General features: G+C 39.1%; 2 protein-coding genes across 4 annotated transcripts in view; both read right to left on the minus strand.

Annotated features, from left to right (window-relative positions):
* Window positions 1–15,864: 15,864 nt before the first annotated feature.
* Window positions 15,865–36,870, minus strand: LOC110877478. Of its 3 annotated transcripts, none has more exons than XR_004866187.1 (5): window positions 36,394–36,870; window positions 34,483–34,580; window positions 33,811–33,880; window positions 16,353–16,406; window positions 15,865–15,888 (listed from the first exon to the last, which is right to left on the minus strand). XR_004866187.1 is itself a non-coding variant. In XM_022125627.2 (5 exons), the coding sequence occupies exons 1-3, from the start codon at window positions 36,620–36,622 to the stop codon at window positions 33,827–33,829; spliced, it is 381 nt and encodes a 126-aa protein (XP_021981319.1). In that variant the 5' UTR covers window positions 36,623–36,869; the 3' UTR covers window positions 33,285–33,521; window positions 33,614–33,639; window positions 33,811–33,826. The 3 variants fall into 3 exon arrangements, 2 of the variants coding, with proteins under 2 accessions (XP_021981319.1, XP_021981318.1); XM_022125627.2 differs by lacking the exons at window positions 15,865–15,888; window positions 16,353–16,406 and adding exons at window positions 33,285–33,521; window positions 33,614–33,639 and having other exon boundaries at window positions 36,394–36,869; XM_022125626.2 differs by lacking the exons at window positions 15,865–15,888; window positions 16,353–16,406 and adding an exon at window positions 33,285–33,639 and having other exon boundaries at window positions 36,394–36,867.
* A 27,460-nt stretch (window positions 36,871–64,330) lies between these two features.
* Window positions 64,331–72,089, minus strand: part of LOC110877479 (adagio protein 1) — an 8,888-nt gene continuing 1,129 nt past the window's right edge. Inside the window, exon 2 of the mRNA XM_022125628.2 lies at window positions 64,331–66,421. Within this exon, the coding sequence (XP_021981320.1) occupies window positions 64,813–66,421 (1,609 nt within the window). The 3' untranslated portion in view covers window positions 64,331–64,812. The remainder of the gene's footprint in view (window positions 66,422–72,089) is intronic.

The following is a 72,089-nucleotide window of genomic DNA, read 5'->3' on the forward strand; positions in this document are numbered from 1 at the left end:
CGGCGTATTTAATACGCCGGAGAACTTGAACTCGCGTTCAAGATTTAATTTCGCCGGAAAAGTTCGGAAAAGTTAATTTCGCCAGAAAGTTGCCGGAAAGTTGCCGGAAAACCCAAATTCGCCGGAACTTAATAAAATCGTTGTATTCAAAATAAAATCGCTGTATTCATAAAAAAATCGCCCAGAACTTGAATATAAACGCCCAGATCTGTTTGAAACCCCAAAAATGATATAAATGATGACTCTAAATCTTTCTAATCATACTTTTATCAACTCTCAATCAACAAACAGACATTTTAAACCCTTTTAAAGACATGATTTTGAAAAAAAATAGTGAATAAAATCAAAAACCCTAAAAACTTCAAAACTTTTCAAACAAAAATCAGATTTTTATGATGAATTTGAAGATTGTTGAATCCCAAATTCGAGAACCTGGCTCTGATACCAAATTGTAGGTCCGAAACGATCCGGTTTCAGTCTTGGTTCGGTGAAAAATACTGAGACAGGTGATTCGAGCCAATAACAATCGATAATAAACAAGGAAGATTGAAACTTTAATGATTGTAGCAAAGAAAGTTTCATTGATTTGATAAAAAAGATAAAAGATAATCATCCACCCCGGGTGAGCTCCCCCGGGGTGGTGGCTCACAAAATACACACCGTCCAAGTGAGGTGTAGTACTCTATATATATAGCCCTTGAGCCTTGTCCTCCAAGCAAGCCGCCCCTTGCTTGGAAAACCACCTAAAGACGCTGAAAAATATAAACTATATAAAATAAACTCGCTACATCATACGAACAATAATATCGCTAATAAGGTCGCCATAATTGATAACATCATTCTCTAATTTGACTCAACATGGTGAGGAGAGGATGATGGGATGGATGAACTAGGGTTTTAGGATGGATGATGACGGTGAAATTGGTGATGATTCGGGTGATGAATTCGTGTCTCCAATGGATTGGTAGTGAAGATGATGGTGAACTATGGCTCCAAGAAGTGTTTTTGAACTCCAACCCCCGTGTAACTCCCCAATCCTTGGTCAAAAACCGTTTAAACTCGTCAAAAGATCAAGAAAACACAAGTTTCGCGACTGAACAAACGGGAGCCCGTCGCTGATTAGGCGGACCCCGTCGGCGACTGCCTCTCCTGATGTTGTTTTTCTCTGACGCCTTGTTTTCCTTGATATGCACATCTTTGGCCGACGGGCTTTTCTAAAGGTCGTCGCCGACGGCCCTAGGGGCGTCGCCGACGACCTCCCCAACTTCCATTTTCTATTTTTCGCTCCTTGAGTTCCCTTGTGACCCGTAACGCGTCCCGGTGGTCCGTTTTTCGCTCCGGTTACCCGTAAGGCTCCTGAAAAGCTCCTTAAACTTTGTCAAACCTGCAAAACACAAATTTAATTAAAAGTAGGCCATTCGAGATTAAAAGTCAAATAAAAACCCAAACTTAAACACAAAACGAGCATCGTTATTCGACCACGTGTCATCACCTCAAGTGGTCTCTTCTTGGATTTGGTTGCATCCTTTGGTGACTCCTTTTCTAACTTGACTGACCTCTTTTTGTTTCTCATCTTGAGCCACCACAGTGATTTGACCACTTTATCCTTCACGGCCTTTTCATCCTTCGACCTGTCAATCATAGCAACACTCTCTTTTGGGCCATCCTCATTAATTGGAGGATGACACTTATTAGCAATATTAGAATAAGCATAAGTGTGAGACATAAAGTTTAAGGAAAACTTACGTGATCCGAAGACCATATTCACCGTATTAGCATTGCAATCAATGGTAGCCTTCGTAGTTTTCAAGAATGGTCGGCCTAAGATAACCGGCGGTTGTCCTTCAACATTGGAAGGCGTGTGGTCCACAACTAGGTAATCTTTGGGGTAATAATAATCCCCTACTTTTACAGCAATTCATCTCAACATCCCCCTAGATGGTTTCCTTGACCCGTCTGCAAGCACAATCGTGGTGTCCCCCTTTTCAAGCTCACCAAAATCATATTCATCAAACACTCGACACGCCAATATGCTTATGCTTGCCCCATGATCACCATGCCCTCTCAGTCTTGAACTCACCCAACTGGACTGGGATCATAGGCATATTCTCCTCTTAATCTTCAACACTTGCAACCAAACGGATTGCACCAATGGTCATATTTAAACGGACGGGTGTATCATTATCATCAACTATTACCCGTACAGGAGTTACCGTCTCTACATCTGATTCTTCAATACAAACCTCATCTTGGGAATCTGCGATTGACTCAGATATTTGAGATTCTGAGTCCACTTGATTGTTGCTTCCTAACCTCTCGGACTCTCTTTTAACCCGCTCATTGCATAGTGCAATTATTAATTCACCTTGCTTGACTACATCTTCATAAATCTGATATATATCAGGGATGTCTTGGGCGTAACTTGATGAGTCATATTCATTACAATGACCATTGCCTCCATAGCCATAGTCCTCAAAATATTCTGATTTTCTATTATAACCCCAATATGGCTTGTACCGGTGACCATCATCCATCTCATAACCACTGTACTCCCAATTTGGGTCATGATGGTAGTCCATGCCTTTATCGGATTGATTGTAGTTTTGATATCCTCTAGAGCCATAATCCAGTTGGTAGTATCCTTGTTCAGAATGTGGACAATCTTGAGCCCAGTGATAATAGCTCCCGCAACATGAGCATCGGTCATAATCATATTTCGATGCCATTGTTTCTGCACAAATAACAAACTAACAGTAGTACTGAACAAACAAACAAAATAAAAAATAAAATAAAAACTAACTAGAAAGAAAAAAAACAAATATTTTTGGATTTTTTTAATGCATAACGAAAACAAACAAACAAAAGTAAACTACCACTAAGCGCACTAGCTCCCCGGCAACGGCGCCATTTTGATAAGGCTGTCATGGGCCACTCGAAAAATAATAAAATAATAACCTAACTTTACCTATAGACAGGGTAAGCCGGGTGTCGAATCCACGAGGAGCATGTGGTTAGTGTTACACGTTTTGTTTACAAATTTTACTAAACTAACTGATGATTATGAAACTAATATGAAATTAAAAACACATGAAACAAGTTACAATTAAGAAAAAGATTGAGTTGTAATAAACAATGATGAGAAAAGGTGATCACTCCGGGATTCAGATTCTGTAATTACTAATAACCTAGTTCTGATTTTATTGGATGCTATTGCTTGAATAGTAAATCTGTCACATCTACCAATTACCTATGCAGTTCAAAATCTTAATATTAATTGATCAGATAAATATTAAAACAAGCATACATAGGAATCATTCAGTCAACAAAAGCATAATTGGATTCAAAACATAATTATAACTCTGACTGTTACTCAGGATTTGTCTGTCACACAAATTATATAATCACGCAAATAGTCGGTTGTCACCCGACTACAAATCCAAATCTCAATACAAAACAGAAACTAGAATTAAAAGTGTCTCACAAGAATCATTCACCCGAAGTGTCCACGAGAGATTTAGACGCTCATGCTCATGACTTGATCTTCAATAGCTTGGTAACAAATTGATGGAGACATGATCGACTTCGTTATGTTGTAGATGATGGGCGATGATATTGAGTGATGATATTGATGATGTTCCCAGATTTTTGCGCCCCAAAAGTTCTAATATGCGGCTGCCAATCCTCGTGATCCCATAAGTGACTTTTGAGAGCCCAAAAAGTCATTAAAAGTTGCCCCAATAATTGAGAGCCCAGAAGTGAGGCCCAAAATCGATTGAGTGAATATGAGCCCAAAAGTCCATCCAAGTTCTTTTGCACGTGATAGTGGCTGCACATAAATCCTCCCCCCAAATCGATGATAGTGATCTCTTTATTTTAAGAACTGAAAATAAATATTATGGCTGCCAAACTTTTTCCTCCTATACAAATGCATGTTGATACATGGTCGAAAACCGGTGATAGTAATTGCTTAATTTGATGTTTTTACACATGTTTTAACTCCGAATAGCTTACTTTTGATTAGATGCTTGTTTTGCAGGTATAACAGAGTTTAAGGAGCTTTTCGGGAGCTTTTCGAGTCACCGGAGCGAAAACGGAACCACCGGGACACGAAACGGGTCAACCGGACTTGGGAAATGAAGAAAACAGAAAGTTGAAGCTCCAAGGACCGTCGCCGACGACCATATGGTCCGTCGCCGACGGCATGTAGAATTCCCCGTCGCCTGAAATAACCGTAGATAGTCACATTGGCCGTCGGCTAAAATCACAAGAGCATGCACCGTCGCCGACGGCCTGAAGCCCCGTCAGCGACGGCTTCTCTAAAGTGGCGACGCGCTGAATCTTGTTTTTTGGGTGTTTGGACAATCAACATGACATCTTGGCAAATCAATTCGGGAGTTACACAATTTTGGGGTTTGAAAACCATTCTTGGAGCCATCTTTCACCCATCGATCACCTACCATTCCACCAACCATCATACTATCAACCCGAATCAAGAAAAAATCACCATCATCATCTTGATTCCTAAACCCTAGCTCCATCCAATTACCAATCCATCAATTCAATCATCCAACCCACCATCACCAACCATCCACAACCCTAATCATTCATCCAATCATCCGTCTTCAAGCTTCAAGATGACCCAATTCAAGTTTCGTGCATCCGTTGATCGTGCCATTTCCACCATGAGCGGCTAATTTCTTGGAGGTTTCACCCCGGTGTAGGTTATTGTAAGTCTAGGGTTTGAACAATGATTTAGTTTGGTTTTGTGACAACTTGATTTGTATTTGAATTGATTGACAATTGTCTTGCATTTGAACTATATTTGTGAATTGTCGAGTGAGTTATGAAATTTGACTTTGCAAAACAAGTTTGTGCAATTATGCCTTGTCTTCAATAGGTTTTACTTGTCCGAAGTAACGAAGTGCATTGTGGTCCGTTGTTTATGACGTTGATAGCAATTGGCACCTAAGCTTTGATGATAGAATTCCGTTAATAACATATTCAAGTGAATCAAATTTAAAACGTGTAAGAACCCTAGGATTGCAAATACCGAACCGGGTGTGAGCCTTGTTTTCTCTATATTGTTTAAACTCTTAATTACATTTTTGCAATTGTTAATTGTTAGTAATCAATCAAACCAATCATTTTAGTAATTTTAATTCACATCTTTCAATCAAACAAAAATACAAAAATATATCTTAGCAAGCTTCATAGTAGTGACAACCTTCATAATTCAATCAAATCCATACACAAACCACATACTCTTCGTGGTTCGACCCCTCACTACCACTACCTATTTGTTAAGGGTAATTTGGGTATATAAATATTATCTTTGACCGGAGCGCGACACTCCGATCAAATTTTGAAAAGACCAGTGCAAAAAGAAGCTAAGCAAATTAAACAGATAATCACGCAAATTCAAGCAATAATCCAAATACAAAGCGCACGCACTCCCCCGGAAACGGCACCAAAATTTGATCGGAGTGTCGCGCTCCGGTCAAAGATAATATATATATACCCAAATTACCCTTAACAAATAGCTAGTGGTAGTGAGGGGTCGAACCACGAAGAGTATGTGGTTTGTGTATGGATTTGATTGAATTATGAAGGTTGTCACTATTATGAAGCTTGCTAAGATATATTTTTGTATTTTTGTTTGATTGAAAGATGTGAATTAAAATTACTAAAATGATTGGTTTGATTGATTACTAACAATTAACAATTGCAAAAATGTAATTAAGAGTTTAAACAATATAGAGAAAACAAGGCTCACACCCGGTTTGGTATTTGCAATCCTAGGGTTCTTACACGTTTTAAATTTGATTCACTTGAATATGTTATTAACGAAATTCTATCATCAAAGCTTAGGTGCCAATTGTTATCAACGTCATAAACAACGGACCACAATGCACTTCGTTACTTCGGACAAGTAAAACCTATTGAAGACAAGGCATAATTGCACAAATTTGTTTTGCAAAGTCAAATTTCATAACTCACTCGACAATTCACAAATATAGTTCAAATGCAAGACAATTGTCAATCAATTCAAATACAAATCAAGTTGTCACAAAACCAAACTAAATCATTGTTCAAACCCTACACTTACAATAACCTACACCGGGGTGAAACCTCCAAGAAATTAGCCGCTCATGGTGGAAATGGCACGATCAACGGATGCACGAAACTTGAATTGGGTCATCTTGAAGCTTGAAGATGGATGATTGGATGAATGATTAGGGTTGTGGATGGTTGGTGATGGTGGGTTGGATGATTGAATTGATGGATTGGTAATTGGATGGAGCTAGGGTTTAGGAATCAAGATGATGATGGTGATTTGTTCTTGATTCGGGTTGATAGTATGATGGTTGGTGGAATGGTAGGTGATCAATGGGTGAAAGATGGCTCCAAGAATGGTTTTCAAACCCCAAAATTGTGTAACTCCCGAATTGATTGACCAAGATGTCATGTTGATTGTCCAAACACCCAAAAAACAAGATTCAGCGCGTCGCCACTTTAGAGAAGCCGTCGCCGACGGGGCTTCAGGCCGTCGGCGACGGTGCATGCTCTTGTGATTTTAGCCGACGACCAATGTGGCTGTCTACGGTCATTTCAGGCGACGGGGAATTCTACATGCCATCGGCGACGGACCATATGGTCGTCGGCGACGGTCCCTGGAGCTTCAACTTTCTGTTTTCTTCATTTCCCAAGTCCGGTTGACCCGTTTCACGTCCCGGTGGTTCCGTTTTCGCTCCGGTGACTCGTAAAGCTCCCGAAAAGCTCCTTAAACTCTGTTATACCTGCAAAACAAGCATCTAATCAAAAGTAGGCTATTCGGAATTAAAACATGTGTAAAAACATCAAATTAAGAAATTACTATCACCGGTTTTCGACCACGTATCACATGTGTGTATATATTTCTTTTCTTTTTAGATGGAATATATTAATCCAAAGTCTACAAGTCTAGTCACGGCCCACTTAGTTTTTTTTTATTTCGAACTTATTAACATGCCTTCCATGTGTGCTGCCTCTTTCAACCTTTCAACCGTAGCCTACGGTTTAAACCGTAGGTTACGGTTCGAACATTCTGTTTCTTTAATCTTTCCAGGTTATAAGTTACGCATATAATACCGTAGGCTATGTTTGAATGTTGGTGTCACTCTTTTAGCTATATTCCAACTTCCAACAAATGACTAAACGGCCCCTAGACTTTGGTGTGTTAAATTTCATTCACATTCAAGCTACCTTTTGACTCGTAGCGGCTCACAAACAATGTAGTGTGTCTCGTTTATCATCCTCGAACATTCCGCATCATCACCGTGTGTTCCAACTTCACCATATTACGCATTTTACCTGTAAAACCATATAAACTCGTAGTTATCATACTCGCGACGCGTAATTACTTATGACACAATAAAATACGTAATTTAACACATTTTACGCTCGTGTTTTGCACTCTCCATCAACAAATAATGAAACCAGATTTTTAATGTGAATACCAATGCACCTAGCTCTAGGTGATGTGTGGTATAATTTTTCTCGTGAACTTTCAACTGGCGGGATGCGTATGCGATAACCTTCTCTTGTTGCATCAATACACAACCTAAACCTTGATGTGACGCATCGCAATAGACTACGAAATCGTTTGTGTCGTCCTGCAGCGATAAGATTGGTGTGTCACAAAGCTTATCCTTAAGCAATTGAAAAGATGTTTCTTGCTTTTCTCCCCAATCGAACTTTTTATCTATTTATGTGAGAGAGTTCAACGGTTGTGCGATCTTTGAAAAATTCTCAATGAATCTTTGATAATAACCTGCCAATCGTAGAAATTAGCATACTTCGGTTGGTGTCTTCGGTGCGTTCCAATTCTTAATGGCTTCTATTTTAGATGGATCAACGTGTATGCCTATCTCACTGACTACATGTCCGAGAAACTGAACCTCGTGAATCCAGAATTCGCATTTAGAGAGTTTTGCATATTGTTTCTCCTTCTTTAACAACTCAAGAATAGTTCTAAGATGATGTTCGTGTTCATCCTTGTTTCGTGAATATATCAATATGTCATCGATAAACGCTGTTACGAATTTATCAAGGTATGGCTTGCACACATGGTTCATTAAGTCCATGAACACTACTGGTGCATTTGTTAAGCCAAAAGGCATATCAAGGAACTCGTAATGACCGTAGCGAGTTCGGAATGCCGTCCTCGGAATACTTTCTTTTTGAACTCTAAGATGATGGTATCCTGACCTTAAGTCAATTTTCAAATAAAAATTCGATCCTTGAAGTTGATCAAATAAGTCATCGATCATCGATAATGGATGTCGATTCTTGATCGTGAGCTTGTTCAATTCTCGATAGTCTATGCACATCCTAAAACTTCCATCCTTTTTCTTTATAAATAGAACTGGAGTTCTCCAAGGTGAGAAGCTTGTTCTAATAAATCATTTGTCCAACAACTCTTGAAGTTGTGTGGATAACTCTTGTATTTCCGAACAAGCTAATCGGTAAGGAGATTTTTTCTACGGGTGCAACTCCCAGAATTAAGTCTATATTAAATTTGACTTGTCGTGGTGGTGGCACTCCCAGTAAGTCTTCTAGAAAAACTTCAGGGAATCCCCTCACAACAGGGATCTCCTCAAACTTCGGCTCCTTGGATTTCTTTTTAACAACGTGTGCTAAGAATGCTACAAATAGTACAATAAGTTTCCTCATGATCATCCCCAATGTAGTAGGTGTAGTCTTCTGAGTAGTAATCCATTGTATTAGAGGATACCCAAAAGAATAATGAGCCTCAAGATCAGAAATAGAATTTAAAAATTTAACAGAAGATTGAGTACGGCCCCGTGGGCAGTTCTATATCTGGGTGTTTAAAAAGTTTTTTAAGAAAAATTTGCAGCACGGGGGCGTGTCCTAGTAACATGGCCTCATGTTAAACCTACTGTAAACAGAATTTTTTTTAAACACGGGCGTGAAGTTTTGAAAAATGTTAGAATTTGATTAGGCTGCTAATTTTAAGCTTTCTTAAATCCTTGTATCCCCGGTAACGGTGCCAAAAACTTGACGTGTGCAGGTGTATATATATATTTTTAGATATATTTTAGCTCTTTTTACTCGCCAATTCGAGTTTTAAATTTATAAAATACGATATTCTACTATCACTCTACATACACGTTAGGGCAACTGCACCCATCGCGAACGTAGTATAGTGATGGCAAGATACCGAGGTAGTCCAAGGACACAAGTGCTTTTAATACCGACTTATCATCAACGTCTAATTTAACCAAACTTTGAAGAAAATATTTTAAAGCTATAAAAAGATAAACTAAAAAGTAAAAATAAAATATAAGAAAAAACAGATAGATAAGAAGGAATCACTTGGTTCCGACTCCTCTTTCATGTATCCTTTTGATGATTTCTGCACTTTGAGCATTTTAAGAGATTAACTTAGTTATAGTGGTAGGGCCGTAGGCCCCTCACGTGAAGGCGACGTTACCCTCAATCTATTGGTCTGAGTCAATAGGGATAAAGTCCCGCAAGGTCGGATTATTGAAAAATAATTAAGTAAGTTATTAATGCGAAAAGTGGTGGGACCCCTTCCAGGCAGCGATCACTCTCAACCCTTTGGTCTGAGTCAGCAGGGATACAGTCCTCGCAGGGTTGGTTTAAAGTTTTAATAGTAGTTTATAAATAAGGGATTCAAGCGTTTAGCACTTCTCCCGTCGGTGGGTAGAGCCCATCCGACTCGTGAAGTGTCACTAAGCTTTAACCAGGTTCTCGCAGGATCTATACACTGAACGAGACATAAAATTTACCCAACCACCCTTCTAACCCCCTTCCAGGCAATTAATGTGCTTTATATAGACCGTAAAGACACGAATATGTGAATCAACGACATATGAAGAATGATTAGATAAATTTGCCTTCAATATAAAAAACTAGTTATTAAAGTCATTAATACATACCGAATTACAAAGTTGCCAAAGATTGGAAATCAAAAAGGAAATACATAAAAGATTTTTCTTCACCAAATGATGTAAGAGTTTAGCCAAGCATGGCCTTTGTTTGACAAAGACTCTTACTATCGATCTTGGATCCCGAGACTACTACACACACTCTAAATAATGGAAGATAGATGATGGTGGTAGATGATGGTGTTGTAGTGTTGGCAAGTTAGGTGTTGTTTGTTTTTTCAGAGGTAAAATGTCTGTAGTCTGCGGACCACATCTGCAGGCATCTGCAAGAGAAGATGTGGACCAAATGTCTGCAGTCTGCAAGAAGAAGAGGGTTTGTTTTTTTCCTTCAAAAACAACTTCACACACACAACATACACACACAACAGTTCTCTCTCTGCTCTATCTCTTTCTACAAACTCTCTCTCTCTACAACCACCACCACCACCGCACCACCTCCGCCATCACACCACCGCCTCTCTCTCTCTCTCTCTATGGTCTCTCTTTCTCACCGATCTCTCTCTCTCTCTCACACAGATCTCTCTCTCTATATACGGTCTTTCTCTCTCACCGATCTCTCTCTCTCTCACCGATCTCTCTCTCTACGGTCTCTCTCTCTCTCTCTCTCACCGGTCTCTCTCTCTCTCACACAGATCTCTCTATCTCTCTCTCTCTCACAGGTCTCTCTCTCTCTCTACGGTCTCCCTAAATTGATGGGTTTGGTGGTGGTGGGTTTTGACGATGGTGGTGGAGGTGGTGGTGGCTGAGATGTAGGAGGTGGTAGCGGAGATGTGGTGGCAGGTGGAGGTGGTGTTGGAGGTGGTGTCGGCAGGGGAGGTGGAGGTGATGTGGGAGGAGAGGTGGTGGCGGTGGCAGGGGGAAGACGAAGAAGAAGAAGTGTGGGTGTCTGTGTGAAGATCTGATGTGATTCATGAAGCTATTATACATAGCTGTTTTTAAAGCTATTAAAAGTTATTTTAAGATCGTTTTTTAAACAAACAGTCTTCAAGGGCTTATGTCTGCCCGCCCGCAGACAAAAGCTCTTTACAGACATTTTAAGCAAAAACAAACAGAACCTTAGAGAAGTGGTTTGCCAAGGGATGGATTGGAATAAAACCAAGCACCCATATTTATAGCTGAAAATAGAACGTCCACCACAGCCCGTGCCCGCCTGGCACGGCCCCGTGGTCATCAGTCTCTCTCCTCTTCATTAACTACATTGTCAGACCTTGCACTAACACGGCCCCGTGTGTCAACGGCACGGCCCCGTGTGTCAACGGCACGGCCCGTGGCTAATGTACTTGCTGTACTATCGCAGATTCTGAAAATCTTTGAGTTGACCACGCCCCGTGTTGGCTTAGCACGGCCCCATGTTGAGCTTTGGATTTGTCTTTTGTTGTTGTCTTTTTTTACTGCAGAGAATTCCCACTGGGCACGGCCCATGCTAGGTGAGCATGGCCCCGTGCCAGAGCTTCTTTTTTTGCTATTTCTTTGGTTTGGATGTGGACGGGGGCTTGGCGAGTTGCGTCAGTCCTACTTCATTGTATTTTATGTTGGTTTTTGCTGTTATTTTGCTCTTTTTGTGCATTTAAGCTCTTTTGACCCTGTTAAATTAAAAGGAACAAAGAAACGGGGTTTTTCCAACATTAGTACTGAAAAGGGTTGGTTTTACATCGTATTTGATATAATTTATATGTTATATTTTACGTACATCAGTTACTAGATCCATGGTCAAATCCTCCCATTTCCACACCGGAATTTCCAAAGATTACAATTTCCCGTATGGTATTTTATGTTCCGCCTTTACTTGGGAACATAGCAAGCATTTAGATACATACTTGACAATGACGTGTTTTATTCCCGGCCACCAATAATTTCCTTTCAAATCCCGGTAGATCTTGGTAGCTCTCGGATGGACTGAGTAGCAGGACTTATGTGCTTCTTCCAATAATAGAGTCTTTGTTTTACAAAAACGTAGTATCCAAATACTCCCATATCTCGTCTTAATTTCACTTGCATTTACTTCGAGCTTATTGACAAACCCTTTCGTTCTTTCACTTTTTGGATCACTTGCTTTCAATAACTTATCTTGGGATTCTAGCATTGTTTTTTAGTGTTACTATCATTCTCATCGACTTCACCTGAATAAGCGGTGGATATTCCTTTCGGCCTAACGCATCCCCTACGACATTGCCTTTACCCGGGTGGTAAAGAATGTCACAATCATAATCTTTAATTAATTCTAACCACCTTTATTGTCTCATATTAAGGTCCTTCTGCTCGAAGAAATATTTGAGACTCTTGTGATCCGAATAGATTGTGCATTTCGTTCCGTACAAATAGTGCCTCCAAACTTTTAAGGCAAAAACTATTGCCGCCAACTCTAAATCATGAGTCGGGTAGTTACTTTCGTGTTGTTTGAGTTGTCTTGAGGCATAAGCAATGACCTTGCCTCGTTGCATCAAGACATACCCCAACCCTGATGCGATGCATCCGCGTAAACTACTAGATCTTCCGTTCCTTCCGGTAAGGTCAACATCGGAGAACTTGACAATTTTTACTTTAACATATGAAAAGCTTTCACTTGTTCAACACCCAATGTAAATTTATGTTCCTTCTTTGTCAATCTAGTTATAGGCAGGGCTATCTTAGAGAAATCTTGAATAAATTTCCTATAATAGCCGGATAAGCCGAGAAAACTTCTTACTTCGTTAACATTCTTCGGGGGTAGCCATTTAATCATAGCTTCCACTTTAGATGGGTTTACCAAAATTCCTTTTTCACTAATCACATGGCCCAAGAATTGCACCTCTCTGAGCCAAAATGCACATTTGGAAAATTTAGCATATAACCTTTCCTTACGGATGATCTCGAGCACCTCACGTAAATGATATGCATGTTTGGATTCACTACGGGGGTATACTAAAATATCATCTATGAATATTATGACGAATTTGTCTAGCATGTTTCGGCATACCCTATTCATTAAATCCATAAATGTGGCCGTAGTGTTAGTTAACCCGAAAGATATTACTAAAAGCTTATAATGTCCCGTAACGGGTTCTAAACGCAGTCTTAGTCACATTTTCTTCCCGTACTCGTAGTTGATGATAACCCGGTCGTAAATCTATTTTCGAAAACGAACTTTCCCCTTTCAATTGATTGAAAAGATCATCTATTCTTGGTAAGAGATATCGATTTTTCACCGTGAGTTTATTGAGCTCACGATAGTCGATGAATATATGCATCGAGCCATCCTTCTTTTTCACAAATAAGACAGGTGCTCCTCAAAGGGACACACTAGGATGTACAAAGCCCTTGTCAAGGAGTTCTTGCAATTGAACCATTAATTCTCGTACTTCAGCGGGTGCCAACTGGTAAGGAGATTTGGCTATCGGCTTGGCGTTTGGTTTCAATTTGACTCGAAATTCTACCCCGCGTTCGGGTGGGAGTCCCCGCAATTCATCAGGAAACACATCCGGATATTCATTCACAATCCTTGTATCTTCTATTCATAAGGCATATTGTTTAGTATCGACTACATAGGCTAAGAATGCCTTACTTCCATTTCTTAAATACTTAACCGCTTCAATAATGGTACACAGTTTAGTCTCTACATTTCTCTCTCCATACATGCTTACCCGCTTCCCCTTAGGAGATGTTACATGAATAGTCTTGCTCTCACATAGAATTTCTGCATGATACGGGATAGCCAATCCATGCCCACCACTATTTTGAACTCTCCAAAGACCATGGGAATGAAATCAATATCAAATTCTTCATCCTCAATAGTGATCTTACAATTTCTACATATCTCATGTAATAAATAACTTTTGCAATCGGCTATTTCTACCTCTAAGGGTTTAGGCATTCTTTCTATTACAAATGAAAGGAAATGTATAAGTTCGCTCGAAACAAATGACCTACTAGCTCTGGTATCAAACAATACGTATGTAGGTATAGAGTTTATCATAAATATACCTGATACAACATTCGGGTGAGCCCTTGCCTCTTCTGTTGAAATTTGGAACATTCTTCCTTTAGCTTTGAGGTTTTCTTCCTTCTTTCCTTCTTTCTTCATTCATTGCTTGAGATTTGGGCATTCGGCTTTCACATGGCCCGTTTCATTAGAGTTGTAACACACCCTTTTGGGATTGGGACAATTGTAGTATGTATGCCCATCTTGACCACAGTTATAGCATCCACCTTTTTCCCATTAAGCATTCACCCTAATGGAGTTTCCCACATGTCTTGCACCGTGGGAATCCTCTTTTAGTATTTTCCTTCTTACCATGATCGTGAGTCTTGGGCTTTTTAGGGGTGCCTTGAATTGATCCCTTTTCGACTTGTTTTTTCTCTCTCAGATCTTCTTTCCTTTTTAGTTTAATCTCTCTGTACCTTGCCCAATTAATGAGCTCATTTAAAGTTTTTCATTTAGAAAGGGTGATGAACTCTCGGTACTCGGCTTTTAACATATCATGATAACCGTTAATCTTCACCCTCTCCGTTCTTGCAAACTCCTTACAAAACTTCAACTTATCGAGAAAAGTGTTAGTGATTTCATCGATTGTTTCATTCTCTTGTCAAAGACGGAGAAAGTCTTCTTGAATTCGATCTACGGCCGATTGCGGACAATGATACTTCATGAAAGGTTCTTTGAATTCTTGCCATGTAAGGGTTTGGAGTTTATCCTCGCCAATTTCTTTAGTATATGCATCCCACAAATCTTTAGCTTGTCGTTGAAGTTGCCACGTGGCAAACATAACTTGGTCTTCCTTCTCATAGTGACTTTGAATGAACACTCCTTCTATATTGGATATCCATCTCTGGCATTCTATGGGATCTATTTCTCCATTATAAGATGAAGGTTTACACGCCATGAATTCTTTGTATGTGCATCGTCGTGCGTCTTTCTTGCCTTTTACCCCGCTTATCATTTCCTTCAACTCATCCATCTTGCTTGACATCATGGTTTCTACCATGCTTAACACTTGACTTTCTACTTCTTGCGCTATACAAGGGATGTTTACGTAAAGTGCCTTTCCTACTTCTTCCAAAATCAGCTTACTTAGTTCATCCTGACTTATTCGTTCCGTAACATTTGGGCTTCCTTCGTTAGTCATCTACAATCACATACTTACATTAGAGGTCATACCATTGACTCTCTTTAACATTCTATACATTGTATACTTTCAACACTTCATTCCCATAAGTTATGGGCTCATATAATTCTTATCACAAACGTTCTTGATGTGCCAATCAATACATACATCCATCTATGCATACAACTTTCTTTTTATTCATTCACTATTGATATTTAGGTTAACTAGCTTAAAAATCCATTTCCAAGCCATGTTCCAACTCGAAATGGTCCCTTAAAATCCCGTAACCTCTTGTAACATTCGTAATGTTCCTACCCCAGGCTATTCTAATGAGATACCCAGAATTCCTTTCTGTTCCCAACGCAAAATATAAACATTGAAATTTCAAGATACTTACTTGCATTGCGCCTCGAAACGAACACATATTTGCACGAGCTTTCGGTTTGAGTTCAAGTACTCTAGCTTTGATACTTGAATCCCTTAAACCTGGGCTCTAATACCAACTTGTAATGTCTAAAGTTTCTTATTCGTAACATAAGAGTTTAAGCTTGACAACGAAACGGGTCAAACATAAAACTTATAAAATTGACCACAAAATTTCGACAAACATAACCCAAGTTAACTAAATAAGAATTTTACTTCCAAAATCTAAGTTAACCACCGTACACTTATCCGACAAAGTTCCGGAAATACTTAAAGTTAAACATTACAAAACTTAAAGCATAACATGAAAGTTTGTACAAAAGCTTTTGACCTGTTTAGTCGAGTATCATAGCGGAAGCATAAGAGATGATGTGTTCGTTCCAAGCTTAGCGTCACCTAACACGTTGATTTACCTACAACAATATCACATAAATTAGTTATTTCATAGTTAACTAACGTAGACTTTAAATTTTCCATCGAGTGTAATGATAAATAATCCTTTCTTTAACATTCCTTCAATCATACTTTCTAACGGGTATAAATGTCAAATTCCTTCTATCTTCTATATTATCAGTTAGTTAATTTTTGAGGCATAACCCAGACAAGTTACCTGGTCATCTGGGTTATCAGGCATAACCCAGACGAGTTACCTTGTCATCTAGGTTATCACTCATGACCGAGACATAACCCAGATGAATTATCACAGCCCAGACGTTTATTTCACCCTGTCGGTATGCCAGCCGTAGGCTACGGCAGACATCAACAAAGAATTCAAACCTTGTACAAATCGATCTTCCACGTACTTTCATTTAACATAATGCAAAATTATAAACTTAAACATTGTAAACTACTAGTATTTGTAAGTGTAAAAACTTACCTCGATCGTTTGAACCTTGTGACCTCTTTTCGCTTGATTATTCTCCTTTCACACCTACACTTAGCAAACGCATACTTAGCTTTCCATGCCTTGGACATTCCTCATAAGTCTTTTATCACAGAATATAAATCGTTTTGTGCGTTTATTTTTCATTTCATTTTAGCAAATGATTCTCAACAAGATATAATCATAACATGCTATAATTCATCTTTTAAGCATTCTATCAAACACTTGGTGTGCGTACCATTAGTAAAGCATAATGTACAAGTATTCTATACATATTCTTCCTATTTCACAACATGAACTATTATAATCAATCAAATTCATACAATCATCATCCTACACCATATTATCTAACTAATGTTCTACAACATACAAACTTTGCATCAACATTACATAAGTTTGCACCAACATGATTATCATACTTCATCATAACTCTATCATAATGGGTTTCACCTTGAATCATTAAGATTATCAACAATTTAAGCATAATTTATCATCTATATAATGATTCTATCAAATGTTCATACTAAATTCATTCAATTTCAGGGATTAATCATAACCCAGTTATGAGAGTTCATAAGATCAAAAAATTCAACTTACCTTTTGTTAGAATAGTTTGGATGATCGAATTTAAGTGTTCCTGCAGTGGAATTAGCCATGATATCCCTTCTAATTTCTGGATTTTATAAAGATGAGGGTTTTCCCTCTCTCTCTCTTGCTCCAGTGTTCATGCAGTGGAATTAGCCATGATTTCCCTTCTAATTTCTGGATTTTATAAAGATGAGGGTTTTCCCTCTCCCTTTCTTGCTCCTGGCGACACCCACACACACAGATGTGTGTGGTGTGTTTTTAGTTCTTTTAATAAATTAACTTTCATTCCTTCCACATTTGGCCCCTCAAATATGAACATTTATTTTTAATAAATTAACTTTCATTCTTTTAAGTTTAAGTTTTAGATTTACATTCTAACTAGATCCATACTCATAGTTATTTACTTGTAGCATACTATAATAATATATAAATGTGCACAATTATATTTTAGGGCGTTACAAATTTCATGATTATAGGTAAGCATAATGTATGAGCATGCATTGCCACGAATAGGAAAGAAATAGCCATCGCAAGGTATGGATAACGAGTCAATGGTTTTGACTCGCGTCAGGTATGTATAAAAGGCTATGCTTTCGGTAAGGGCTTATGGCTCGACTAAAGAGGGATGGGTCAAATTTGGGTAACAGATTAACCCAAGTGAAATGCATTTAATATTTTGGGTAAAACGGTCATTCGATCCAAGGGCATGTCCATTATGCGGAAATGGACTAAATTGATTTACGTCTCTTAACGGGTCATTTTGGTAAAATGTCAAACCAGAGATTTACGTCTCTTAATGGGTCATTTTGGTAAAATGTTAAACCAGAGGGTAAAATTGGAATATAAAGGTCTTCCTAGAATAACCCACCACAAAGGAAGTTGTGGCGGAAGATATAATGAAAATCTTGATAAGAAAGTAGGAGGCATGAGCTAGGATGCAAAATGCCTCCTAACGGGTTAGTTGGGTAATTAACTTCAAACCGAAAGAGTGATTTGAAGAGAAAACACGTTTTCAGCTGACACTGCTGGTTGAAGACTTGACCCGATCGGGTAAAGTGGTTGAGAAAAGACATGTTTCAGTTGACATGGCCGGGTGGAAACCTGACCCCGCCAGATAAGGAGGCTGACACAAAAAAAAAATTGTGCTTTTTGTTTCGTTCAAATGTTTTGATTATTAATCGTTTGACGTATAACTTGAACACTAATTTTTTTAGTGTTTATGATAGGTTTTCACTAAGGCGAGAACAGGACGGACGAGCAAACACACGAAGAACCGAACACTGCTAAACCACCATTTCCTCGGGAACATCCCTTCGGGATAATTAAAGCATGATCATGCGTGCCCGAACTTTCATACTTAAAAACTTGTCTGTCGTAAAATACAATTCAAGTGTAATAACTTGTTATGTCGATCGTCTGGGTTGTCGGTTAACCCAGACATATAAGTTATACGTTTATGTATTGTTTAAAAAAATCTGGGACCTACTTATCCGTATTTATTAAGATAATTACTTAAACGGGCTAGAGTGTTACAGTTCATCGAGTCGAATAACGAATTTTCGAATTATGCGAATTAAATTTTTTTTTACCTGTTGGTGCATAGATGTCTGTTAACTTCGTCTTTATCGAGTCTTGTATTGTATTAGATAGATCAGGGCACGGAAACCGAGAAAACAGTATTTTAGGGTAATTTCGCATGAAATGGACTTTATGTCATTTCATACGAAATTAGGGGTTTCATGCGAAATTAGTAATTCCGCACGGAATTAGGTAATTCCGCATGAAAGGTAATTCCGCATGAAAGGTAATTCCGCTTGAAGGAATTCCGTGCGGAATTACTCTCCCTATAAATACTGAACTTGTTGTTGTCATTTAGAATGGAATTAGGTTGTTGTTTTCAGAGCCGAGGTGTTGCCGGATTGTCATTTGAATTGTAAAATCTTTGGAAATCAATAAGAGAAGATAATTAGGAAGTATCAAGCTGTATTTACATCGATGTCACTGATTCCGCCTTTGATATTGATTCTGAACTCTTCAGATTGACTTATTAGGGTCACACGACGATCCAACAAGTGGTATCAGAGCTCAGGACGAGGAGTTCATACCAATTCAGCTTGATTTCATCGGATTCTCTCACTTTTACTCTTTCTTTGCAAAAGTAATCAGAATTTAACGGTCAAAATGGGTTGATTTTCACATATAATAAGCGAAACGTAGTTTTATCGAATCCTTGAAAGAATTGGACCTTAACTCGACTTAATTATGATAATATTGGTAATTTTGCTTGAACAACAGATCGGACATGCTGACATCATCTTAATTTCGGGTGGAATAGCACCCTAATTCCGCACGAAATTACAGTTTGATCTTAATTTCGTTTGAAATTACCTAATTCCGCACGGAATTAGAATTTCGCTTGAGATAATTCCATACGAAATTACAATTTCGTTTCAAAGTTGTAATTCCGTTTGAATTTGTGCTTAATTCCATACGAAATTAAATTTCGTTTGGTCTGTTCATACGATATTACTAATTTCGCTTGAGAAATCTATTTTCGTTTGAGCTATTTCGCTTGAACTAATTCCGTTTGAAACTGCTTTTCAAAATTTCAAAAAATTTTCTAAGTGTTTGTTGATTGTTTCAGGTACTTGAAAGATGGATGATTTCATGAATCCTTTTTGTGATGTGTTTGCATTTACCAGTGGTTCGGGAGATGGCACATCAAATAACACGAATGAAACTACACCAACACCGAGTGCAAAGAAAATTCTTTCTGATGCTATGAGTGTAGACAGTGCATATGGAACATACAATAAGCCGCCCAAGTTGATGGCAATTGAAGATTTCAATAGGTGGGCTACAAGATTTGAAGAATGGCTTAAGCGTTTGCATATCCCAGTTGGAAAAGTTTGAAAAATGGTTATGATTTGGGGAGAACAGATTATGAAAATTTAGAAGAAAATCAAATAGAAAGATATGTTGCTGAACAAAAGTGCATTGCTTTGCTTCACCAATCTGTCAGAGATGACATTATCTCACTGATCGAGTACAAAGATTCGAGAGACCTTTGGGAAAAATTAAAAATAAAATATGTTGGTAGTGCTGAGATAGTTAAAAACAAAAAGAAATTGTTAAGAAAAGAGTTTGATTTGTTTGGTTGTTTAAAGAATGAGTCTGGTTCCAAGATGATTGAAAGATTCGGGCATTTGAAGATGGAGCTTGCAAGACATAAAATCATTTACACTCAAGAAGAGTTGGTTGACAAATTGTTTGACTCACTACCGAATGAAGATTGGCAGTACTTTGCCTTGATGCTGAAGAACACAATCAAGTCAAAAGATTTGACAGTGGATCTGCTTATCGAAAGACTGGAAAGTCATGAATTAGAAATCAAGAAATTCAGCAAAGTCAACAACTCATCTTATCAGCAGAATGTGGAGCTGTATTACAGAGGTAGTATGATCCCAAAGACTGCATCTCCTAAGACAACTTTTTTAGCAGAAAGCTCAAACACAATGAATCAAGAAACTCCTAGCAGTGGCTATCATAAGAAACTCCTAGCAGTGGCTATCATGGTGGTTCATCGTCAAATACTTCAAATCAATCTACATCAAACAATCTGTTTCAATGCAACATTGTTGTGGATCTGAAGAATGGTCAGAATTTTAGTGAAGAATCTGCCAAACAACAGATGGTGTTTTTAGCGCCTGTGTTAGAATCATACGAAAGTCTCGTTGCAGGAAAGATAGGTAACACCAACCTAACAAAGGAAGACTACGATCAGATCGACCCTGAGAAGATGGAGTTGATCGATATAAGGTGGTGTATGGCGAGTGCAGTGAGAAGAGCGCAGCGATTCATGGAGATTACTGGAAGACAGTCTATTGGTGGACCTTCTACCAAGTTAGGCTTTGACAAGTCAATTGTCACGTGCTTTAAATGTAAACAAAAAGGTCATTTTAAGTGTGAGTGCAGAAATGCTTACACTGATGATACTGCAAATCCTTTTCGAGAGGATTATTACAAAAGAGCAATTTATCATCAAAATAAAGCAGAACCTCCCAGGATGAAGCAGATAGAGGAGGCACCCAGAGAAAAATCCAGGGCACTTGCTGTTTTTCATGATGATGAAGGTTATGATTGGAGTGATGTTTTGCCTGAAGAAGATGCAGTTGGATACGCCTTTACAGCAGCAAAGATTGTTCCTTTTAAAGATACCAGATCTGAAGAAGTGAAGTATGTAAACAGGAAGTCAACAGCTCAATTCATGAAAGGCAAAATCTATTGTACATGGATGGAAGCAAAGAAAGCAAATCGATGGGATCCTGATAGAGAATGTTATCTCGATCCTAATGGAAACATAGCAGTTGATCTAGATATTGTTGATGTTGAAATTCTCACCAAACAAATTGCTGAAGAAGAAGAAGCCAGGCAAAGAATGTGGTGGGGAGGAGGAGAAGCTGATGAGAAAGAGAAAGAGACAGAAAAAGAGCCGCAGCCAAAGAAAGTTGATGACGGGATTATTGATACGTCACAAGAATTTACAGCAGAAAATTTGAAAAAGATGGCTGACAAAGTTCTTGCTGCAAAAGAACTAGAGGTAGTTTCTGGTTCTGGAACTGAGTCCAAAAACAAGGTCAGTTCAAACAATACACATGAGTCAGGTAAGAAAGTTAAATCTGAGAATGACTGCAAAAATTGCATGAAAGAGTGCAAAGTTTGTAGTACAATTGCTTACCTTAGTGGTAAGAAGGTTGAAGAACTAACTGCTAGAGTCAGAAGTATTGAAGATCAGATCTTAAACCTTGATAAATTGTTAAAAGCTTCAAACGACAAATTAAAAGAATTAACTGAGAAAATCGAAAATGATAAAAATGATGTAGAAAGAATTAGGAAAGAATATGAAAAATTGATTCTTGAAAATCGTCAAATTTCAGAAAATTTTGAAAAACTAAAACGAACGGTAAAAGATTCTGATGAAAGAAATGGTAAAACAGACAAAGAAAATCTTCAACTGACCGGTGTTCTTAGAGTTAAAGAAGAGCAAATCAACCAACAGTTGGATGAGATTGCTAATCTGAAGCTTCAAGTTCAAGAAGCTAAAATTGAAAATGAGCGCATCAATCTAAAATTAACCAGTTACAACTCCGCAAGCTTTGTTTTACAACACATTGTTCCCAAACCCATCAGGAAAAACAAATTAGGCGAAGATGTTTATTTGGATGGAACTGGGGTTGGGTATCATCAGGTTCCACCGCCAGTGTTAAACAATTTTTCAAAGAAAAAGTCAGGGTTGGTTAATGACGATGAGGATGTCAATGAAATTAAACTTCCAGAGTCAATCGATGTCACATTCAATTCATCATCTGATGAGGATAGTGTTCAATCTGAAATTGTTAAAAGCATGGCTGAAAATGTTTTGAAATCTGAAAGTGACACTACTGAGGATGATGAATGCTTTTTGGACAAATACATTCCAAAATCAAAGTCCAAAAACAACTTAAATGAAGAACCTAATCTTGTGATATACAAGATGTGTGGATCTGATAAGTTGTATTCAGATCGTGATTTTCCTTTGGAAAATATGAATGTTGGAAAATTGAGAAATGTGTTCAAATTGGTTGAAATTGATCTGTCTGAAGTAGAAAGTTTAAATCAGACAAAGAGACAAATGAATTTTGAAAAAGATAAAGCTTACTACAAGAAGCCTGTTGTTCCACCGCGTTTTTATAACAACAATCAAAACAAATGGTCGGGTGGATATCAGGGTGGTAAGAATTATCAGAAAAAGAATGTTCAAAACAGAAGGTTTGCTGAGAAAAAGGTGTTTGTGAAAAGTTCAAGTTTGAGTTCACTTTCTGATGAAGAATCTAAATTTTTTTCAAAATGAAACAAAGAGTTCTTTGAGAAGAAGGCCTCACAGCCTCAGTCTGAAGGCACAAGTCGGGTAGTTGACACCCGAACATGCTTCAAATGCAATCAAGTTGGACATATTGCACGAAAGTGTACCAACTTGAAGCCTAAGACTGAAGTTGTTGAGATTCAGAAAAGGAAAGTTGATGTGAAAGGAAAAGCTCCAATGGTTGTTGAGCAAAAGGTTTTGAAGAATGAAAACATCAAAATCAAAACTGAATCTGTTAAAAATGTGGTAACTAAAAATGACAAGTTTTACAAACGGGTTGCGTCATCTCAACAACCATGGAAGCCAAAAGTTACTGAAAAGAAGACAAGTTCTCAAAAACCAAAGGTTTCAGAGTCGGAAAAACAATTATCTTCTACTACACTGTTAAAGATGAATGTTCTTTTGGATTTTTATGAGAAACTTGAGAAAGAAATGCAAAATTCTAAGAAGAAAGATGTTCCGAATAAAGACCAACCATCTGGTCAACCTCAAAAAGATGAGTTTTTCTTATACAAAGAGGTTGAGGTTGGGTCTAAAGAAAGGTTGAAGATCAATGATAAGAATTTTCCACCATTGATCACCAAAAGAACTGTCATTGATTTCCAGCTACCTGAGTCAAAAGAGGCTTGGGTGGCATCAAAATCAACTAAGGGTATGTTTGGCAACAAGCTTTTAGAAGCTTTTAGGAGCTTCAAGCTTCAAGCTTTTAAGAAAAAGCTCCAGGCCCAATAAAAGCCTTGTTTGGTTGAAACAGGCTTAAGGCTTTTAGATTAGTTGAAAAGCTCTTTTTGAAACGCTGGTTATAGTGGCGTTTAAAAAACCTACAAGCTTTTAGGGTTTAAATTACTTAAATAACCTACAATCCTCATCATCCCATATTGAAGAAAAGTCGATCGAAGCAAAGGTATGCATGTTCGTTTTTACTGTTAGCTATATAAAACCATGTTAGGATATTCATGTAATCAAGTTATGCTAGTCGATTGTTTGAGTGAATTGATGAAGTTTGTCTTCTTCTGTGGATGATAAAATAATCAAATCTTGATGTCTTTGACTCGTATTGATGAAGTTTGTCTTCTACTGTCAGCTTCCCCTTCGTTTAATGTGCTTTCTTCTTCATCCTTTTTTTCTTTCATGTCACAACTACAATAAAAATAATAATACTTTTTTAAAGTTGAATAATAACATATTTGATCTTTAACATTTTATTCGACCAATCTTCACAAGGAGGATAGAAAATTAATTGTTGATATAGGTTCCAGGATAATACCTTTTCACTGAAAGAATTTTGTGTTCATACCTAGATGTGCTTTATGCATTTTTTAATAACTGATGATTTGATTTTTTAAGCAAACTTCACCCTACAGCCCAAGAATGATCTTTTTTAAGTAAACTTCACCCTACAGCTCCAGAATGTGATGAACTGGTTGAGCCAATGGTGAAACAGTTAAGTGTTTTTTGTGCAATAGGTAAGTATTAGTTACCATTGTGAAAAGAAGCTCGAACGAGCCGAGCTTAAACGAGCTCGAGCCCGAGCCTAAAAACAAGCTCATTTAGTAAACGAGCCGAGCTCGAGCTTGAAGAATTACCTTCGAGCCGAGCTCGAGCTCGAGCTTTCATATGTTAAACGAGCTCGAGCTCGAGCCTGGTCGAGCTCGGGCTCGGCTCGGCTCGTTTGCACCCCTAGGTGTCACGTTAATTGGTTCGCTTACATTAATTGACGATGTTATATTACGTGAAAAGTGGGTGTTGCAACAGAGATCTGTGCAAAAGAAAAGAAAAATAAAACATTTACATTTGTATGGAATTTCATGATTGCTTAAAGTTTTTCATGTACTTAAACTCATTATATATCCAGTATACAGAAATTGTGGTAACCTGGTAAGAGGATTATATGATGCAAAATTTTGTTCTTGGTGAAATATCAATATCGGTTTTCTGAATGTATCATGTTGAAGGTATATACCTACCTACTCATCAGTTTCCTAAATGTATAACTTAATAGTATTTGATCCTTGCATAATTCTTCCAAACTCAGTCAACGTACTAAGTTCAGTATTGAAGCTGGTATGGGTTTGCTTAGCCGGATGGTAGATGCAGGATTAATGAGAGAAGATGAGGAGTTGTGGTTATTTGCAATGGATTTATTTGAAGATCTCGTGTAAAGGGAAATGTTTATAAGTGTGCCACATGATCATGGTAGGTTAGCGTGGCTGCAACGAAAGCAAAGGCTCACCAACTAAAGTTTTCTTTGAGGACATGTTACGAAGACATTATTGTTTCTATTTGTTTGAACTTTATTTCTTTTGGATTGATTTTTTGTTTTTTACCTTGATGTTTTAGTGACATGACTGTATGTTAAGCTATTTATCCATTTAATTTTAGCTAGACATGTTCGCAACGAAATTGTTACTTTGATATGGAATGCACGACATTAATGATTTAATAATATTATATTATGTTATGACTGTTTGTCAATAACTATGTTCTATATAATTGAAAATGATCATGTTTTACTCATTTGAGAAATAACTTATATATATATATATGTGTGTGTGTGTATATATATATATATGTGTGTGTGTGTGTGTGATTACGAGTGGTATTATGTTTTTTTTTATTTATGCCCATTTTAGTCATTTTATACATTTTATTAAAAGCTCCAGCTAATCTGCCAAACACCTTAATATCTAAAAAGCTACAGCTTCTAGCCACCAGCTTCCAGCCACCAGCTTCCAGCCACCAGCTTCCAGCTACCAGCTAGTTTTGCCAAACACACCCTAAGTGTTTGTGATTTGTGCAGGAGCTTCCAAGATCCGTTTCACGTTGTATTATGGATAGTGGAGCTTCTCGGCACATGACAGGGAAGAAGACCCTGTTGTACGATGTTAGAGGATTTAATGGAGGTTATGTGGGTTTTGCAGGAAATCAAGGAGGTAGGATAGTTGGGGAAGGAACGTTATCCAATGGCATTATCACGTTTGAAAGAGTTAACTACATTGCTGAGCTTGAGAATAATCTTCTGAGTATTTCTCAGATCTGTGATAGGATGTATACAACGCACTTCACAGACAAAAATGTTTGATCTTGAAACAAGGATTTGTTGTCCCCGAAGAATGGATTATCATGAGAGCACCAAGAGTCAATGATCTGTACGTGTTGGACATGAGCGTAGCAACTACAACCACGGGTCAGGCTCATTCTTTTATGTCTAGAGCAACAGAGAAAGAATCACAACTGTGGCACCGAAAAATGGGTCATATACATTTGCGAAAAATGAATCACCTGGTGCACAATGATTTGGTTACTGGTGTTTATGTGAAAGGTTTTCATCTTGAGGGGGAGTGCATTAGTTGCATCAAAGGAAAGCAAAAGAAGAAATCTCACCCAGGGAAGAAAGAAAATTCAATCTCGAGACCTTTAGAGAGACTCCATATGGATTTGTTTGGTCCAGTGAACGTCAAAAGTATTACTGGGGATCTCTATTGTCTTGTAGTCACAGACGATTATTCAAGATTTTCTTGGGTATTATTTCTGAAGTCAAAAGATGAAATGTTTGATCGTTTGATGACGCTTTTCAAAAGATGGAAAACTTGTACCAAACACGCATTAGAAGATTACGTAGTGACAATGGTACTGAGTTCAAGAATATCAAGATGGAAAAGTATTGTGATGAAAGAGGTATATTGCATGAATTTAGTGCTCCTTACACTCCACAACAGAATTGAGTAGCTGAAAGAAATAACAGGACGCTAATTGAAACGGCCAGGACGATGCTTGCTGATTCCAAGCTACCTGTTAGCTTTTGGGCAGAAGCAGTATCAGTCGCATGCTATACGCTCAACCGGGTTCTTACTGTAAAGAAATTCAACAAGACATGCTTTGAGCTAATCAACAATCGCAAGCCAAACTTGAAGTATTTAGAACCGTTTGGGTCTCCCTGCACAGTTCTAGATCCTTTTGGTAAATTTGGTCCAAAGAGCATCGAATGGATATTTGTGGGTTATTCAAGTCCACTAAGACGAGTCTTTGTTCCAAGCTTAAAGCGGATCATCGAATGTTGAGTGTCAAGGTTACACAATGCTACCACAGAATCCAGGAGATTCATGGTGTTTTCACTATGACACTTTGTGGAATTCGTTTGACATGAAAGAAGAAGAGGAAGAAGAAGAAGAAGAAGATTTCTTTAACGAGTTGGATATTCTGAGAGAGTATGAGTCATCACAGGAAAGGTTCCCAGCTGAGTCTTCAAGGCGTCAAAGGCATACTTCAAATGATGATGAAGCAGGTCCAAGCAATGCTGGAGAACATGATGATATTCAACAAAATGAAGTTGCTCATGATAATCAGTCGGCAATGAATGATAATCAAGAATCTGAGAACAGACCAGTATTTGATTGTGGTGATTCAGATTCTGAGGGGGAGCAAATTCAGATTTCAAGTCAAACTATTCCAATCAGTGAACAAAGTGTAGATCAAAATATCACAAATCTAGAGGGCGAGATAGATATTCCAGGCGAGGTGATGCCAAGAACTCTTTCATACCATCCAGAGGAGATGATTATTGGAGAATTACAATCAGGCGTCCGCACAAGACGACAAATTGACCAAGGGCTTACTTGTTTTTATTCAACAGTGGCACCTTTACAAATTGAGTTTTCCCTAAGTTGTTTTATTTCGCAGATCGAACCGCGAACATACAAAGAGGCGCTAACTGAAGATTCTTGGGTCAACACGATGCAGGAGGAACTGAGCCAGTTGAGAAGTTAGGAGTGTGGAAGTTAGTAGATTTGCCTGAGGGTCACAGGAAGATTAACACAAAATGGGTGTTTAAATGCAAGAGAGATGATCGAGGGGTTATTATTCGAAACAAAGCTCGACTCGTAGTCCAGGGCTTTAGTCAGCAGGAGGGTATAGATTTCACCGAAGTATATGCTCTCGTGGCTCGACTAGAAGCAATTAGAATCTTTCTAGCATTTGCATCGTGGAAGGGATTTAAAGTTTTTCAGTTAGATGTGAAATCAGCGTTTCTCTACGGGAAGGTAAAAGAGGAGGTATATGTCGGACAGCCACCGGGCTTCACCGATCCAATTCACAAAGACAAGGTCTACTTACTGGATAAAGCGTTGTATGGTTTACACCAGGCTCCGAGAGCTTGGTACGAGACATTGTCTCAACACTTGCTAGCCAACAGTTTCATCCGTGGAAAAGTGGATGCCACTCTCTTCACCAAAGAGGTCGACAGACATCTTTTGATAGTTCAAATATACGTGGATGACATCATATTTGGGTCAACAGATGAAAATTTGTGTAAAGACTTTGAAAAAGTTATGAAGCAAAAGTTTGAAATGTCATCGATGGGGCAGATGAAATTCTTCTTGGGACTTGAAGTTGATCAACTACCTGAGGAAATTTTCATACACCAGACAAAGTATGTTCATGATATCTTAGAGAAATTTGGGATGTCAGGATCTCCTCCAGCTTCAACCCCTTTAGCAACGAATCATGGGATAAACCCAGATCTCACCGGAGACAGGGTAGATGAAACAATGTATCGTTCCATGATCGAATCGCTGATGTACTTAACTGCTTCCAGAACCGATATCATGTATCCGACTTGCCTCGCAGCACGGTTTCAGTCAAGCCCGAGAGCTTCGCACATGGTGATTGTGAAATTGATATTACGCTACATGAAAGGAACTCCATCATTGGGGTTGTGGTATTCAAGAAAAGGCGATTTCACGCTCGAAGGGTATTCCGATTCCGATTTCGGATGCTGCAAAGTTAACGCTAAATCAACAACAGCGGGTTGTCAGTTTTTTGGACCACAATTGGTCACCTGGCAATGTAAGAAGCAGACCTCTGTGGCTCTATCCACATGTGAAGCCGAGTATGTATCTGCTAGCAGTTGCTGCTCTCAGATCTTGTGGATTCAGCAACAGATGCGCGACTACGGTTTGCAATTTCTTAACACCCCTATCTTTTTTGATAATGAGGCTGCAATAAACATTACAAAAAATCATGTTCATCACGCTAAAACGAAACATATCGAAATTCGTCACCACTTCATCCGAGATTGCTTCGAGAAGAAGTTGATACGAATTGAGAAAATCCACACTGACGAACAGAAAGCTGATTTACATACCAAAGCATTTGACAAAACTCGTTTTAAATATCTTTTAAAACTAAATGGTATGAAGCTTTTATCGGTGTCGGATGAGATTATTGGCGTTGATGTGGATAACATTGTAGATGGTGATGTTGAGAAACAATCTGCAATGGTTTGTCGATTTTTTACTTGTTTTGGTATTTAGGGGGACTAGAGTAGAGTAGAGTTATATTTTCAGAAAATACAAAAACAGTAAAAAAATCTCAAAAAACCAAAAACATGAGAAAACTTCAAAATCCAAAACAATAGAAAACTGAAAAAGAGCTTGTGTAAAAAGGGAAAATGATAGTACATCGGCTTGACAGTTACGATACGCTAAAGATTTGTAAAGTGTTAAAGCTTTAAACAGTCTCGCTGATGATGTGTCGATAGGTTTTTATACATTCAGTAAATCTTGTTTGGGATATAAACCTAAAATTCAAACTTGCTTATTTTGTGGGGAACAAATCTTGGATATATAGGTAACCCCTGAAATCTTGTTTGAAAGGTCCCTCTTTCTGAGATACTAGGTCTTTATACTCAGTGATATCTGGGGTATTATCTCGGGACTTTTGATTTTACGGAAGCAATGGTCTAGTCCCCGTATAATACTTTGCGCTTGCTTGAAATAAAGCTCACCCTCAGCATAAAAAATGATGAAACATTGCAAAATGCTAATCATGTGATGTTGAAGAAAAGATTCTCGAAAGGGAACACACCTAAAGTCGAACCGTCATCTCTCTGCTGAACGGAAGTTCTGAACTAAGCTCTCACGGTTTCGCATTTAACCCTTTACAGATATCATCTAGGTATACTCACCTGTAAGACTGAATATTGGGATCTGGATACGGGAGTATATTCAAGAGGTGGGACACACAAATAAGTTTAAGTCTTTAATTCACCTAAATCGTATCCTGAACAGATTGAAGTTTGTATGAAAATTTAAGAGGATCAGCATATCGACAATCTAAGTGAATTGATTAACACTTAGTATGTTATCAAGCTTAACGCTGCTAGTAACTTGTCGTCAGCTGATATGATTCCCTAACACGCTCACCAAAAATATGTTTGTAAATAGTTTATTTTTACTGCATTTCATTTATGTCCTAGCATTCTAGTTTAGAAATTTTATTAAATACCAAAAAGATTTTTCATTTCTGCTTTATTTTCCGACAAACCAAAGTGGGTAGTTGATCTTCAGATTCAGAAGGCTGGAGCAGATGCAGAAAGATTCTAAGCTGGATGATGAGTTGGGAGCTTAATATGTTAATTGAGAAAATGGAATGTCAAAATAAGTTCATTAAATTGAAACTTGTATTTTTCAGAAAAATAATTTGAAAAAAAGAATTGAATTAAAATCAGTTTTGTTTCTGTCTTGTATCAACCATGGTCATTAAGTTGGACTTGGTAAATAAATTGAGTAATCAAGGTCATTAACTTGGACTTGAATACTTAAGTGGATTTCTAAAACTGATGAACAGTTAATAGAAGTTTAAGATTGAATAGATTACAATGTTATATGTTTGAAAACCAGGAAACAGGAGTCAAGATCTCCATGGCAAAGAAAATGTCAAGATTGATCCAGAATTCGAGCTCCAGCATATCGAGAGGGGGAGTTTACATTCTGGATCAACATTCAAAGGGAGATTGAAGGTTAAAGTTTGAAGATAAAAGTTTGAAGGATGCTTTACAATGTCAAGACTAATTCGAGCAGAGAAAATAAAAGATTAAGACTAAAGACTGAAGATTTTATGATAAAGCCTTCGTCAACATCCAAGGGGGAGTCTGTTGGTGCATAGATGTCTCTTAACTTCGTCTTTATCGAATCTTGTATTGTATTAGATAGATCAGGGCACGGAAACCGAGAAAACAGTATTTTAGGGTAATTTCGCATGAAATGGACTTTATGTCATTTCATACGAAATTAGGGGTTTCATGCGAAATTAGTAATTCCGCACGGAATTAGGTAATTCCGCATGAAAGTTAATTCCGCTTGAAGGAATTCCGTGTGGAATTACTCTCCCTATAAATACTGAACTTGTTGTTGTCATTTAGAACGGAATTAGGTTGTTGTTTTCAGAGCCGATGTGTTGTCGGATTGTCATTTGAATTGTAAAAGCTTTGGAAATCAATAAGAGAAGATAATTAGGAAGTATCAAGCTGTATTTACATCGATATCACTGATTCCGCCTTTGATATTGATTCTGAACTCTTCAGATTGGCTTATTAGGGTCACATGACGATCCAACATTACCTGAATTCATTTTCGATTCGAATTCGAAGAAATTCGATTTAATTCAAATTCACCCTTAACAATAAATTATTTTACTTTCATTTTTTAAAACTACAACAAACTAATTTTCATCACAAAATATTATAATCTGCAAAATTAATTAACTGCCAATATGTAAAACACCAAAATTTAGAAGATAGGTGGGTTACTGGTAGCGATTTAAATTAGGTAAAAATTTAGAAATAAGTAGTAGGGCTAATTGACAGTAGATTTGGTAATGTTATGAATAATAAACTTATCACTTATAGAAGTTCATACTTTGGCTACGTTTAAAAGTTATATGTGTTTGTATATATATATATATATATATATATATATATATATATATATGTTTGTGTGTATATACATACCTATATTAAAAAATTGAGTAAACTACCATTTTGGTCCCTGAGGTTTGGGCAGTTTTGCCACATTAGTCCAAATCTCAAACCTTTTGCATCTGGGTCCCTGTGGTTTCAATTTTGTTGGCATTTTGGTCCAAAAGTGAAATCAACTTTTGTCATTTTCCTCAGGGATAATTTGGTCATTACAAGTATTATTTTAACAAATTACTAATTAAAATAATTAAATTAATTAATTCTTTACCTCATAAAAGAAACTCAGCAGACTTATCATCCCCCAACCCAACCATCGTCTTCTCCAAACCCAACTTATCATCCCCCACACACCTGCACCGGTGATGAACGCGAGCAGAAAAGATGATGGTGGTCACCGGAGTTCACGTGAGCAGAAAAGGATGGATGGTAGTGGTTAGCGATGAAGATAATGTCGGAGGTGCAGATGAGACTCAAAACAGAACTCAAAATTCACTCCGTCACCTGAAAATTCCCCCGGTTAATAATAATTGTCTCTTCAAAACTGTCAACGGCTAGATATAGAGAGAGATTTAAAGAGAAAGTCGGAAGGATGAGAGAGAGAATGATGTCAGAGATAGAGTGGAGATTAGGGTTGCGGAGCTGGTTACCGGTGACGGTGATAACCTGTGGTGTTGTTATGGGTTGCGGATCAGGGTTGCAGAGCTGGTTACCACCACACCCCCACTTCTCTCTGCCTCCAATTTGCCCTAAATCTAACCCCTACACAACACATCGTCGCACCTCTATCATCGTTCCTCCACCTCCACCGTCGCACCTCCACCATTGCAGATCAAGGTTGCGGACCGGTGGTGTTGTTATGGGTTGCGGATCAGGGTTGAATCCGTTGTTTGAAGAGATTCGCGATGTTAAAGAGGCGGTTCCCGATGAATCGTTCCGATCTCTTGTTTCGTTGATCGAGGCGTTGGAATCTACCAAGGAGTTGCTCAGATTGGGAGTGAACGGAGTAAGATTTATTTTCGTATGGTTTTTGGAATTGAATCTGGTGATTGTTTTTTTAGGGTTTTGGTTTTGTTTGTGTTGATTTGGGAGGTTTGATTATGTTTTTGAAGGATTGATTTGGTGTGAATTGTTGTGGTGTTTGTAGAGATTGATGCTGTTCTTGATTGTGTGGAATGTTGTCTGGTGATTGTTTTTTTAAGATTATTGTTTTAATAAAAGTTTAAATAAAATAAAAAAGAAATGACCAAATTATCCCTGAGAAAAAGGACAAAACATCAGGATTTAATTTGAGGAATTTGAGATAATTTCACTTTTGGACCAAAACGGCAACAAAACTGAAACCACAGGACCCAGATGCAAAAGGTTTGAGATTTGGACTAAAGTGGCAAAATTGCCCAAACCTCAGGGACCAAAATGGCAGTTTACTCTAAAAAATTATATATAAATTGAATTTGAATTTCGAATCGAATTGAAAATCATAAATTCGTATTCGATTTGAATTCGATTACTCGACTCGAATACGAATCAACTCGAATTCAAACTTATTAATCGAATTCGAATCGAGTCGAATTTCGAATTTTTCGAATCCGAATCGAATTCTGAACACCCCTAGTCTGGTTACTTGATATTAAGTGTGTCCGATTCAGGGTTAATGTCTTTGACATGAATATACACCCCTACATAAACAATACATTAAATAAAATTCAATTCGCTTTAGCGGGAAACATAGATGCAGATACAACAACAAAATATGGTTACAATGCGAGATTAAATAACCTAACTTTTGCAGTCAGTAAGATAAATTAAAAAAAAAATAGTAAATAATATGGTTACATGTCTCAAGTGTCGAGAGACTCGTCGCGATAGTAAGATCGTTGAGCCTTGCATGCAAAAGTAGTAAAAGATTGACGACGATATCCTGGTAAATATGGAGATGTTATTTGATCTAACCTTAGACAAATCAATTGTTGTGTGTTTTGTGATATAGACATAGCATAATCAAAATGGTACTTGAGGTTGCTTGCTTGACACTGATTCTGCATAAAAAAAAAATAATAAAAAGTCATGCAAGCAGTTAAAAATTATGTTTAGTTTAGGGGTAAAAATGTAATTTCATCTGACAGTATATAATCAATTTTGTAAGGTTAAAAAAAGGCCAGCTCGCCAACCTGTTTAAACCATTTATTAAGATAAATAAATATTTTTACCTGCACAAGAAGGATTTTACACACTTTGTGCTTTGGTGGAGACATCTTTAACTTTTGCTTCAACCTGATCCTGCAGTTCAAGACGTTTTGCTACGGTAAGCCAAGAGGATGTGGGCTTGAGTTACAGAAGTCAAACTCGAATCTATCCTTATTCAAAAGTCAACCTCACTTAAGCGGGTCGGTTATAAGGGGTTAGCCTCTATAGGCAAACTAAACAGAATCTATAAAATGTATCGACTCCGTAACAATCAAATGAACAATAATACTCGTCAACGGAGTATAACCCAAATTTTCTGAAAATAGATGTAGAGCCAACGACCTACTGTAAGTCAACTCATCATTGTCCATTGCTTTCTGAGGATGACAACTTCGACCCTTTTACTAATGATAACAAATGGTTTGATGTGGGTTGTGTTCTATGAAGAGATCAAATGGGTCAAATCAGAAAAGTTTAGCTAAATTGGGAACAAGTCAAACGGGTTGAAATTGATCCAACGTCAATAAGTCAAACGGGTTTAAAGTCATCTAAAGTCTACTTTTAATGCATACACATGAACCTTTTGCTAAAGTCCAAAACATATAAACTATGGTAAGCATATTGAAAGTCGAAATCAATGAATTTGACCAAATAAGTCAAAGTAAGACATAAAAACAGAAGCAGAGAAAGGTTACCAGTCCCTTGTTTTGGTAATAATCATCTAAAGCCCACTGATATTTCGATTGATTCAGCCCAAACCAACGAGCCACATGATCATCCAAACTTGAATGTGCTGATATACAAATGTGAACTTAGTAAAAACACAATTCCAAAGCTTCAATCATGCATGTTGAAAAACAGTTGAAACCGTCCAAACCAAAGCTAAATCAGCCGGTCTGTCCGGGTTCGGAGTAATACATTTTGTTTAAAAAAAAAACCAGATTTCACGGTTCAGTTTACCGTTTGGAACCAGTCATGTAAACCAAACTGCCCAAGGTATTGAAAAGAATTTAAAAAGTATAATTTCAAAAAGAATAAAATATTTTTTTAACCTATAGCAATCTACCAATCATAATGCGCACCAAGTATTTTAAATATAATACAGATTCCGTACATTTAACTTTTTTTTCACAAAACTTCATAAGACCAGTCGGTATGGGGGATGGCCAAGGGCCGGCGAGGCTCCCTGGCCCATCCCCGTCTTCAGCGGCTCCCTGCAGCCGTTCTCGACGTCCCCCTCCATCACACATATTGGAGGAGCCCTATCCCACATCGAAAGAATAAGACCTTCCGGTTGTATTAATAAGATCTTGGGTTACTCCCTCTATCACCAATTGGTTTTAGAGTGGAACCCCATAGACTTTAATAACACACATACCTATACATACATACATATATGTATATATTTAGCCCCATCCCCCCTTTAGGCCTATCCTAACACCCGCTTACGTGGCGGCCCATCCTCCTCACATCATACCTTCCAGTCTAATTAAAAGGTAAAACGTCCCTTTTATTTTAATCCTACCATTTTATTAAACTTTCGAAGATGAGAAAACTGTCAAAATGGTTCTTGAGATTTGGTCACTTTTGTCATTTTAGTCCAAAACTTAAACCTTTTGAATCTGGGTCCATGTGGTTTCAATTTTGTTACTATTTTCATCCAAAATCAAAATCTGGTCAAAATTTTCAGTTAACATTCAGTTTTTTTGTCTTTTTTCTCCCTTTTAATGAAGGGCAAAATGGTATTAAAAAAATCTAACTTACCCTTCATTGAAATGGGAGGAAAAAGAAAGAAAAGCTGGATTTTAACTGAAAATCTAACCATATTTTGCTTTTAGATGAAATTGGCAACAAAATTATAACCACATGACCCAGATTCAAATGGTTTAAGTTTTGGACTAAAGTCGCAAAAGTAATCAAATCTCAATGACCATTAAGATTCCACATTTAAAAAATAAATAAAATAACTAGTACAAACCACCAAAACAGAACCCTTTTGATGGGTTCAGTTTAGTTTCTCCAAAAACCATAACCCTCCTTCAATTGAAGTCAGAAATTATACTCATTGTGTATGTAATCAACAAGAAAGCAAACAAATTAAACATCTATATAATTAAAATCAGTTTAATTTAAAAAATTAATAATAGTAATAAAGAGTTAATTACATTGTTAGTCCCTGTGGTTTGCACAAAGTAACATACTTAGGTACTAATAGTTTAAAATCACATTCTAGGGTATTAACTTTTCATTTTGTAACATTTGGAGGTATTAGCGTTATTTGTAGGCTTAAAATCATATTCTATTAGTACCTAAGTATGTTATTTTGTGCAAACCACAGGGACTAACTATGTTAATACCCTAGAAGTTAATACCTTCAAACGTTACAAAATAAAAAGTTAATACCCTAGAAGGTGATTTTAAACTATTAGTATCTAAGTATGTTATTTTGTGCAAACCACACAGGGACTAACTATGTAATTAACGACGACGACGACAATAATAATAATAAATTATGATCCACAATTTCAACTTCAATTCCAATTTCAAATTCTTCTGCATTCAACAAACTCAAAAACCAAAAAAAAAAAGAAACTAAACAAGAATACCGTTTTGAACTTTAGCAACAACATCCCAAAAGAAGTCAAACTTGGACCCATAAGCCGAAGCCGACTTCTCATACTGAACCGGCGGCGGAACAACCGGCGGCGCCAATTTCACCGGCGCCGGCGAAGATTCAAATGTGGGTTTAGGGGTAGCAGGCGTCGTAACAAACACGGTGTACGGACCGATCTTGCCGATCATCGGCGGCGTAGCCGGTTCTTTATTGATCGGCATTATGAAATTGAGGTTAAATTTGAAGGGTTTTTTGGGCAAAGTGTGATGGGAAAAGATTGTGGGTTTGAAAGATTATGAATAAAGGGTATGTGATGAGATTGAGAACAGAGATGAGTGAGAGAATCTGGGGTATAGAAGAATAGAATAAAGGGGTTTGAGAATGTATGCAGTGTTTACTTTGGGGAAGTTTTCTCTCTCACATACATGCACATAGTGGAGATGGAGGATGAGAGATGTTTGGTTGGTCATTGGTGGGATGTTTTTCTTGTTTTGATCGAAAGTGGTAAACTTGTGTGCTTAATTATTCATTAACCAATGCACATTTAGAACGTGGGTATGGTGGGGTTTGGGTTAGGTTTAGGTTGGGGCATGAGTTGACACGTGCAATGGGAGCCCCCCACCGTCTAGTGATGTGTTTGCGAGGTATGGTGGGGCGTGGGTTGAGCTTGGGTTGGGTGCACCGCGTGGCAATTATTAAAAAAAATTACAAAAAAATTATAAAATTCATACAACATTTATAAAAAAAACCTACAATTTCATTAAAATTTTAAAAAGTACATCATCCTAAAAATTACATAATACCTAAAAATTACAAAATAACAAACCTAGAGCGTTAGATAAATTTCAAAAAGGGCGATCTTGTCGAACGCCTTTCGCTCCTTACCTAGAAATTCAATATTCGCCACCGCCACCCGATCCTCGTGGCTTAAATCGCCGCTCGGAACAGCTTCGTAGTAAGCCTGGAAACGATCGAGCTTGGGCCGTAGCTCGCGCCATTTATGTTGGCACGCGTTGAGGTTGTGGAGGTCGTGATGAACGTTATGTTTGTAGGTTGCGAATGCTTCCGGCCAATATCGTGTTTGGTCGGGTTGACGAGCCTTCATAGCGTCAACGACGCTTGTAACGAGAGCCAATTCTTCCTCGTGGGTCCAAGATGCCATCTTCTTCGGGTTGGGTGGATAGCGGTGGATAGTGACGGGTTTGGAAGTGGGGTAGCCGGTGGATAGCGATGGTTTGGAAGTGGGGCAGCCGGTGGATAGCGACGGGTTTGATATGGGGTAGCCGGTGGGGTTGGGGGTTATTTATAGCGGACCCGAGTGGCGGTTTGGGATAGCCAAACGGTTTGAATTTAAAATTCAAACTTTCAAAATGGTCAAAATGACCCGCTATGACATGGCGGGGTCAGCGACTAGGAGCCAGCCAGCTAGCATGTCACCCCCGCCCCACGCCCGGCTTGAAACTCAAGCCCCAAGGGCCACGCCCCAACCCAAGCCCACCCGGGGTGGTGGCTTGGGCGTTTTCCCCCAACCCAAGCCCTATACCCCATAGTCTTACACTGTGTTCCCGAGTTTCATTTAACGATAGAAGAGAAAGGAAGGGGAATTATAAGGGAATGGAAAGGAAAAGATGTGATTATATTCATGTTCCCGAGTTTAATGAAAAGAAAAGGAAATGAAAGGAAATTAAACATTTTATGTGTTCCCGAGTTGGGAGGAAAAGAAAAGAAAGTTTATTTATAATGAATTAGAGGGTAATTTAGGAAATTTAAAAAAGTTTGAGATTCATAATAATCTTTTCTCACCAAATCTCTCCAAATTGGGAGGATGAATATTTGCATCAATCATCCCCTTGTTTCCTTTCTTTTCTCACCACTTCCCTTCCTAAAAAAATCTCTGGAACACATTTTTTGCTCTCTTCCTTTTAATTCATTTCTCTTCCCTTGTTAAATGAAACTCGGGAACATAGTGTTAAGGCTGGTGAGTGTGGTATAAAACTTTTATGCGGGTTTTATCAAACCTCATCAACGTTACGTAGATTCCATGTCACATAGAAGGGCTTTAAACTTTTTTCATTTATCTTGCATGTAATGGTTTAAAGCCCTTATCATAATTACTTAATTATTTGTTTTTTTTATTTTATATTATTTTAAGTTACGTATCATTTTTATTTAAAACAAAATTGAAAAAAAAACATAATTTCAATAAAATAATTAAAATAGTAAATTGCCAAAATCGTCCCTGAGGTTTTGGTATGTTTTTTCATTTTCATCCAAAACAAATTTTTTGTCCCATATAGTCCTTCACTTTTGGGATTGTTTGCCATTTTCATCCAAACGTCTTACTTTTTTGCCAAAATCGTTCCTGAGATTTGTGATTTTTTTTCATTTTCATTCAAATAAAGCAAATTAGAAAAAATAAAGCAAATTAGACTTTTGGATGAAAATGGCAAAAAAAAAAAACCAAAAGTGAAAGTCTATATGGTACAAAAAAATAGTTTTAGATGAAAATGACAAGCATGCCCAAACCTCAGGGACGATTTTGGCAATTTACTCTAATTAAAAGATTACAAACTACTTAATCGGGCATACGATATTCACCACGACCCGTTGCGGCGAAAAACTTCCCACGTATACGCCTCAGAAGACGGATATATCTTGGTCGTTTGCTATAATTTGAAAAAAAAATATAGTAGCAACAAAATAAAGATGTATTTATAAAAAGTTAATAGAGAAAAAAATACAAACAATCAGATCCTCCGACACGACGAGTCATGCTTTTGACAATGCAAGTTCTTTGGTAGGCATCCACCTCTCGATCGTTATAGGAGCACATTCGACATTCTCGCCATTCTAACGGTGCCTTCTCGATCGTCACCTTTTGAGGAAGTATCCAAAAAACCGGGAAGCGGTGGTGGCGTTGTCGGATGAGGGGAGGTTGGGGTGGTAGGGGCATATGATAATACCCAATCTCACCAGTTCACGGGTCTCTTTGGTATCGTTCTTCTTGCTCGTTTTTTGCTAAATTACCCCAAAACGGATTGTTGGAGTCCCACGCATTTTGATTGTTGGGAAACATTGTGTGAGTATGGTAGAATGTATAAAATTTATTGAGAGTAGATGCTAGAAATGGTATAGTTTGAGTAAAAATAGTAGGATATATATATATAGGTGAAAATTTTAAAATAAAAGTTATTTTTTATAATATTACTGATGAAAAACGGTAAAGTGAATGGGGACCACCAAAAAAGAGCCGTTGGCACTCGTTACCATGCTAGCGAAAGATTAATAATGACCCCCCCCCCCCTATTTGGCGGACGGGAAAAATGAGAGGGGCGCTAACGAGGGAGACGTGGCAAGGGGCGGTATGTCACACCCTGCCTAAGTCTCCCTGCCTAAGTGTAGTGGTTAACTATAGGTCCTTGCAACATACTAGACGAAAGTATATTTTTACATGAGTGTATTGGTTTTGTGTATGCTTCAATCATTAAATCATATTTTTGATATTTAATAAAATAAAAAAGTGTGATTAGTTAGAAAAAACATAGGACACTTATCTATCACTCACACCTACTCTTTATAGCATAATGTTAAGTTTGTACTTTAAGAAGTAGATAATAAATGAAGAATAAATACTATTAGATCAGTTATGTTGCCGTCTTAAAAAGTCTTACTAGAGAAAAACTTCGTAGAATAAAACTTAGTAAAAAAAGTGCAATGTTTATTACAAATGTTCCTCTCTAAAATAATTCATATATTTCAGTTTATGGAGTCCAATATTTATATGACAACTATTTAATTTGATGTAGTGTACAAAAATATATATATATTCTATATGTATATTATGGACGATGGACCAAGTACTTACTTGTCGTCTCTTCCTAGGGCAATAAGCATCCTTGTGTACATTTAGCCATCGGACATCTATGTGTGCGCGGAGCAGTTAAGCTTTGCCAATATTAAATGTGATAAACATCTTCTGAACTTAAGATTCACATTGACTAGTTTTGGGTAGAAATTTGATATTTGATGATGCATTCCATGTTATTTTTTGTGCTATTTAGTATTTACTTATTATTATATCCTCGAAATACTAAGAATAATTTCTTATCAAACCAATCGTGAGCATACCATGGGTTTAACATGTCTCTCTTTAAAGGTTTAATCATGGACTTAGTTAAAACCAATATAAATGCCTGGTCTTCTATATGGTCTCTAGGGCTGTCCAAAAAGCTCACTCGGATTTAGCTCGGAAAAGCTCACTTGATATGGCACCGTTTGAAAGTGAGCCGAGCCGGCTCGGCTCGGTTAGAAAGTGAGTCTAGCTCGCCTCGGCTCGTAACGAGCCGAATTGGCTCGATACCAGCTCAGCTCGGCTTAGCTCGGATTAACTTACTTCTAAAATATTTTATTTATATATATTATAATATATCACAAAAAAATTGATTATTATTTACATGTAATTAGGAGTGTAATTTGATATCTATAACATATTTGAAGGTTGATTACCATGCTAGTGAACTTATATTGTATTTCGTTGAAATTAAGACCTTAGACCATGTGTAGTGGTAATGTGGTATAATGCCCCCACCATGGGGCATTATCCGACACGTGGCGTCCTAGTCAGCGATGGGGCATTATAGCAAAAGTGGCGTAGTGGGGCATTATGCCAATAACCCCCATTCAATCATTTTACAATCATTTCACAATTATTTTTTTTTAATTTAAAACATAAAAAACTTCATTAATTTAAAAAAAAATTACATTACTTGAAATAAAAATAAAAAAAAAACTGAAAAAAAAAACAGAAAAAAAAACTGAAAAAAAACAGAAAATAAAAAAAACAGAAAAAAAAACCGAAACAAAAAAAATAAACTTAAAAAAATAACATGATCTAGAGTCCATATTTTTCTCTAATTTTTTGGCGACGCATTTGCGCAACGCATCGCCTTGTAGGTGGTTGATAGGTTTGGACAAAAACTCAATGTCCTTTTCCATTTGCCTCGCCTCTTGCATCTCGTTAAATTTTTTGGTTTCGGCCACTCGTTCCTTCATAATCTCATAACGTTGGTGGCCGAGGTCGCGAATGTCTTGGAGACGACGGTTCATCTCCTCGAAATCTTCCTTTAACTCGAGATCGGAAGACGACTCAACCGTTTTTTTCCCGGTTCCCTTTCTTCTACCGGTGGGTCGGACCAACTCTTCTTGAATTCCCTTGTCAACGTCCACCGCCTCATTTAAATCAACATTGCGGGCATCCGATGTCGGAGTTGACGGGTCAACGGAGGATGATGTTTTTGACCTTTTAGCCCGACGTGTACTACTAGACGTCATTGGATTAACTACCGCCCACTTTGGACTTTTTCGTAGTAGCTCCCAACACTTATAGTACGTGAAAGGGCATTTTGTCCTCTCGAACTCCTCCAAAGTCTTCATTAAAACCCCCATGTCACCTTCACCGCTCGGCCGATTATCGTAGTTACGTTGGAAGACTTCTTGGAACGCATGACACTTGTTGTTGATGTCGGTCCATTTGCTAGAAATGGAAGCTTTGTCCCGATGTTCGCCTTGACCCCACGTGCTAAAGAAGAGTGCACGAACCCTATCCCAAAAAACCGGGCCCGTTTGAAAGTTTGCTACAAAAAAAAAAAAAAAAAATTATAAGTTGTATGTTAAAAATTAAAGTAACAAAATAAGTAAAATAATATTTATATAAAATAGTTACCGGTATCTTCGTCCTCCGAAATGTCGAGAAACACCCGAGTCAACGTGAATTCCTCTTCCTTCGTCCATTTAATGATATTTTTTGTACGCCGCGGTGCGTCTTTTTCCTTCTTCTTATGCGACCTTTTGCCGCGTTTCGATGTTTCTTGCACCGGTTCGGGTTGCGTCTCCGGTACGACTTCCACATGTCACACCCAGGCTTTGCGGAAGCGTGGTTATTTTGGTGTGACTTCTTAATACCATAGCTTAACCATAACAAAGCTATATGAAATAAAACCATGCAAGATCATCCATTTAATTAAGTTTTAAAAACCAAATACAACAACACTGTCTCAATGGAAACACATCCTAACGACATTGTTCAACAACACAAACATTAACATGACATAAACACAGTTTAAGGACTGTGACTTGTCCAGGAAAGAGTCACATTCCCCAAACCAGGATGACCTCGTAACTAGTGCAGCGGGAAAACGTGTCATACCGCGCCAGATCCTTTAATTCCCTGAAATACATGTAAGTTGAAAAATCAACAATAATGTTGAGCGAGTTCATGTGTTTAGTATGTGCGCGCGAATAAACCTTTATAATCATTGTAAGTGTGAATATTTTGCAAACTCTGGTATGAAAGCAAATAAGGAAACATATCAGTTAATGTGTAACCACATGGTCCAACCTGCGGGCGCATGGGAGGGGATAGGACAAGGTCACCTCATGGTCCAACCTGCGGGCGCATGGGTGGTGTTACGACAAGGTCACCACATGGTCCAACCTGCGGGCGCATGGGTGGTGTTAAGACAAGGTCACCACATGGTCCAACCTTAGGGCGCATGGGTGGGGTTTGTTATGCTCAAATAGGCCTATCACTTGTATCCCTCGATCGTACTACGAGGACTAATGTTCTTAAGGTTTCACCTACCCAAATCACATAACCTAACAGTTCCTTCCTTAGCTGACCATACCATGTAAGAAATATTCGTAATCATAGTAACATGTATTTCACCCCCGCAGTTTAGAAAACTGAAAACAGTTATGAGAAAAGGGGGACATGAACTCACTGTCGGTGCGTCTCTACCAAGTGCTCCAAATCGGGCAGTTGTGCAACGACCTACATGTGCTAATTCTATTAGACGGACGGCCGTGCCTTAGCTTTATAGTTTAAGTTTTTGGGAAATAGTTAGACAACTATTTCGTGTTTACTTCTCGTATATACTTGGTAGTAAATCTCCTTCCCAAGGATGGGGGATTTAATACATGTGCGTTCGAATTATATCATTAAGTCTCACTTAATATATATTTATTTCTAATTCCAAAATATAAATATTTTTCTTAAAAATAGTATATTTTCACTTCACCTAATGTTCCCCAAAAATAATACGTCGATAAAATACGCGTTCATAAATATTTCCGTATAATGCGTAAGTTACGTTTTGTCATTCGAGTGGTAATAAATATTACCATTGTAACTTATATAGTTATCGTAGAGACGTTCGTATTATTTTGGATCTGTTAACGTCCGTAAATATTATTTTTACTCTAAAAATAATATTTATGTATTTTCACAAAATAATTATAAACAATGTTGTGAAAATATATACTTACCAAATATATATTTATCGCTTTAATTTTGTGAAAATCCCACCTCCGAATATTTGTAAATAAAGTCGTGGCGAAATATATTTTGAAAACATGTCGAAAAGATATTTCTAACACTTATAGTGAAAATAATTCTAAGTGTTAGGTTTTTAGAAAAATTTCGCCAGAGTTTCCTCTGTAACTGGAGGTGGCCACGCTTTCAAGCGTATCATTTTCTTTTACTAAATCAATTTCAACAACTTCTTTATTCAATCAAACAATTTCCGACACATCAAACTAGTCGACAAGTATGTAAATCGCATAATCACATGAACTTGTAGTTTTTCCGAAACTATAGTGTAAATCCCATTATATTTAGTGGATCTTCATATAAAGTAATGTGATCTCGTAAAAACCTCGTTTTTAAAGTAAATCCATCTTTACAACTTCTCGTCATCTTTTACAAAGTTTGTTATTTTGTCGAAACTTTTCATTTCACAAGTGTTTACACACTTGTGGTTTATAAAAATCATGCTTGTTAGTGTAAGATCCATTTTTAGAAGACATGATTTCTTTAATATGTGGTTCTTTGAAAATACCACTTGCAGATACGTAGATCTGCTAGTTTTAAAACACCATTCCACAAGTAAAACATTTTTACACAAGTTCATGATTCGCGTGTGGTAGAGTTTCACCTTTTAACCCTTGTTCTATTCAAAACAACCTTATGTCATGATTCGTGATCATGACCAAACCGGGTTAAACGGTGATCCAAGCTACCACAACATAGATCGGGTCTAAATAATCACAAATTTCAATTACTACAACATTTACACAACTAGTGAGCTTTTAACCATCATTTTTCATGCTTTTAGTAGACTTTAATGCACCATTTTGTAAGATTCCGAGTTTTAACCGTTACAACACATATTAACCGCTTTAGATTAGTTCAAGTAAGTGTTTTAAGCATCATACCTCTAGCTCGAGGCTAGGGAAGAATCTACGCGCAAATGAGGTGGATAAAAGCTAGAGAAAGAAGTCCTTCGAGCTCCGAGTGCACCAAGCCTCCTAATACGTGACCCTTGATGCTTGTATGTGGTTGGAATGTGAAGATCAAAGCCGAACAATAGGATGGGTGTGGAGGGGATGTTCGGCCGAAGCCTCTTGAGGGAGAGAGAGATGAGTTTTTGTGGTGTTGTGTGTTGTGAGTGTTCATTTGTGCCAAACAAGTTACTTATAGACAATTTAGAGATTAAGGATCCATTGGTTCTTGTGTCCCCTTGATATCAAACAATCTTGATTAAAATAATAAAAAGGAACAAAGTGTGTCCCCTCCTAGTTTGGGGTCGGTTAGCAAGGGGGGGGGGGTCTTGGTTGGATTGTAACTAATAGTTAGTTTAATAGTTAGGTTAAGTAGGTTAGTTAAGCACTTAACCCGGTTAGTTGTGTGTTATGTTTTATAGTGGGTGTTAGGGTTTTCAGGGACCCTAACTGGCTCAGAAAAAGATAAATAATGTTTATGGCAATATTTTCATGTTCCGGGTATAGTCCGGTTGTTCGGTTGGATAGTAATCCGTTAAAGCGCTTAACAAAGCTTTTAAGTGTCGTTAATACCCTTTTTAGTGACACAACCTATTCCCGACACCTTGGAAAGTGTCTAGTAACATTTTTCTCATGTTTTGGCACTTAACTAGCCAGCTAGAAGCTGAATTGTTCATTAAAGTGCTGTGTTTTGTGCTCAGTGTACGTTTTAGGCACATCCAGTCATCGTAACTTATTCCTAGAGACGCAGTTCTACAACCCTTGTATCCCTACACTCACTATGGGTGTAGTAAAATATTTCTGGCTCATACAGGCCTTAGAGGCAGTATCTGCCTGATGCTGGCTTTATCAGCATGTTCAATAGGTTATCCGTTCATAGTGCTACTGTGCTTTTGTGCATCATGTTTGTCACTAGAGTTCAGCATGTAAATAATGTAGTGACAGCAAATAGAGTATGATGCAAGTATGTACAAGTATCAACAGTCAAGTAGCAGTTCATCAGTAATTCCAAGTAAGCACAGTAATTAAGCAGCAAATAAATCATTAATTAAATCGTACGGATACCTGGTTTAGTGAGGGTTGTCACATTCTCCCCCCGTTAGAAAAATTTCGTCCCGAAATTTTAAGTTCTGCTTGTAGAAGCAGGGTTCTTAGGAAATAAGTGGGGGTATTTTCTTTCATTCGGTCCTCACGCTCCCAGGTGAATTCAGGACCATGACGGGCATTCCAACGAACTTTGACGAGTTTGACACTGCTCCGGCGGGTCTTGTTCACTTTCCAATCCGTGACTTCAACGGGTTCTTCAACGAAGTGGAGCGTGTTGTCAACATGAATTTCGTCGGTGGGAATGGCAACGGTATCTTGCGTTGGACTTATCTTTAGGTTGGATACGGGAAATGTATCGTGAACTCCATTCAGTTCAGCAGGTAGATCCAACTTGTATGCTACGGACCCAATTCTTTCCAGAATCCTGAACGGACCAATATATCGCGGATTCAACTTCCCACGCTTCCCAAAGCGTGCCACACCCTTCCAGGGTGATACCTTCAACAAAACCATATTACCTACCTCAAGCTCTAGAGGTTTCCTATTTCGATCCGCGTAGGCTTTCTGACGGTCACGAGCCGCACTGATGCGATCTCGGATCTGTGCAATCTTATCAGTGGTTTCCTGGACTACATCAGGACCAACCAACTGTCTATCGCCAGTGTCAGACCAACAGAGCGGTGATCTGCACTTGCGCCCATATAAAGCTTCGAATGGCGCGACACCAATACTGGTATGGTAGCTGTTGTTGTATGAAAATTCAACCAAAGGCAAATGCTTATCCCAGCTACCGCCCAAATCCATCACACGTGCTCTCAACATGTCTTACAAAGTCTGTATCGTCCGCTCACTTTGACCGTCAGTCTGCGGGTGAAACGCGGTGCTCATATTCAACTGCGAGCCAAAAGCTTCTTGGAAGGATTGCCATATCCTTGATACGAACCTCCCATCTCTATCAGAGATGATTGAGAGAGGTACTCCATGGCGCGTAACAATCTCTCTCATGTAAATTTCAGCCAGCTTGCTCGTATTATCCTTTTCTCGGATAGGTAAGAAGTGTGCTGACTTCGTTAATCGGTCCACTATCACCCAGATAGTGTCGTGGCCTCTTGGCGTTCTTGGCAATTTTGTAATAAAATCCATGGAAATTTGTTCCCACTTCCACTTGGGAATCTCTGGTTGTTGCAGAAGTCCCGAGGGCTTCTGGTATTCCGCTTTAATCTTAGCGCATGTTAAACATTTGCTCACATAAACAGCAACATCGCCTTTCATCCTAGGCCACCAATAATAATCTTTAAGATCCTGGTACATCTTATCCACTCCAGGGTGGATAGAGTACCGCGACTTGTGAGCTTCATCGAAAATAACCATCCTTAAACCTCCAAACAAAGGAACCCAAATCCTTTTCTCAAAACACAACGTTCCTTCCTTGTTTGGTACCAATAACTTCTCCATCCCACGGAGATATTCTTCCTCAAGGTTTCTCTCCTTGAGAGCTTCTTTCTGCGCGGCACGAATGCGCAAGGAAAGGTCGGTCTGAATAATCATCTCCAAAGCCCTAACCCTTATGGGCTTGATCCTCTCTTTTCTACTTAGGGCATCGGCGACCACATTCGCCTTCCCTGGATGATACTTTATCTCGCAGTCGTAGTCGTTCAACAACTCGACCCATCGTCTTTGCCTCATATTCAACTCCTTCTGGTTGAATATATGCTGCAGGCTCTTGTGATCTGTGAAGATTGTACACTTCGTACCATAAAGGTAGTGTCTCCAGATCTTTAAAGCAAAAACCACTGCGCCAAGCTCCAAATCGTGAGTGGTATAGTTCTTTTCATGCACTTTCAGCTGACGCGATGCGTAAGCAATAACCTTTTGGCGTTGCATCAACACACAACCCAATCCTTGACGCGAAGCGTCGCAGTATACCACAAAATCATCTGTACCTTCCGGTAGTGCTAAGATTGGCGCGTTGCAAAGCTTATCCTTCAATATCTGGAATGCTTCTTCCTGTTTGATTCCCCAATCAAACTTCTTGTCCTTCTGAGTGAGGAGCGTCAATGGTTGTGCGATCCTTGAAAGATTCTCAATGAATCTTCGATAATAGCCAGCCAAACCCAAGAATTGCCGAATCTCGGTTGGCGTCTTCGGCGTTTCCCAATCCTTGATCGCCTCGATCTTGGTTGGATCCACGTGGATTCCATCTCCATTTACCACGTGCCCAAGGAATTGCACTTTTCGTAGCCAAAACTCGCACTTAGATAACTTGGCATACAACTGTTCCTTCTTTAGCAGCTCCAGAATGGCTCTTAAATGCTGCTCGTGCTCAGCCTTCGTCTTTGAATAAATCAAAATATCATCGATGAATACAATCACGAACTTATCCAAGTACGGCTTACCAACTCGATTCATCAAATCCATGAATACTGCAGGTGCGTTTGTCAACCCAAACGGCATAACCAGAAACTCGTAGTGCCCATAACGAGTTCTGAAAGCTGTCTTTGGGATACTCTCCTCTTGTATCCTTAACTGATGGTATCCAGATCGCAAGTCGATCTTTGAGTAAAAGCTTGGACCTTGCAGTTGATCGAACAGATCATCAATTCTTGGCAGAGGGTATCTATTCTTGATCGTCAGCTTGTTCAGCTCCCGGTAGATGATGTTTATTTGAAAATCATCATCCTTCTTTTTGACGAGTAGTAATGGGGTTACCCCAAAAGGGAATTTTGGTTTGTTATCTTCCTTCTCTATCCATTGCTAAAACTTCTCTGTCAATCTTTGCATCTCCGAAAATGTAAGTCGCTACGATGCATTGACTACGGGTGCAGTGCCGGGAATTAAATTGACGCGGGATTCGACTAATCGTTGAGGAGACGATTTCGGCAAGTCTTCGAGGAAGACTTCGGGGTATTCTCCAATCACAGGGATATCTTCGGGTTTTGGTTCTTCGGCTTCTTTTTCCACGACATGAGCCAAGAATGCAACACATCCTTTGTGCGAAAATTTTTGTGTCTTCTTTGCCTGATAATCCATAGGAGCGTATCCTGCTCCATGAATCACAATCATTTCTCCGTTCGTCGTCGGGGTGCGGATGACAATCTCCGCTGGGTTGTTCGTCAATCAGTCCATCCCAATTATCACATCGAAGCTTCAGTTAGGCTTATTCTATCGAGAACTGGGTATCTAGGTTACTTACTACTAAAACAACTATATTTTCTGAAGCTAAAATTTGACAATACTGTCAAATAGAGCGTAACATTGACTATTATGAGACGTACCGATATCCACGCTTGGATTCTATCCCCGCTGTTGAGCTTTCATCCACGTGCCTAAGTGTTCTTAGGGCAATACTTCCTGAAATGCCCCACATCACCGCAATTAAAACATGCTTGGCCACAGCCTTGATCGTCACCATCCCTGCCTCGATAGTTGTCTTCGTCGTTATTTCCTCCGCGATTTCCGTTACCATCTTGACCTCTATTTCCATGTTCAGTACCTTGCCGACACGTTTCCTTGACATGTCCCACCTTGCCACAGTTACCACATTTTCCATACCTACACCGCCCGTTATGGTGACGTCGACAGTTGTCGCACTTTGGTAGGATACCCGTGTACTCTTTTCTCTTTTTGGCCTTGTCGTCGCCACTCGACTGGGTACCCTGTTTGAAATTCGCCAACTTCCTCTTGTTGTCCCTAGATGACTCTACATGAGTCTCCTTCTTCTCCTCAGAGGCTGAAAATTTGTTCATTCTGATTGCCTCTTCCGTCAGGGCTACACTTAGATTGATGGCCTCAGAGATTGTTGCAGGCTTTGATGTCGTTACCATACTCATGATTTGGGGTGCCAATCCCCAAATGAAACGCTCAATCCTCTTAAACTCCGGATCTACCATGTAAGGGACGATACGCGATAGAACTTGGAACTTCTCCGCATACTCAGCTATTTTTGGACCTTCCATCTTCAAGTTCCAGAACTCAGTTTCTACCTTCTGGCTTTCTGTTCTCGAACAGTACTTTTTATGCATTAGTCCTTTCAGCTCGTCCCATGATAGAGCATACGCAGCAGCCTCGCCCATTGTCTGAACCTGAAGTTTCCACCATGACAGAGCCCCATCTCGGAACAGCCCGGAAATGTACGTGACCTGATCTCTTGGGGCGCATTTGCTCGCACGCAAAACAGTGTCCGTCTTCTCAATCCAGCGTACGAAGGCTACGGCACCCCCAGTGTCGTCGAAATGTAGGGGCTGGCAGCCTAAGAACTGCTTGTAGGTGCAGCCGTTGGGTGGGTTATTTCCTGAGGTACCTCCGTTGCGCTCGGAGTGATGGGCCTCGTATTGTGCGATGACTGCAGCAATGATTCCCTGAAGTTCCGCCTCGTTGGTGGGTATGCGTACATCCCGTCTTGGAGGCATCTTCTAAATGATGATCGTATGGGTCAGGTGATAGTAAGTAAAGTGTACGTAAGTATACAACAATATGATCAATCACATAACATCTCATGTCATAGAACATAAACAATAGGTTACTGCGATTGCATTGCCACAAATCGAGACCAGAATGTAAGGTTTACAGGTACCCAACTGTATCATACAACATCAATGACTTAGTAGGTGACGACCCTAGGCAAGTCGTGCGATCGCTGGACATGTTCAGGAATCTCTGGTTCGTCCATTTTCAAATTCCAGGACTCCATCTCAAGCTTCTGTTATTCCAGTCTTAGAACCATATTTCTCCTTAATCATTTCCTTGAGCTCGTCCCAGCTCAGTGCATAGGCAGCATCTGTACCAAGGGTCTGAATCTGAAGATCCTATCATGAGAGTGTGCCATCTAGAAATGACCCCGAGGTAAAGGTAACACTCTGTTGGGGTGAACAGTTAGTCATTCTTAGAATGGAGTCAATCTTTTCGGACCAACGGACAATTGCAATGGCGCTTACTGTTTCGTCGAAGTTCAAAGGCTTGCAGTTCAGGAACTGCTTATAAGTGTGGTCAGTTGGGGAGGGGGTTATTTCCAGTAGTGCCATTGCTGTGCCTAAAGCGGAGAGATTCATGTCGTGTAATTGCCTCTGAGTTGCGTTTTCGCAGCTCGGCTTCTATCCTTGGCAACGTACTGGTGTTTGTGTCACGCCTGTGTGGCATTCTCCTCTGCCGAAATGGCATGAAGCGGGTTAGACAACATTCCAATTGTCTATGAGATACATGGCACCATAAGCCATCATGTAATCTCCCAATTTTACACGTAAATATACTCAATGTATGGGTGGGGAAAAATAAATTTCTGAGCCTTCACATAGGCTTGCCAATTTGGCTTGATGCTTGTACTAGAATGTACTCGAGGCTAGATCGCCTTGGTCATTATTTATTTCCTGCTACATTGGTTTTCATTAGCTTGACTCGCAGAGTCCACCGGGATTTCTGTGCACTACAAGTCGTTATTACGTGGGCCCCCGTAATAATAAATTATCTTGCACAGTTACCCCACATTTTCTCTCGTCCAAGCAGATGATCAACCAAGGAGCAACAGCAGGTGCATTGGCATGAACAGGGTCATGCTCCAATGCGGGGTCAAGAGCAACGCCTGGCTCAGGGCCACGGCTGGCTCCGGATCAACAAACTCCATCTCAAAAATCAGCTGGATCAACCATCACAGGGGGGGTTGCAGGATCCTCCAAGGGCTGGTCTAAGTGTATGAACTCAAGGTCATGGTCTGGATCAAAACCATATTGAAGAACAGGATCACCCTCAATACTGTGATCAACTCAAAGCTGTGTGCGGGAAACGGTGCAGCTAATGATGTCGTATCAGGGTCGGCGTCGTGTGAATGGTGCTGCACTCCCTGTATATGCGAAAATGCGGATATCGGAAACTCAATGAGTCTGGGACAGGGGAATGGGCATAAGTTTCCCCCGCAGGAGCGTCCGCAAGCAACAGGCTAATACCAGCAGCAATAGGGCCTCGCCCTCGAATGGGTCCTCCTCTAGTAGATCGTTATCGTCGACAGAGGCCATGTCGGGGGCATATCAACAATGGGATAAACGGCAAGGGGCACAGGGGCAGGGATCACCGCGAGTGGCAAATTCCCAACAAGATGACCATCAGTAGGCTCTGCTACGACTTCAGGCAGCGCAAAGGGCTGAATGTCGTCATTGTCTGTGCCGGTAGTATCGGAAATGTGCACCTCGTGCTCCGATGAACTATGTCGTCTGATGCTATGGCCATGGGATTCGTAGTGTCCATCTTTCTTGTACATGATGAAAGCATGACGTTTGTAACAAAAACACATATACGTATAACAATCAATCACATCAACATATAAACATGTTAGGCAGTAATAAGCAATCAAATAATTCTCCTAGTCCCACTAGCCTCCCAGCCTCCCAGACTGATATTCCTAGTCCCACTAGCCAAATTCCTCCCAGCCTCCAAGGCTGCTCTATCATCTACCTCGACCTCCTAGATCGAGCCTCGGCCTCCATGACCGAGCCTCAGCCTTCATGACTGAGCCTACTCTTCCTAGTCTCACTAGCCATCTACCTCGATCTCTAAGATCGAGCCTCGGCCTCCAAGACCGAGCCTAAAAATAATAAATAAAATGTGCTCAACATTTGTTTATAAAAAGGTTTTGGATCTGGACTTAAGTGGTATGCAGTAAAAATGTTTTCGTGAGAGCCCTAGTGATCATAGTCTAGACTCGAGAAGAAATCCTAGTTCGCTATGATCAGAGCTCTGATACCAAGCTGTCACACCCTGGCTTTGCGGAAGCGTGGTTATTTTGGTGTGACTTCTTAATACCATAGCTTAACCATAACAAAGCTATATGAAATAAAACCATGCAAGATCATCCATTTAATTAAGTTTTAAAAAGCAAATACAACAACACTGTCTCAATGGAAACACATCCTAACGACATTGTTCAACAACACAAACATTAACATGACATAAACACAATTTAAGGACTGTGACTTGTCCAGGAAAGAGTCACATTCCCCAAACCAGGATGACCTCGTAACTAGTGCAGCGGGAAAACGTGTCATACCGCGCCAGATCCTTTAATTCCCTGAAATACATGTAAGTTGAAAAATCAACAATAATGTTGAGCGAGTTCATGTGTTTAGTATGTGCGCGCGAATAAACCTTTATAATCATTGTAAGTGTGAATATTTTGTAAACTCTGGTATGAAAGCAAATAAGGAAACATATCAGTTAATGTGTAACCACATGGTCCAACCTGCGGGCGCATGGGAGGGGATAGGACAAGGTCACCTCATGGTCCAACCTGCGGGCACATGGGTGGTGTTACAACAAGGTCACCACATGGTCCAACCTGCGGGCGCATGGGTGGTGTTAAGACAAGGTCACCACATGGTCCAACCTTAGGGCGCATGGGTGGGGTTTGTTATGCTCAAATAGGCCTATCACTTGTATCCCTCGATCGTACTACGAGGACTAATGTTCTTAAGGTTTCACCTACCCAAATCACATAACCTAACAGTTCCTTCCTTAGCTGACCATACCATGTAAGAAATATTCGTAATCATAGTAACATGTATTTCACCCCCGCAGTTTAGAAAACTGAAAACAGTTATGAGAAAAGGGGGACATGAACTCACTGTCGATGCGTCTCTACCAAGTGCTCCAAATCGGGCAGCTGTGCAACGACCTACATGTGCTAATTCTATTAGACGGACGACCGTGCCTTAGCTTTATAGTTTAAGTTTTTGGGAAATAGTTAGACAACTATTTCGTGTTTACTTCTCGTATATACTTGGTAGTAAATCTCCTTCCCAAGGATGAGGGATTTAATACATGTGCGTTCGAATTATATCATTAAGTCTCACTTAATATATATTTATTTCTAATTCCAAAATATAAATATTTTTCTTAAAAATAGTATATTTTCACTTCACCTAATGTTCCCCAAAAATAATACGTCGATAAAATACGCGTTCATAAATATTTCCGTATAATGCGTAAGTTACGTTTTGTCATTCGAGTGGTAATAAATATTACCATTGTAACTTATATAGTTATCGTAGAGACGTTCGTATTATTTTGGATCTGTTAACGTCCGTAAATATTATTTTTACTCTAAAAATAATATTTATGTATTTTCACAAAATAATCATAAACAATGTTGTGAAAATATATACTTACCAAATATATATTTATCGCTTTAATTTTGTGAAAATCCCACCTCCGAATATTTGTAAATAAAGTCGTGGCGAAATATATTTTGAAAACATGTCGAAAAGATATTTCTAACACTTATAGTGAAAATAATTCTAAGTGTTAGGTTTTTAGAAAAATTTCGCCAGAGTTTCCTCTGTAACTGGAGGTGGCCACGCTTTCAAGCGTATCATTTTCTTTTACTAAATCAATTTCAACAACTTCTTTATTCAATCAAACAATTTCCGACACATCAAACTAGTCGACAAGTATGTAAATCGCATAATCACATGAACTTGTAGTTTTTCCGAAACTATAGTGTAAATCACATTATATTTAGTGGATCTTCATATAAAGTAATGTGATCTCGTAAAAACCTCGTTTTTAAAGTAAATCCATCTTTACAACTTCTCGTCATCTTTTACAAAGTTTGTTATTTTGTCGAAACTTTTCATTTCACAAGTGTTTACACACTTGTGGTTTATAAAAATCATGCTTGTTAGTGTAAGATCCATTTTTAGAAGACATGATTTCTTTAATATGTGGTTCTTTGAAAATACCACTTGCAGATACGTAGATCTGCTAGTTTTAAAACACCATTCCACAAGTAAAACATTTTTACACAAGTTCATGATTCGCGTGTGGTAGAGTTTCACCTTTTAACCCTTGTTCTATTCAAAACAACCTTATGTCATGATTCGTGATCATGACCAAACCGGGTTAAACGGTGATCCGAGCTACCACAACATAGATCGGGTCTAAATAATCACAAATTTCAATTACTACAACATTTACACAACTAGTGAGCTTTTAACCATCATTTTTCATGCTTTTAGTAGACTTTAATGCACCATTTTGTAAGATTCCGAGTTTTAACCGTTACAACACATATTAACCGCTTTAGATTAGTTCAAGTAAGTGTTTTAAGCATCATACCTCTAGCTCGAGGCTAGGGAAGAATCTACGCGCAAATGAGGTGGATAAAAGCTAGAGAAAGAGGTCCTTCGAGCTCCGAGTGCACCAAGCCTCCTAATACGTGACCCTTGATGCTTGTATGTGGTTGGAATGTGAAGATCAAAGCCGAACAATAGGATGGGTGTGGAGGGGATGTTCGGCCGAAGCCTCTTGAGGGAGAGAGAGATGAGTTTTTGTGGTGTTGTGTGTTGTGAGTGTTCATTTGTGCCAAACAAGTTACTTATAGACAATTTAGAGATTAAGGATCCATTGGTTCTTGTGTCCCCTTGATATCAAACAATCTTGATTAAAATAATAAAAAGGAACAAAGTGTGTCCCCTCCTAGTTTGGGGCCGGTTAGCAAGGGGGGGGGGGGTCTTGGTTGGATTGTAACTAATAGTTAGTTTAATAGTTAGGTTAAGTAGGTTAGTTAAGCACTTAACCCGGTTAGTTGTGTGTTATGTTTTATAGTGGGTGTTAGGGTTTTCAGGGACCCTAACTGGCTCAGAAAAAGATAAATAATGTTTATGGCAATATTTTCATGTTCCGGGTATAGTCCGGTTGTTCGGTTGGATAGTAATCCGTTAAAGCGCTTAACAAAGCTTTTAAGTGTCGTTAATACCCTTTTTAGTGACACAACCTATTCCCGACACCTTGGAAAGTGTCTAGTAACATTTTTCTCATGTTTTGGCACTTAACTAGCCAGCTAGAAGCTGAATTGTTCATTAAAGTGCTGTGTTTTGTGCTCAGTGTACGTTTTAGGCACATCCAGTCATCGTAACTTATTCCTAGATACGCAGTTCTACAACCCTTGTATCCCTACACTCACTATGGGTGTAGTAAAATATTTCTGGCTCATACAGGCCTTAGAGGCAGTATCTGCCTGATGCTGGCTTTATCAGCATGTTCAATAGGTTATCCGTTCATAGTGCTACTGTGCTTTTGTGCATCATGTTTGTCACTAGAGTTCAGCATGTAAATAATGTAGTGACAGCAAATAGAGTATGATGCAAGTATGTACAAGTATCAACAGTCAAGTAGCAGTTCATCAGTAATTCCAAGTAAGCACAGTAATTAAGCAGCAAATAAATCATTAATTAAATCGTACGGATACCTGGTTTAGTGAGGGTTGTCACACCACATTGGGTTCGGCTTCGGGTTGTGACGGTTGAGATCCGCCGGCTTGACCATAGCCGAAAGTGGGAGGAACAAACGGAGGGGCGCCGCTCAAGTAAGCCGCGTAAGTTAAAAAACTCGGGTCCATGTCTTGAAGGTTGTACGGGGTTTGCGGTTGGGTTGTGTTCGGGTTCGTGGGTCTTGCGGGGACACCAAAAGGGGGTCGGTATGGATGCATGATTGTATAAAAATGTAGGAGAAAGTGGGTGTTTTTTTATAAAAAATAGAAGAATGTAGGAGAAAGTGATTAGTTGTTGTATAAAAAATATGTTAAATGGGTTGATATATATAGTTGGGTTAATTTATTAAATTAAAAAAAAAATAAAAACGCATTTGACCGTTTGACAACGGTTGTTTTCCTCGATCCTCGCACAATTACGCGTTATAATAAAAACGCCGGACTGAATTATTTTGAAAAATAACGCCCGGTCACGCCCCCTGTAATGGTGACCGGGGCGTTATGAAGCGTTATTTTTGAAAAATTTTTAAAAAAAACGCCCCACTACGGGCGGTCTTATTTTGTGTTGTTAAATTTGATTTTCGCTTGTAATGTATTAGGTTGAGATTATTTTTGATACGTTCTATTGAATTTTTTTTTAACGTCCAACAAAAATTTTATTTAATTTTCTGAATTGGTCAACCACAAACTGTTAACCCGGTGATATTACATAGACACCAACATACAATACATCAAACCCCCATACACGATAAATCAAAATTACACCAACTGACCCACGTTAGGCTATAACATTTTGTTCTATTCCTTATCCAAAGATATCCATAGGTTTTAATTTCCTCTTTGATCTTCCCCAGGTTCGTTTGTTTGTTGTTAAAAACGACATCGTTTCGATTCTTCCAATCCACCCACAAAGTAATCTGGATGATTGAAAGCACCACCTTTCGCCGTTTTTGTGAACCTCAATACCTATTTTGCACATTTACTAGATCCTTAAGCTCAAGGACATAAAAAGAGCGAATTTTACACCATTGTCCAATGTAGTCCCACTCCTGCTGAGCCATTACACATGTCACAAACAAATGATTGGCACATTCGTCTCCGTCATTACAGAACCGACATGCAAATTGAATAATATTTTAGAATACTGAATTTTGAAAGCCATGTATTAGTTTTTCTTTTCAAAATCAAGCCAAACCAAGCCGAGCCTAAGCTTAGATTTCCAGCTCGATTTCAAATCCGAGTTGAGCCTGAGTTTTACCCTGGCTCGGGTCGTGACAGCCCTAATGGTCTCATTTTGGTGCATTGTTGTGGCAGTATTGGTATACAAACCACACAGCCAAATAACTTTAGGTGTGGGAGACTTCGGTCTCATAATGAGACCGTTGTAGTGGAGGATATCTACGTGACCCTCGGTTGATTTTATTTTGATCAGTGTAGCAACATCCAGAATGGCATGTAAAATACGGCAATTTGCATCTCATCATGAGCGTTCTAGTGATTAATAATGATTTGGCCAAACTGTTTCGTGTGTTAACACGAGCTATCGGATGTTCAACATTTATCCTGATAGGCATACATTAGCTCGAGATGTGATTTTTCCTTTATTATCTGTCCAGAGTTTTTGATTTAATTTTCTGGGAAGTTAGTAGGGTTGTAAACGAACCGAACGTTCAGCGAACAGTTCGTGAACCGTTTGGCGGGAAGTTCGTTTATGTTCGTTCGATTAGCTTAACGAACGAACACGAAAAAAAATTTTCGTTCGGTTAGCTTAGCGAACGAACACGAACATAGGTCTCGTTCGTTCGACTGCGTTCGTGAACGTTCGGTAATATGTTCGGTTACGTTCGTTCATGTTCGTTTGAATATATTAAAAAATAAAAAAATAATAAACCTTTTATCTAAAATCAAAGCGTATATTTGGTTGTAATTGTAATTGGTTTTTATTGATTATGAATAGAGAATACAAGGCCCTATATATAGATAAACTAATTACAGTTTAGTACCCTCAATAATAATAATCTTGTCTATCTAAACAATTTAGTCTAACATTCCCCCGCAAGTTGAGGGCGGGGAACGACCTGCAACTTGGACCGTAGAAACTCAAATCTTTGTGAAGATAAGGGCTTTGTAAACACATCAGCAATTTGATCATCAGTCGAGATAAACTTGACATTCAGATTTTCTTGAATAACTTGTTCACGAACAAAGTGGTAATCTACTTCAACATGCTTTGTGCGGGCATGAAACACTGGATTGGCAGAGAGATAGGTTGCACCAAGATTATCACACCAAAGCGTTGGTGCCTTGCTAACTAGACCGAGTTCATGAAGTAGAGATTTTAACCAGATCAGTTCTACGACAGTATCAGCAATAGCCTTATATTCGGATTATGTTGAAGATCGAGAGACAGTTCGTTGTTTGCGAGCAGACCAAGAAATAAGGTTGGAACCCAGATAGATAGCATATCCCCCCGTGGATCGACGATCAAGAGGGCAACCAGCCCAGTCAGAATCCGAGAATGCCTGAAGATTAGTAGCCCAATGGGAGTCAGAAAAGGCTTGTAGCCTGGACCCTGTGTCGTGACGAAATAGTAGGCCAAAATGAGCCGTGCCCTTCAGATAACGCAATATGCGCTTCACACCAGCCCAATGATTCTCGGTAGGAGCATGCATAAATTGGCACACCTTATTAACTGCAAAGGCAATGTCCGGGCGAGTTAAGGTTGCATATTGAAGAGCACCTACCGTCTGCCTGTATCTGGAAGGATCATCAAGTAAAGGACTATCATCAGGTAAGAAGACATGAGAGGTACTCATAGGGGATGATACGGGTTTGCAGTCTGCAAGACCTGCTCGGTGAAGAATATCAAGAATATATTTGCGTTGAGACAGAACCAGATCAGAACCATGATGCACCACTTCAATGCCCAAGAAATAATGTAACTGACCCAAATCTTTGAGTGCAAACATAGAGCTGAGATCTTTAATAACATCATTAACAGCCCTAGAGTGATTACCTGTAATGATAATGTCGTCTACATACACAAGAAGATAGACAAGCGTGCCACTTGAATTGAGAATGAATAGGGACGGGTCAGTTTTGGACCCGTGAAAGCCCAACTGAAGAAGAGCCATTGACAGTTTTGTAAACCAGGCACGAGGGGCTTGCTTGAGCCCATATAAGGACTTGTGTAATAAACACACATGATCTGGCCTGGTTTGATCAACGAAGCCAGGAGGTTGTCGCATATAAACTGTCTCTTGAAGATCACCATGCAGAAAGGCGTTTTGGACATCTAACTGTCTGAGAGACCACTTATATGTAACAGCAAGTGATAAGATAGTCCTAATAGTAGCAGGTTTGATTACTAGGCTGAAAGTCTCATGATAATCGACCCCATGTTGCTGGTGAAATCCTTTTGCCACAAGTCGTGCCTTGTACCTGCTAATCTTTCCATTTTGATCCGTTTTCAACCTGTAAACCCATTTACAATCAACGACGTTAGTATGAGGGGCAGGGGGAACTAATGTCCATGTCCCATTCCTATGTAGCGCTTCCAACTCGTCAGCCATGGCTTGGCGCCATTCTATAGACTTATTAGCAACGCTAAAAGAGGTGGGCTCAATGGGTAAGGTGGGGGTGGTGGTGGCAGTGTAGGCAGCGGGATCATAGCGAGTGGGTGGCTTGGGATGGGGACGTAGGTTGGGAGGCCGTGGTCTAGGAGTTGGGATTGATTTGGCCGCGTGCATGGTGGGTTCGGTTGAGGGTCCGGGAGACGAGTTAGTGGGTGGTGAAGTGGTTGCAGTTTCAGGTGAGATGGTGGCGGTTGGTAATGGATCCGTGGAGGGTGGTTGGGGTGGGATGGGTTCGGTTGGAAAACCGGGTGGTGGTTCAGGAAAGATGGATACATACGATGGTTCGGGCTGTGGTGAGGATTGGGTAGGTATGGGTGTGTGGTATGGAAAGATGTGTTCATTGAAGCGAACATGTCGGGCAATGTAGAGTCGTTCGGTGGATGGGTCAAAGCATCGGTAGCCATGGTAAACAGGGCTGTAGCCAAGAAAGACACACGGGGTGGATCGAAATTCAATCTTATGACGAGTGTACGGACGGAGATAAGGAAAACATTGGCATCCGAAAACACGAAGAAATGAGTAATCAGGTTTCCGTTTAAAAACATGTTCATACGGAGATTTGTTGGAGGAGACACGAGAGGGAAGACGGTTAATTAAGTAAACGGCTGTTTCAAAGGCAAATTGCCAGAAACGTTGGGGAAGACTGGAATGTGCAAGAAGAGTAAGTCCAGTTTCCACAACATGGCGATGACGACGCTCGACAATCCCATTTTGCTCACTTGTGTGAGGGCAAGAGCGTCGATGAATGATACCAAGACTAGTGCAAAAGGACGTAAGAGGACGAAACTCCCCTCCCCAATCAGATTGTATACTTTTTAGTTTGGTGTTAAATTGTCGTTCTGCCAATTTAATAAAGTTTGTTAGCACGTTGTAGACATCTGATTTTTGAACTAATGGATAAAACCACATATATCTAGAATGATGATCTACACATAATAAAAAGAAACGACAACCATCAAATGATAAATCGGGCGAAGGCCCCCAAACATCACAATAAACAAGGTCTAAAAAATTGGTACTCCGAAAAGTTGAGTCTGACAAAGATAATTTGGAAGACTTGCCTAATTGACACGAAGTACATAAATTATTAGAAAACTTGTCCGAAATGGGTAAAGAAAAACGTGAAACAATGGAACGAAAAACTTGAGCATGAGGATGTCCTAAACGTTGATGCCAAGTGGTGGAAGATGCTTTGACAGCAGTGAATGCCACCTTGGGAATAGACTTGAGCTGTGGCAGACGAATGGAGTACAAGCCCTATTCACTGGGACCCGTTAGGAGGGTAGTGCGTGTAGACTCGTCCTTCACAACAAAATAAGATGAGTGAAATTCAAAGAAAACATCATTATCAACACAAAATTTTTGAACAGACAAAAGATTTTGTTTTAGTTCAGGAACATGAAGTATATCGGATAATTTAAAGGTTTTGTTAGGTGAGAAAATGGTTGAGGATCCAATGTGAAAAATGGGTAGTGGGTTACCGTCACCAATAAGTAAAGAATCATTACCAAAGTAGGCTTCAGGGTTGTCAATGCCAGATAAGTCTGGGGTAGCATGTCCATTAGCTCCAGTATCGGGCTTCCAAGTAAGTCCTGATTGTGAGCCAGCATCTGAGGAAGTAGCATAATTTGCCTGTGGCGCTGCACGTGACTGATTGGGCTGATTAGGGCACTGAGACGGGAGATGACCAATGCCACAACGGTTACAGTGGCCATAAACAGTGTTTTGGGTTGAAACCCAAGAAAATTGACGTGTGCCACTAGTATCCCGATTGCGGTTATTTGGGTTAGCACGAGAGTTACCACGCGAAGGACCGCGAGAGCCACGGTTGCCACGATTGTTGTTAAATGACCGAGACCCAAAGTAAGCATGTGGTTGTACTGAAGGTGCAGGATTGAGCTGATAACCCAACTGAGAGGCCATGAGTTGAAGGGTATGAAGTTGCTGCTGTATGGTATCAATATTGGGCTGCTGAGTGGGTGTGACAACAGCCGAAAGGGGCTGCTGTGCTGGTGTGGCAGCCGCAAAAAGAGCATGTGGGACCTGCTGATTTGCAGCCAAGATCTCTGTGATCATAAAATCATGGTCACTTAGTAACCCATGGAGCTCGTTAAAGGTAACAGGAGGGGAACGAGCCAATAAGTTAGCCTTGAGGCCATTGTATTCTTCACGGAGTCCTGTAACAGTTAACATGACTAGGTCTTTATCCTTCATTGGTTCACCTATGTTGGCTAGAGCAGTAGCATACTCTTGGGCCCGTGCCAAGTAGTTGGCTGGTTTTTCATCACCTTTCATGGTGATTCTCAGTAACTGACTTTTGAAGGTAAATTCATGAGAGGAAGAAACAGGTGCATAAGCGCGTTCTAGTGATAACCATACCTCACGAGAAGTTTGACCTTGAACATGCTGAAAAGATTCTTCAGAGACTGTGTTGACAATAAGCATACGTACATGAGCATCATTAGCAATCCATGGAGCATAGCTAGGGTTGACAGTAGTTGTAGTTCCAGTTGTTACATTCTGTGACGGGCATGGGATGGTACCATCCACATAACCGAAAAGGTTATGCGAGGCAAGAAAGGGTTCGACTATCTGTTTCCAGTAGCCATAGTTTGTAGGTTTTAGAGTGAAACTGAATTTGTGAGAGTTGTGGGTAGCCTTTTCTTGATTTGTAAAGAGTGTAATGGCAGCCATAGGAATCAGTTAGGGTTGATTGATCAAAAAAGCTGCAGCCGAAAAAAAAAACTGTGAACAGTAAACGTGAACAGTACCGGTGAACAGTGACGGCAACAGTAAACGTGAACAGTACTGGTGAACAATGATGGCAGCTAGGGTTTGTATATTAGGGTTAGGATGGACCAGCTCTGATTCCAAATCAAAGCGTATATTTGGTTGTAATTGTAATTGGTTTTTATTGATTATGAATAGAGAATACAAGGCCCTATATATAGATAAACTAATTACAGTTTAGTACCCTCAATAATAATAATCTTGTCTATCTAAACAATTTAGTCTAACATCTAAACATATTGAAAACTTGAAAACCTATTTTTTTCTAAGTTAACTAAAATTTGGACATGCTAAGACATTTTTTGGATATTTAACTACTTATATCTAATGTTTAAGGCTAACAATATTTTTTTTTTATTTTCAAGTTAAATGTTCGTTTGCGTTCTTTTTTATTCGCTTGCTTTCGTTTGTGTTCGAGACCAGTGTTCACGAACTGTTCGTGAACAACTGAATTTCCTTAACGAGCGAACATGAACATAAACTTATGTTCGGTATGCGTTCGTGAACATTCGCGAACATGTTAATTTCCTTAACGAACGAACACGAACATAGCCTTGTTTGTGTTCGTTCGGTTCGTTTACAGCCCTAGAAGTTAGCTATCAGTTGTATTATTATTTGGGCTAATATCCCGGTAATTGTTAAATTTCATGTAGCTAAAAGCCTAAAATACCCACAGCATCAGCAAGTACGCATTAGTTAAGATCAAGAAATAGAGAAACGAGCCAGATAGAGGGTGTATGTAGAGGTGCACAGAACCGGGTTTTTTGAATACCCGGGTACGGGTATGACCGGGTATTGGTTTTTCGGGAATTGGCAATACCCGGGTCAAGTTCGGGGTGGGTATTGGTCAGGAAAACCATATCTGGTGTACCAAGTTCGGGTTCGGGTATTGTAAAACCCGGGTATATATAAAACCTAGGTATAAATTGGGTTGAAAAAAACCTGGGTTCGGGTTCTCACATTCAGGTTCGGGTTTACAATACCCGGTTTTTATAAAACCCGGGTCCTGGTTTTTTTCGGGTTCGGGTTTTTTGTGCACCTCTAGGTGTATGGGGCCACATATCTGATTAATATTAGCACAATATTTTTATGTTTCGAACTCCATTTATGGCAATCTATTTGACTCGGCATGTATACTCCCCTAGTGGAAATGATGGTGATGGCGCAACGATGACAAAGGGTGTGGTGGTGGCGACATGTGGTATTTGGTGGTTGAGGCGACAATGTTGGCAGAAACGAAGATGACGGTGGTATCGATGGCGGCAAGTGATGGTTGTGATTGGTGAAGGCGGCGGTGTAGACGATGTCAACGGCGACGGTTGTTGCAGCACCGACAATGGCATTAGCGTCAACGCCAGCAAAGAAGGTGGTGGGCATGCTAATTGTTGTAGTGGCGATGGCAGTGTTGGTGTTCGCTGTGGTGTTAGCAATGATCAATTGTCGTAGGTGAAGCCAACAGGATTCCACCTCTATTATAGACAAGAGTTGTTATTGTTAACAAGAATTTGAAGGCTGAAGCACTTTGGGTTCACACACACTTATTGCAAGTTGGATGAAAACAACCCTGTTTGTATTACATGATGCTAATAAATTTGTTTCTGGTCACAAGTTCAGTGTTGATGTTGTCTTATGGTTCCTAATTGTATATATGATAATAATAATTCATTCTGGATAGCTACAAAGCCCGACGGTTTCAATGCCGTTGGATCCTTGTTTCTGTGGCCAACTTGCTGATTTGGCACCCGAGAGGCGAGAGCTGGCTATGCCTCCTAAAAGTGTAATCTTTTTATTCGCTTATAAAATTTTTAGAAATAAAAGTACAAAAAAAAAACCATGAATCCAAAACCATCCAAATATGACAAGTCATATGACAAAACCACCAAAGGTATATATGTATATAGCCAGCCACTTAAAGCCATCGTGCCCCCACAAAAATAAAAGTCGTCATCCATGGCCAAACAAGGAGCTGGACCAAGTTCAAAAAGATGACGGCGATGGCTTCCCGGGAACATAGCAGAGGAGCTGAATACAGAGAGTTAAGGACAAATTTGTCATTTCCTATATACAACCAACATACAACCAACACAGGACCTTAAACCATAGCATTACAAGAGAGCTTACATTATGAAAAACAAGACCTAAGTATATTATAGTAATATAGTATTATACCCTATCCAATCTGTCAATTACTGCTTACCAAAAAACTAAGTACAAAACGTTTTCTGCACAAATCTGACAAAAATCGTACCTTAAAACGGAACACCCTCTTCGAGATCGCCACACACCTGTAAGTGTTGACCCGAGCAACCACACGTGTTGACTTTTTTGTACAAAAGCTTTTCGGATATGTTTAGATAACAGAACTTGCTAAAGATAGTTCATGAAGCTCACTTAGCATCCATTCCTCACCGGTTTGACCGCCAAGAACAATGGCTCGCGTACCGCCAACAACACACGTGCTATGACCCCAAGCGAACCGCGGTGGCAGCCCTGGTACGTTTAACATCCGCCATGTGGGTTTTTCCTCAGTGGGGTCAAGAATATAAAGCTGCGAGGCGGAATGAAGACCCGCAACGGAACCACCGAAGACTAGTATCCTGCCGCCAGGGAGGCTCACGGCTACATGGTCAAGCCGGGGCGGTGGAGCGATGCCACCTGGATTACCCGCACCGGGCATCCCACTTCCGGTCACGGATCTCCAACACGGTTCATCCTCACTCAAATCCATGGTGAAAACATCACTAGACCGGAACCTAAGAGGCCCGCTTTTAGCAAGACCGCCGAACATCAAGATTTTACGACCACCATACACCGATAAAGTGTGACCGAGACGAGAAGGTGGGGTCCATGTGACGGGTATCTCTCTCCAAATCGGTTTCTCCATAGAAAGATCAAGTAGAAAAGTATCGCTTAACAGTACACCGGAATCCGCACAACCACCCGAAACGATTAATTTTGTCCCGTCAAGAGTACAGGAACTATGCCATGATCGTGGAAGCGGAGGGGCTAAACCGGAAATTTCACGCCATGTTGGATGTTTGGCGTCCAAATCCAAGAGGAATACATCGTTAAGTAACCCTTGGGTCCCGCATCCTCCGAACACTACCAAATTAGAACCGTTTACACACGAAAGCGTATGACCCCAACGACCCGGTGGCGGTGAGGCAACTTTCACATGTTGCCACTCGGGTTTGCTAGAATTTAAATCCAGAACGAAAGTATCATTCATTGGTTGCATATTGACACCCTCACCGCCAAACAGAACTACACGGTTCCCAACCGCACACGCACTGAAATTACACCGTGACGGCTCGACAGCACCGCCAACGGACAGTTTCCGCCATGCAGCCGCTTCAAGAGTGGTGAGTTCTCTAGCCAACCGACCCCATCCTAACCTTTTAGCTCCGGGAACCGTTTCCAAAACCCGCGTCGTTTCACTACCCCACGCGTTCTGACAAACCATTCTCCATAAGTCTTCGTTCTTAGCCACCTCGTAGAACCGTCTGCAAACCGAACCGACAGATGCAATATCTCGTGGGGTTAACCGTGAGAGAATTTTAAGAGAAATCACTTCATCGCTTAATTGTAGAATCCCGGAAAGTCCGCGAGAAGAGTTGCGGGTCCCATCTGGAGTTAGCCGACAAGAGAGAAGACTAGACCGAAACGGGTCAGATGACTTCACGGTTCCTTTTGCTGTGGATCCGGTGAGTGGGCCCAGATCAAGATCGACTTCTGTGAAGAACTGTATACCGATAATATGTGTTATCGCGTCGTCATCGCCATATATAGGGGTCATACGCAACCGGTTCATTAATGGGGTACCGTCTTTTGTGAAATTTAATAATTCTCCTTTGAATTCAATCCCGTCCTCAAGGCATCTACGAATTTCCGAGACTACAGTGGAATCCACTAGAGGATGCCTTCTCTTTGCATATGGACCTCTGCATTGCAAGAACCGGCTGAAAACAAATACACAGATTAGACGAGATGAAAACAAATGTACTTTAGTCGTAAACACTGCAATAGCAATATAACATTTGAAGTTTTGAACAAATAATTCAATGTATGGTCTGAGGCGGGCAAAAGTATGAACATAAATTTCAATTCATGTATATAACTACCATTTTAGGGGGGTGTTTTTACAGCTTGTTGGGGCTTACTGAAATTTTGTAAAACCAATAGATGTCAACAGCTTAAGGAATTCAGTAAGTCATAAATTGAGTTGATAAACTCATAAGCTTATCGGGTTTCCAAAATTTCGATAAGCTCCAAAAATAACCGTTACCCAAATGCCCACTACATGGAAAAATGGCAACTTTACATGCTGAACAAAGTACAAATTGTTAAAAATGCTAACAGATTGTGTGGCTCTACGGGTTAGCATAGTCGTTAATAGCAGTAAGCTACGTAGCAACAGCGATGAAATAGCGGGCGCTATTTTATGTTTAGTGACACTAGAAGAAAATTTTAGAAATAAATTATATGTATACTATATCCAAATGTGTTGTTTTATACACTGATTTATATGTATATTTAACAAAAAACCTAAAATCCTGGTATATTTTATACCTATACAATCTCGCTATGTATAATAAAACAGAAAAAAAAAACCCCTAAAATCCCGCTATTTACCCGCTATGGAGGAGCCAAAATCAAATAGCGACACATGAATGCTTCGCTACGCTATTCGCTATAGCCCCCGCCATAGTTATCAAATGCGCTAGGCGCACTCTAGGCGCATAGGCCTCGCCTGTCGCCTAGGCGCAAAAAAAACGAGGGCCCGAGAAAAAAAAAGCGCACATTAATAAAAAAAATGCATTATGTATTGAAAAAGATGATAAATGTATCTTGTAGGTGTATAAATAAATATTACTCTCTAGATACATCTATAGAACTAATATAATTAGATATTAAAATTAAAATTATGTAGCTAGTTTCAAAAAATATTTAAACCTTTTAAAATAATCTTTGTAAAAGAAATTCTATCATATACAGATGTGTACTTGCTATAATAGTTTAAAATATTTTGAAATAAAAATGAATTTTGTTAACTATTTGGTATCACTGTTGTGCACAGTCCTTTCTGCAAAACAGTAGCTTTTTCTGCAACAAAACACTGTTAAGGTTAGTTTTTAAGCAAAAATCTGCTCTCCTCTTCAAAACACATACTCCTCCTTTCTGTAAATCACGTTGTCTTCCATTATTTTTCTTCTCATCTTCATCAAATTTCTGCTCTCCGATGATCCATTCACAACCACTGTCCAGACGAAAAATGGCACTAGTTTGCAAAAGTTCGCCGGAAACTGGTCAGGAATCCGGCCGGAATAGTCACCGGAAAGTCGTTTTTTGGCCGGAAGCTTACAAGAAGCGCGCCTTTGACGGTACAAGGCGGTATGGTTGCGCCTCGCCCGAAAATTGCGCCTAGGCGCACCAGGCGAGCGCTTTTGATAACCATGGCCCCCGCTATGAGCGCTATTAACAACTATGCCGGTTAGGTTGACCCAAGATACCTTTATAAATAATTAGCATATCAAATATGATTACCAAAACTGTAAAATCAGAGTATTTAGTTTTTTTCATAAAGCGATTCAAAAGGTTGATCCATCAAAAGTACACTTAACAAACTTTTGATCTATTTGGCACATTTAAATTTGACTCGTTGTATATAGATAGTCCAAATCAACCGTTTCTAAGCAAGTGTGCATAGGTGTCTCAAAAATGTCCCCTATAATGAGCATCACCAGTTTTAATACCGAAGAACTTTCTTCTGGAATTCAAAAGCACCTCTGCAGCCAAACTACAAGTCTATGTTTCTCTAACAAACTAAAAGAGACAGCAAGTTGATGAGAGTAAAAAATACTACAGGCTACCTCAGTTTCTTGCATTATGTTAGTCCCTACTATAATTATTTGTTCAGTGAGATACATAGATACTTTCCTAGTTTTCAGTTTATCATATTGTCCTGTTAGAAGCTACAAACAAATGACAGTTTACATTGTGTACAAGAATGCCCTCATATGAGTTTCATCAAAAGATCCCATTATATAAGAGATACCAGAAAAAAAAAAAAAAAAAAAAAAAAAGTGTCAAAACAGCATATGTATTTAAACTGCGTAAAAAACTAGGGGCTTCACCAATCCAAGTACAAAGAAACCAAGCCAGAATTATTGGACAGTTATTTCCTAAACTTTCATTAATTCCATCGTCTAGTTACTTTTTGTAGCTTCGTCACTAAAACAAGGTTAATTTCCTACCGCTTTGATCAAGTTTCCTCAAGGTATATCTCCTAATTCCTCACCTCAATAAGAAAGTGAGCGTTTTTGCAGATATGTAGATAGACTAAAATGCTACATATAGTATTATATTGAACTGTTACGGTAGGCCTTTGTGAAGTACCAACTTTTTATAATGTGCATTTAGTGCAGCTAATTAATAAGACACTACATCGCACTTCAGATTTACTTCAACAAAACAGTTTTACATGCATGACAGTCTATACGCTTGGTTTAGTCCCAAAAGCCAAGGCGCGCATTTATGCACAACCAAGTAAGCGTTATTTACAATCAGAAATTGTGTCTCATTAGTTTTACATATAGCATATCAACCTATATGTATTTATCAAGTTAACCTTTCATAACTTATGCATCCCTTTGATCTCTTAACACATAAACCTTCTACATACCCTAACTTTGACCGAATTTGACCCAGAACTACATGGAGAGTGCCTTTTCGCCCCTAATGTATTTTCCTGAGCCCATCGCCCCTCATTCTAAACCATTTAGCATGTTATTAAGTTTGTGAATGAAACATAAAGACGTAGCAGTATTTCTTTATACCTGGGATTAAGGATTAATCTATGCAGTTCATGTGGTAAAAAAAACGGATATCGGTCAAGGACCAATCTTTGAGATATAGGTTATCGCGGTGGGATATTGGTAATTTTAATATCATGCAGAATTTATATATAGCAATTTAACAATAACAATTCAGTATACTCTCCTACCGTTAACAAATTAACCTTTTGCAGCTTGCAAAACACTAACAATTGTAGCAAGTGAGAACTCATTAAGACTTAAACACTAACAATTAACAATAAAGACTTAAAACACTAATAGCAGCAATAAGAAGAAAAACGAATGGTAGAACTAAAAAGAAAGGTACTGATATCGGGAAAATCAGTGATATAGCTGTCAAATATCGGTACCGATATTCTGGCCAACATTTGACACCAACATTTTACATGGGGACCAATATCCGATATTAACTGCATATTCTTAAATTCTAAAAGAAGTGGCAGATAGAACTTGAAACTAGTGAGCTAATAATAATGTACTCAAAAGCACATTAGAGCCTCAACACCTAAATCATACGCCTTCAATCCTCACATTTCCAAGTTTCCAGTGCCGTGTTCACTCCATGGGGGTTTTAACTTTTGAAATTCTATTAAAGTGTAAAGACGAAAACTAAATATCAATAATAATATATATTCTGAATAAACATATAAATGCAGATGTAACGAAGATTGTGGGAGCAATCAACTAATGTACATACTGCACCATGCTTTAATACATGCAACGAGCAGTACATCTTCCAGTATAGGACTCTGTAAAAGTATTAGAAAATTTAATAAAAATGTTTAGAATTTGAACAAAGGCTGGGAGTGAACCTTAGCAATCTATCATGTTTAAGGCTTAATCTATTTACAGTACTGCGGGTCTTAATCTATTAGATCTATCAAAAAGATCTTCAAAAAAGTCCATACTCACAATCAACTCACTAACTTGGTAGTTTTCCAAAAGATTATAGCTTCAAATTCTCACTTCTCAGGCTGCTACTTGGGTTGGTGTACGGAAGGTTTGCACTTGATAAATAATCATACGGTTACAGACTTAATGCTTCATATTTCATACTGTTTTAAGCTCGTGATACAGAATGCGATTCCAAAGAAAAAAACACTGACGGAATAAAAATGGTCAAACGAGATCATCTGGTAGCTATCTGTAAGTATGAGCATGAACCAGGAAGACAGTATAACTGGGTTACAGCTAGAACTAGAAGCACCAAAAAAATGTTTATTTCTGATGAGCAAGCAAGGTAAACTACTAGACCAGGCGACCAGCAAATTTTAATCCAGGTCATCTTCAAACCGTACTATGTTTTTGTCAAGATAACAGAATAATGTAGTTTAATCCAATCCTTGTTTCATTAATACAGTTTTAAAATACCAGACATCAGATACAGTTGCCAAGCTGTTAATGATGAATGAAACTGGCACCATCATCTGGGAGGAAGCATACACAAATCAATAAGTGGACCAAAACAACCCAGAAAAATAATATTTAAGTTACTTCTATGAATAAGTAAGAATACACTTTTTTACCATATAAAATATAAGAACATGAAAAAGCAACTTTCTAGACTTGGTGCACTCAAATTGGTACAACAACTGCACAAGCATACACACGGTAGAAAAAGAATCAAACTATCGTTCCTATTCTATTCTAAGAAGCCACTCATTTCTTCAATCTCCATTGCCTTAAAAGTGTTTTGGACATGCCAATAAATAGTAGAAATTAAAAAGTTCAGCTTGATGTTGCATCTATCATGCCATTATATACTACTGAAAGAGATTCTATCGATTATATCAACCATTATAGCAAAAAAACAGCATCTTTTAGCCATCCATGAGAACTTGAAACTCCTAATTGTATGTTGCTCCTTCTAATTAGTGTCCTATGCAGGTTACCTTCCTCTTATCTTCACGTCTCTAGAATGTTTTATCTATCACTGTAATACTTTTTCACCATTTTCTGTTACTGGTAGCTTAACTATATTTCTAGTACTTTTAGGTTTCTGCTACGTAGATTCCATGAGAAGCACTCTTATGTTTCTAAATTCTAACCAAGCAGTTGATGCGGTAAAAAAATCGGATATCAGTCAAGGACCGATATTTGATATATCGTAATTGCAGTGGGATATCGGTAATTTTAATATCATGCTGAATTTATATATAGCAATTTAACACTAACAATTCAGTATACTCTCCTACCATTAACAAATTAACCTTTTGCAACTTGTAACACACTAACAATTGTAGCAAGTAGAAACTGGTTATGATTTGAAACACTAACATTTAACACCAACAATAAGCAATTAGGACTTAAAACACTAATAGCAGCAACCCAATAAAAAAAGATGAATGGTAGAACTAAGAAGAAAGGCACTGATATGGGGAAATCGGTGAGATATCGGTCCAGTATAGGTCAATATCGCCGATAATATCGGTACCAATATTCTAACCGATATTTTGCACCGATATCTCACCAAGGGACCAATAACTGATATATTGTTGATATTAACTGCATATGTTTCTAATATACTTTTCAGGTCCAGGTATGTTTTGAAGCCAAGGGCCTCCCTAGAGCAGCCTGATATGACTCCCCCTTATCAGCGGGTCGACCCTTCTGAGTCCAACAGGTCCCAGTTCAGTTATCATGACCCATTCAATCAGAAGCAAAGGTTTAGGACTGATTTAGCGCGCGCGCGCGGGGAGTCAACGCAGGAGGCTGAATGTAGGGACTAAATTTTAAGATTAGTAACTGTTCTATTTACATTTAAACATTCCAT

Source organism: Helianthus annuus, chromosome 9 (genome assembly GCF_002127325.2).
Source record: "Helianthus annuus cultivar XRQ/B chromosome 9, HanXRQr2.0-SUNRISE, whole genome shotgun sequence".
Taxonomy (NCBI): Eukaryota; Viridiplantae; Streptophyta; class Magnoliopsida; order Asterales; family Asteraceae; genus Helianthus; species Helianthus annuus.

Excerpts from the sequence above, each read along its gene's own strand:
- LOC110877478 (XM_022125627.2), bottom strand. The coding sequence starts at position 36,622 with ATGCCGATCAATAAAGAACCGGCTACGCCGCCGATGATCGGCAAGATC. Across the intron at positions 34,581-36,393 it reads TGTTGCTAAAGTTCAAAACG|CACATTCAAGTTTGGATGAT; the intron begins GTATTCTTGTTT and ends TTTGTATATCAG. Across the intron at positions 33,881-34,482 it reads ATTACCAAAACAAGGGACTG|GATCAGGTTGAAGCAAAAGT; the intron begins GTAACCTTTCTC and ends CTTGAACTGCAG.